The sequence below is a fragment of the Ascidia mentula genome, chromosome 1, assembly GCF_947561715.1.
Source record: "Ascidia mentula chromosome 1, kaAscMent1.1, whole genome shotgun sequence".
In the NCBI taxonomy this organism is placed as follows: Eukaryota; Metazoa; Chordata; class Ascidiacea; order Phlebobranchia; family Ascidiidae; genus Ascidia; species Ascidia mentula.
Window position 1 is genome coordinate 13,377,154 of NC_138566.1, and position 64,500 is coordinate 13,441,653.

At 35.3% G+C, this 64,500-nt stretch overlaps 3 protein-coding genes and 1 pseudogene across 11 annotated transcripts in view; 3 read left to right on the forward strand and 1 right to left on the reverse strand.

Annotated features, from left to right (window-relative positions):
* Positions 1–12,420: 12,420 nt before the first annotated feature.
* On the forward strand, positions 12,421–26,539 carry LOC145910738 (uncharacterized). Of its 5 annotated transcripts, none has more exons than XM_082997940.1 (19): positions 12,421–13,346; positions 13,432–14,054; positions 14,902–15,065; positions 15,120–15,159; positions 17,758–17,893; positions 17,951–18,088; positions 19,643–19,711; positions 21,414–21,543; positions 22,811–22,972; positions 23,773–23,930; positions 23,983–24,062; positions 24,114–24,260; positions 24,330–24,405; positions 24,481–24,600; positions 24,663–24,776; positions 25,017–25,100; positions 25,708–25,886; positions 25,957–26,015; positions 26,151–26,539. In XM_082997940.1, exons 1-19 carry the CDS (start codon positions 13,336–13,338, stop codon positions 26,328–26,330), a joined length of 2,670 nt encoding a protein of 889 aa, XP_082854066.1. In that variant the 5' UTR covers positions 12,421–13,335; the 3' UTR covers positions 26,331–26,539. The 5 variants fall into 5 exon arrangements, with proteins under 5 accessions (XP_082854066.1, XP_082854075.1, XP_082854082.1 ...); XM_082997949.1 differs by having other exon boundaries at positions 23,989–24,062; XM_082997956.1 differs by having other exon boundaries at positions 25,957–26,072; positions 26,151–26,271.
* Positions 26,540–26,838: 299 nt separating this feature from the next.
* Positions 26,839–49,993, forward strand: LOC145910708 (slit homolog 1 protein-like). Of its 4 annotated transcripts, none has more exons than XM_082997916.1 (33): positions 26,839–27,102; positions 27,158–27,229; positions 32,164–32,310; positions 32,375–32,523; positions 33,224–33,362; positions 33,415–33,486; positions 33,683–33,754; positions 33,823–33,894; positions 34,070–34,141; positions 34,541–34,612; positions 34,667–34,834; positions 35,810–35,950; positions 36,011–36,157; positions 36,208–36,279; positions 36,341–36,484; positions 37,176–37,405; positions 37,469–37,613; positions 37,669–37,812; positions 38,233–38,304; positions 39,480–39,631; positions 40,421–40,537; positions 40,599–40,698; positions 41,734–41,871; positions 42,290–42,397; positions 42,469–42,609; positions 42,671–42,830; positions 43,278–43,376; positions 43,446–43,604; positions 43,984–44,176; positions 44,295–44,492; positions 48,249–48,353; positions 49,263–49,394; positions 49,585–49,993. In XM_082997916.1, the coding sequence occupies exons 1-33, from the start codon at positions 26,936–26,938 to the stop codon at positions 49,920–49,922; spliced, it is 4,437 nt and encodes a 1,478-aa protein (XP_082854042.1). In that variant the 5' UTR covers positions 26,839–26,935; the 3' UTR covers positions 49,923–49,993. The 4 variants fall into 4 exon arrangements, with proteins under 4 accessions (XP_082854042.1, XP_082854049.1, XP_082854033.1 ...); XM_082997923.1 differs by having other exon boundaries at positions 34,667–34,830; positions 35,803–35,950; positions 40,421–40,541; positions 40,603–40,698; XM_082997907.1 differs by having other exon boundaries at positions 34,667–34,830; positions 35,803–35,950.
* A 123-nt stretch (positions 49,994–50,116) lies between these two features.
* On the reverse strand, positions 50,117–53,541 carry LOC145910775 (uncharacterized; annotated as a pseudogene). Its single transcript, XR_014403217.1, has 6 exons — positions 53,330–53,541; positions 51,811–52,022; positions 51,317–51,413; positions 51,179–51,247; positions 50,962–51,024; positions 50,117–50,829 (listed from the first exon to the last, which is right to left on the reverse strand). The product of XR_014403217.1 is annotated as an uncharacterized LOC145910775 (transcript).
* A 5,052-nt stretch (positions 53,542–58,593) lies between these two features.
* LOC145910183 (suppressor of tumorigenicity 7 protein homolog) overlaps positions 58,594–64,500 on the forward strand; it is a 9,440-nt gene continuing 3,533 nt past the window's right edge. Inside the window, exons 1-5 of the mRNA XM_082997217.1 lie at positions 58,594–58,821; positions 59,328–59,410; positions 61,736–61,868; positions 63,819–63,873; positions 63,939–64,054. Coding sequence (XP_082853343.1) covers positions 58,626–58,821; positions 59,328–59,410; positions 61,736–61,868; positions 63,819–63,873; positions 63,939–64,054 — 583 coding nt within the window. The 5' untranslated portion in view covers positions 58,594–58,625. The remainder of the gene's footprint in view (positions 58,822–59,327; positions 59,411–61,735; positions 61,869–63,818; positions 63,874–63,938; positions 64,055–64,500) is intronic.

Sequence of the window (64,500 nt, forward strand, 5' to 3'; positions counted from 1 at the left end):
TTTTGATCCAATCCATCTATCATCAACGTTGTTACGTCACAAACAAATGTGTATCGTTGTTTAAAAGAGGGTTAGTAAAAAGGTAGCGACTTGTGTTTTTAGTATGTTTGTTATATGTCTCTTCTTATAATTTGTACCAGATTTCAAGTCTCTGCGACGTCTTCTTCATGGTTACGTACGATTCCGCACTTGGTACCCCCTCTTGCCGCCAACGCCGCCAGAGTGCGTAGAAGTGTGTGTATGTTTCGAGATGTACAAACTAAAACACTGGTGTGATTAATGTGAATTTTGGTACGATTGTACAGGAGGGACGGTGTTACAAGATGTTTGTAATTTTGATCGAATACATTTATCATCAACGTTATTACGTCACAAACAAAAGTTTATCGATGTTTAAAATAGGGTTAGTAAAGAGGTAGCGACTTGTGTTTTTAGTATGTTTGTTATATGTCTCTTCTTATAATTTGTACCAGATTTCAAGTCTCTGCGACGTCTCCTTCATGGTTACGTACGATTCCGCACTTGGTACCCCCTCTTGCCGCCAACGGCGCCAGAGTGCGTAGAGATATGTGTATGTTTCGAGGTGTACAAGCTAAAGTACTGGTCCGATTAATGTATAAATGGGTACGATTGTACAGAAGAGACAGTCTTATAAGATGATTGTTGTTTTGATCCAATCCATCTATCATCAACATTGTTACGTCACAAACAAATGTGTATCGATGTTTAAAATAGGGTTAGTAAAGAGGTAGCGACTTGTGTTTTTAGTATGTTTGTTATATGTCTCTTCTTGTCATTCGTACTAAATTTCAAGTCTCTGCGATGTCTCCTTCATGGTTACGAACTATTGCACATGTTGATAGTTGTTTACCGACCGCGGCGCTGAAGCGCATTAGCATGGGTTAACGTTTTGTTTATTTTCAAGAGAAATACTTGTCGGATTTGATTGTGAATGAGCTCGATTATAAAATTGGTACTCTTCTTCATAACATGTGACAACCAATTGAAACTGACGTAAAATGTAGGTGTTACGTCACAAACAAAAGTTTGTCGTCGATTTAAATAGGGTTAATATTTCGTTATCGCCTAGATTTTCAAGTATGGTGGTTTGGTGACACTTGTGGTTGTCTGTGCAAAAAATTAAGTGTGTGCGACATCTCCTTCAGGGCGACGTACAATTGTTCACTTTGTGACATATTTACCGCCAACGGCGCTAATACGCGCTATGCTTAGCTTCATTTTTTTCTTATATTGCTTTTGGATACCCTTGTGGTTGATCGTAGGCAATTTCAAGCGTGTAAAATGTTTATTTTATTGAATAATCAATGAAGCGTAAACACGTATTTTCTTCGTTGCTGTTGTGCCTTTCGTCGCCTTTCCGATGCCTATAGGAGAACTGCGTATGTACGTGTAGGCGAGAATCTTCGTCGGTGCGTATCTTCAGCCAGTGACGTCACAGTGACGTAATTTTTGGTGTGACGTCATAACTTGACCCCACCTTTATTGTGACGTAATTTGGGGTTTCCCCGGTTTCTCGAACATAGGTACGTACGATTCCGCACTAGACCCCAAATCCATTTTTGCGTTATATAACTGTAACTGCTTTCGGTATATTAAGCCCAAATTTTGCTAACAATCTATTATATGTTTATATACCATAACTGCCTGTTGTCATAAGCATTAAATATGTCAACACGAGAGTCTAGAAAATCTAGGAATGTATGGAAATGTAAGGAATGTATCTGAATTGGTTGGAAGAGGCAATGCAACTGAGTAATAAAGTCAGTTACTGAAGGAAAATTGGGCAAAGACCTATAATGTACCAAAAACCACATTAAGGAGACATGTTGAAGGCAGAAATTTGCATGCTGTAGCCTCCAAGAAACACATAGGAATGTGCACAGACCTTCCCGAAGATTTAGAACATCAACTGGTTGAACATGTCTGCAGCTCTTAAATTATTATGGTTTTTTGCATAAGATTGTAGTTGTTTTCAATGGTTGTAATGTTTCTTGCTTTGAATATCTTTATTTTTTGGTATTGTTTTGCAGTGTTCAAGTTTGTTTGTCATTTTTAGTTATTTTACTGTTTCATATTTTAGAAATACTGTTTAATAAAACATATGAGCTCAAATTAAATATTGTGGAAATGTACAAAAAATTGTGACAATGTTTTTTGTGTAAGGTTGTCATTACTTTTTAGCAACTTAGTGAAAGAGAAATCACATGGATTGTGAGTGGTCCAATTTACACACACTACTGGTCCAAATTATACATTGAGTGTGTAAATTGGACTGATCCGTCCAAAATTTTTAATTACTAATTATTCCCTACATGATAACAACAGGAATCTGATTTTTAGCTGGACAATAGTTTGGGTGATAACATACCAAATCGTGTCAATAAATCCTCTGATCAACTACTATATTTTTTTTTATTGGGGTTTTAACTTAAGTGGTCCAAATTACACGACTTTCCCCTAATTGATATTCGGTCGGTAAACATATTTCCCCCACTAATGAGAAGACAAGTTTGGTATCGTTGAAAAGGTTTTTCAATGAGCTTTGCAATGGTGGTGAAATTATTTTTCCTGTTGTGGCTAGAAAAAAAGTTATGAGCGAAAAACTGTTTTTTTGGGCCGTGGTTGTAAACAATATTCGGCCGGTAAACATATAGCCCCCGTAAATGAGAAGGTAAGTTTGGTATCGTTGGAAAGGTATTTGTGTAAAATTGTCTTTCCCGTCGAACTGTAGCCAAAGTTATAAACAAAAGACTGATTTTTGTCATGACGGTAATATTTAATATTCGGTCGGGAAACATATTTCCCCCAAGAAATCGCGTACAAGTTAGGTATCGCTGTAAAGGGATTTTAAAGAGCTTTCCAACAGTGGTACAATTATCTTTCCTGTCGACCAATGCAAAAAGTTATAGCGGATTTATGACCATGCATATTAATATGCGTTACAAAATTCGTTCGAAATTAATATTTCTCTTTACATTTCCATACATTTTGTGTCAATCTATGGATCTTGCCAAAAAAATTATCGGAATCCATTGAGAAACAGCAGAGTTATGTGCGTTTGAAGTTTTGTCGACTGGACAAAAAGTTTTGTCGACTAGCGTCTCTTTGGTGGAAAAATATATAAAGTAGATTACTAGTACAACAAAGGCAGGTTCATTAATATTCACAGAGCATCGGCTCATATGTGGCCTGAATTGCTAAAACCAGTGGAATATAAAAAATGGCACAGGAATTTATTTAATTATGTCAAATTTTTTCAGATAGTTACCACTATTTATTTATTATTTATTATTATTTGTATAGAAGATAAAAAAACGGCCAGATTTAAGTATGGTTAACCAAGTAAATACAATCTTTAAAATTAAGCAGCAAAATTTGGCCCTATCTTATCTGGTTTACAAAGGCTACAATCTGACACTTTGGACCCAAAACTACTTCATGTAGTACTGCACTATCTATCCAACATATGTCTTTACAAAAAGAGGAGTTATTAAACATTTTGAAACATACCCAATAATGAATGCAAAAATGTGACCTCTGGGTCAGACTGCATGTTTTGTTCAAATATTACGTTTCTAAATCCCATGTTTGCTTTTTAGGCAGATATCCAAATCCAAAACATTACGTCATCACTTGAATGACGTAATTACATGTCTTACGTCATCTTTGAGGTTGACGCAAAGACGTATTAACATTTTTTTTTGTGTAACACACGGTTAAAAAGTGTATTATAGCGCGTCATAATTAAAATCATCCACATATTTTAAAAGATTAAGGATAAAACTACTTGAATTACATTTAAATAAATTCTTGTGATTACATTACCTTAGACTTTTTCGCCGCCCAAAAACGCCAAAATCGCATTTAACCCAATGCATTTTTCATTTTGCGTAAAGTGTTACTCATGCGTGACGAAAAGAGTTTCCATTCCATGTTTTAGTATTCTATGGTGCAACCATGACGCAGATTGTGAGTACTAATATGGCTAAAACCGCTTTGTTTGTTGTAGAAAGACATTTCAAGGCAAAATAACGCAGTCTGCCATAAGTAGACTATATTTTGAAGTTATTCCGGGTCTTCATACATTTATAAATGTGCTGCTAATCTATTTTTGCATGTATCTTACATTTTGATGTAATATTTCAATAGGGTTTGATCATTTTTATGCGTTGGATATGTATCAATGCACTCCACAAACTAAGTGACCAAACAAAATTAGTAGATTTTGGTATTATGTCACAAGTTCGCATGTTGTAGTTTAACTTAATCTGTCTTCCTTGCCTAAATTTGTATGTCCAAATTATCACATACTATTTTGCCAGAACATGACAGAAGTAATATATTTCAGACAATCTTCAGGATTCTCAGATAAAAGAAGCAAGATTTTTGTACCAATCTCCACAAATTTATATCATTTGAATTCTGTCTCTGATGAAAACATTTAATGTGTTCAAATTGTAAATAACTCTAAGGGTCTCAGAGATATTTAACAGGGTCTCGATGGCCTGAGCGGTTATTGAGTCTCTTTGATGGTTAAACCTGCTTCTGCCCCGTTCTATAAAGCACCCAGAACCAAGATCTCTTCCCGAATAATTGTATTCATTTCTGTTATCTTCTTCATTACGACGGTACATTACAGCTTTCAATACAACGTTGATAGGATGCCAGTAAATAGAATGGCAGCAAATAGAATGGCCAAGACTAGACTAGACTTGACTGAATTTACGGGTAAAAACTGGGCTCTTTAACGCTCTCCATTATGAGAGCTGATTGGTCAATAATGTCACGTAAAATCATGAGGCGCTTGAATTAATATAATACAAGAACATAGGTGTGATTTGACATAAGCATAGGAGAACATTTTATGTGGTAAACAGGATGTTGAATGACTCACTTTACTCGAGAACATTCGATGAGTTTATCATATGGGCCGCAGTATGGGATTGTGTAGTGCATGTGCAAAGCGCTGGCCTCTGTGACGTATGTTACATACGCAAAACATTACGCAATACAAGCACTGGTTTCTGTGACGTATGTTACAAAATATTAAAATTATTGTAAGTTTTATGGTGTATGATATAAATTCTAAATCAAAATGTATGATTAACTCCTGTCTAGCAAAAAACAATCACCACACAAAAAGTAAACAGGATACTTTGTTTATGTACAATTGCAAAGGAAATACTCATGTCATGCTAGCATCAGAATATATTTCAACAACATGAAACCCAAAGCTTCTTTGAAAAATACATTTTTGAATCTAAGTTAACAGGCACATTATGTATTGCTTATTTTTTATCTAGTTTTGTTTCTCCACACTGAATTTTGTTAACAACAACCTAAAAGAATTCATAAATATGTTTATGTATGGCAAATACACACAAGATTACATCTACATAACAAACTGACTCACATAGAAAAAACTGTAGGTGATTATGAAACATATCATATTACATAAATTTGTATGTATATTCTCCAAAAAAATATTTTTGCCTGTGGTAGGCTACTTAACTTCACCAGTTTCACAAACATTATTTCAGAGCAAGCAGCCACAAAGCATTTCGACCTTTGGTCATCTGTTGATGTACATTGTAGTTAGGAATTGAATCTTGCATGAAAATCATAATACCTAAAAAAAACGCATTTTTACACGATAGGATACCTTATAAACGTATTTATGCCTGTAAAATGACGTCATGATTACGTCACTAGATTTATTACGTCAACACAGGTATGTTCATACATACCTAAACCAAATATTACACAAGGTGGTATACTTACACTTTAAAACTTCCAATTTACACATGGTGTCCAAAAACTGTTCGACAAAACATCACCGTACGTCGGAAAGAAGGGTAGGAAATATTTAATATTTTTAATTATTGGAATCAATATAGTACTAACTTTAACATACTAAAAATTGAGCTCGAAACTCTACCCACGTTTTAAGTAATTCCAATTTATTTGTGAGTTTCCTATCTCTTCGCATGCAAAAAGTCGCATTTGATCTCCTGGAAGTCATGCGTGACGGAGACAATGGTTGCACTACCATAAGAGTATACTATGGTGCAACTAGGATGTCGCGAACATTCATATTTGGCCTAATACCTGACTGTTGATTTTGAAGGCTTACTCGGATTTGAATCTGAGTAATTTTGTTTTGCAACATTCCTACAAATTTTAAATCAACAGCAATGAATCCCAGCGAACTCTCTGCTGCCCTATAAATGCCATAATAGCGAAATGTAATCGCTTACGCTCATGCAACTGGATTGTGCCGACTGGGGTCCGCAGGATTGTGTTGCTCTAAACATCAATTATTAGTAGACATTATGCCTACACAATGTACAATGATTTCATAGGGACGATTGACGAATTTTCTGGTTGCGTTTGTGCGCCTTAGAGTCAGGTCGATATCAATAACAGCTTTAGCTGATAAACTCATTACTACATCAGGTTCAACGTCAAGTCGTAACGGACAGGTTGTGAGCAAGCTGACTGCAGCACTTTCTTCACCTTCTTAGGCCATATGCAGTCAGCGACAGAACCGATGCAGCTTAGATGTTTGTACTTTTTTCTTTCGTTGCATGACTGGCTGGTATGGATAAGGTTGTTTGGAGTTGGTGGTGAGGAAGGTTGTACAATGAAGTTTAGTTTAAATATGTATTGCCCAAGACATTATTATTGCACGCCTCGTCAAATTATTTTTTTTTAGTTTCGTATTAACATTAGGCCTATTTAAACAAAGCAAACCAACTGAAATCTCGCAATACGGAATGTTAGATTCCAACTGATTGAAAAACGTGTCTCAAGGTTTGCATATATATATTTTAATCCACGCTTTTCATTGTTTTAAACGAAATTTATTTATCTGAGAATATAATTCTCAAGTGAAACGTACAGAACCGTCAGCGTCAATAGCCACGTCACTTCAGATTCTTTGACTTCGTTTCTGATTGGTACGAGCCGTCGACGACAAGTTGGTAACAAAAGAACCAGCGATCTTTCTTCTTTCATTACATACCGGACCGTCAAAAAGATAAACAACACCAATTGTAATAACGAGAGCCTACATGGGAAGACAGCTCGTTTAAACTGGAATGCAATCCGTTGAGGAAACACTTTCGTCAGACTGTCCCCAAGATACCGGTGCTGGAATCCACTAAGCATTACTCTACTACCGAAACAATGAATGAATAACATTAGTTTTGCTTTTCTGATGATTAAAATGGTTTGCTTTTCTGATGCTGTTGGTAAGTACTCATTGCACTTAGCCTTTAACAAATGGCTAAGTGTAATGAGTCTCATTTGCCCTGTCATTCTGTACGAACGCATTCGAAATAGTACAGCTCTTATACAGGCGACTTGAATGCATTGGTCTAGTTTTGTTAGATCTTTCCAATATCCTGATGGTTTTGCTACGATGATATGAACGACATCTCCAGGTTGCGAAGAGAGAGGCCACGAGCATATTTTACCCACCAAACGCTCAGCTGACATCCTTAATCTTAAATCTAATGTAACGTGCTTTTTCAACGGATCGGCGGCGTTACACGCTACACAGCAGTTTTGGCCTTCATCCCAAATGTGTTAAAAACGCGTCCCAGTTCTCCTAGGTAGTGGCCAAGCCCGCAGAACACAACAGACACTTGTATTCAATACAACGAAAATGACCAGCACAACACCAATGGAACAGGAACGGTTTCTATAAATAAGAAAGAAATACAATTGTATACGGTACACGGTTTGCAGACATTCTAGTACACTCACCAAACTGTTTTGCGACCGATCTATAAGCAGGCATAGGCTGCCCGTTGCGAAATCACATGCACAAGCTGCATCAATCAGATGCCGGCAAAATTTCCAAATGTCACACAGTTTTCAGAGATAAACACAGGTATCAGACGTAAACATTATCCACGCCTTATTCAAGTAGAATCCTTATTCAAATAGAATCAGGTTAAAGCACATGACAAAAAAACTGGCAACACAAGTACAAGCAAACCTAACCGCACGAGGTCTGCACGCGCAGCCTTTGTTATGAGTTTTGCGTCAAACATAGAAATCACAGCAATAACGAAAAGAAATAATCGATTTTGGTTTGGGAATCTACATCTAACGTTGACATTCGTTCATAAATGTTTCTGATTGCGGTGACCACAACAAAGCAGCACGCGAACCCCACTTGCAACCATAACATTGAAAACGAACAATGTGTAATGCTATAATAATAAAAAAATTCAGCTTACCTCTCAGAATAGAAATACATGCAGTGTTTACCCGCAAGCAAGATAAAAGATTCCAATACAAGTTCTTTTAATGAAAGAGGTGAACAGAAATACATAGTAGAGCAATGAGAACGAATAAAACTCTGCATCCGGTGTAAATTTTCCGATATGCCCACACACTTCCCGAAGTATTTGTTTTTTTCCCTGAGCGAGTTTAAGCGAATAGGCGGTTAGTTCCCAGCACCAAGTGAATAAGCGGGTAGTTGCATGTAATAAAATCTGCTTCGTAATAGAACAACAAAATCCTCCAGCTACATTAGTTATAGGCTAGTTTACCTCGTAATAGAACACCGTAAAGAAAGTCCCCCGCGAACAGAGTGTGGTTGAAAAATAAGTTCCCAGCAAGCGAATGGTAGGTATAGCTGCATGTGCTATAATCCCAACTTCATTATAGAACAACGAAAGAATAGTCTTCCAGCCAATAGAGGGTAGTTGCTAACGACAGTGCCCTAGTTAAAAGCGGGTAGTTCAAAAAGAAAGCTCCCAGCTTGCGAATAACGGGTAGCTGCATGTGTTATATGGTCTAGTTCGTAACGGAACAACGACAAACTGAACAAAATGACCAACCTGATGGAAAACGTATAGCTTTGTACCAAACCAATTTCTTGTTCTGTAAAATAGTTCCAAGCAACAATAATAGTCATATTTATATGTTTCCGTGTTTCCATATTAAAACCTAAAATAGGATCGTTTTTCAGTTCATCGTCATCATGTTTATTTTGCGCCGAAGGCTACAACGTAAATGAACCAGACAAGCAAACGTTAAAAAAACAATCCTTAGTGAAGTTCCAGTAAACAAGACCAATAATTGCAACTGGAAACGTTAATTTTACATATCGTTATTGAATTACTGCATTTTATATCTTATACTACCTACAAGTTACCGAATTAAACTCGATCATACGCCGCAGCTAATAAACTTTGTTAACCTACCGTTTGTGCGGCTTTGAATCTAGGACGGCCTATATTCACATACGACATACATTTTATAATGTTATGCCGACATTATGTCTATAGCTCTTTGTTTCAATGAAATTTATTTTTACTCGCTCTGTCGTACTAATACGTTTTAAAGCACACATTTATCAGCGTATCTGACAATTTTGAAGGACAGCTTTGTTGACAAGTATTGTTGTATGGTACTTTGCTTTGCTTTTAACATTTACGTGCGGCTTACATTCGAGGACGGCTTGTAATAATTTTGTAACACCGTCACATACGGCTTACAATCGAGGGCTGCTTACATTCTAGGCAGGCCTACAATCTCAATTTTTTAATATTTGAAGTCGTATATGCAAAATAGTATTTTACTTTTTATAATTAGGTGCCATTTTAATTTTTAACCTGAAATAAATACTTGATAAAGTTTAATCCTGTCTGAATAAAACGTTTTTACTACATAAGACCAGAGGTGGTCAGCTTGTCAGCGAATGAGATCTACAAAAAAACTTCTGAAATAAACACGATCGACTCATATGCGAATAATGTCAAATAGGAGGGACGATTTTTCGACTCATATACGCAGTATTGTCAAATAGGAGGGACGATTTTTTTAAGAATATACCCTATATTTACGTAAATGTATTTTTGTGCGTAAATGTATGAGGACGAGTTTTGCAGACTGCTGACGTGCGTGTCTACGGCAATCGTTATTGCATTGAAAGGCAGCTTGTGTAGTTGTGTTACGTTACCTAAAGATTGATGTGCATATTTAGCAATAAACCTTCTACGGAGGGTACGTTACGTCGGGTATTAGATTTTATTGGGAACGAAATAAGATTAAATGTGTATTGCCTGTTGGTCTGCAATTGTAAACATCAAGGATCCTTTGAGAAATCTTGGCTACAAACGTCGGAACATTATCGAAAATTACCCGGTAATGAGCATGTTGTTTTTGTTTCTACTCTTTCAAGCAAACGCCTAGCCCTTAGTGGTTATGTAATACTAACCATTTATGTTTTTTATGACGTTTGTTGCTGTAGGATAACGAAACATTTTTTTTGCTCTCATTGCCACAAAATCACATCCCCGTCTACTCTTTAAGACGTTTTCTTGTGGCGTATGTATTTTTTTACGAGGGGATAAGTCTCGTGCATAAACCACCTGCTGTTTGCTTACCGTTTATGAGAGGCCAAAGTTTTTTCTGTTGACCCAAGAATTATGAGCCAATTACTTTTTGAAGGCCATACATTTCAGCCCTTACTTTTTGTACGCGCTTTAGTCGCATTGATGCAGGTCGTTTTGTCTGATGATACACACCTATGCTGTTCCGATATATAATTTTACCGACCCAAGAGAAAATGTAAGCATTTCTTACGCACAGTCCCATGCGAAGAAATTAGTGGTTACTGTTGACTCGTAATCTTCGTTTTGGCTTGTCACAGTATGCAATTGTCATAAAGAGTGTTGTTAACTTTTGTGTATCCAAATTAACCTAAAAGGAATGCGATTTGTGCTCTCTCGCCAATTCCAACGCCTTTGTTTTGTACTGGTACCGCTTTGTAAGTTTTTGTACATATATGACGTCAGCAACATTCACCCCGTTTGGCCGCGTCGAGGGATTGAAAGCTGAAGATGGAAATGAGGTTCCTGAAGTTCCTCATTAGATGTACAACATTCAAACTTTGTGTAACACGTACACATTAGCCTTCAACATCGTTGATCGCGCCATTACGTCAATGAGAGGTGACCTCAATGAGAGGTGACGTACGCGAAGTAATCGAATTGCACAATTTAACACAAAAATGACGTTTAATCACAAAGTTTCGCTGTACCACCATTGGATTTACTCGAACTGAATCATTGAAATTGCATCTTTTATTGTGAGTACTCGAATGCTTTACTAATTTTAATACAACCCAGTAATTACTAATTGCACAGTGTTGGAGTCTTTTTGGAGTCATAGTTAGGTTTTGTGTTATCACTGAGTAAACATAACATAAATCCTACACCAGCTAAACATCTATTACACACTTGCCAACAAACCTACACGTAAGGGGCTATTTAACTTTCGTGTAAAGTTTCAGGTTCGAAGTGTAGCTGAGATATTTTTGAGTGTGGCGCTAAAAGACCTCATTTTATTTTATTGGTCGCCAAGGTGATATTTGACACGCAACATTTTTTTCAAAAAACGCTTTGCATCAATAAGCAACAATTCGATTTAAGTTTTACCAAAACATTCATATTTGAACAAAGTTTTATTGAATCGGAACGAGGGTGTTACGGATTAAAGTCAATAAATCAGCCTGTAGACTTGCAACGGAGTCATAAATTACAAGTTGATCACTGATTACACCTCAAAACCACAAAATGCCAATTAAACAAAATTGGAACAAAAACGTGTTCACGTAATTCATCATTGAAAAATAAGCCATCAAATGCCCTACGCCAATTTTTGAACATTTTATCACTAAGCACCTTCCTTGCTAATATAAAATTTCCAACGTATATATTGGAGTTCGATTGATGCCTTACAATTTGACAAAACGATAAAATTTTCAACTGCATCGTCAAATTCTGTAATTTTTGCGCACCTAAAAAATATATTTACCGAAAACAAATCTTTTAGAATTTTTGCAAAACTACCTGGGTTGCGGACACATCCTCCGGAATATCCGCTCGCGGACACCAACCGATGTTAAAGAAATTCTTTGTTTGTGCTGGGGGGGTTAACGACGTATTGCATTTTGTAGCACGAAAATAGTTCGTTGTTCAGTTTGGGAGAAACGACAATGCTTATGTAAGGTGGAAGAAGACAGTTTAGTACCTGTGCGTCCAGTCATGTGGTTTGAATACAAGCTATGAGTCCCCAAAATAATAATCGGCACCTTGTTCTACGTGCCCTGGGCTACATTTGATTCATGTGAAAAAATTCGTCCGCTCGGAACATTTACAAATGTTATTAAACATTTCGCTGCCCCTTTAAACTTATCATTGTGCTGTAACTGTGTAGTATGTGGTTCGGCGCCAGTCCATTGTTGCAACATAGAAATACGACTGTCCGATGTATTGAATTTTATAATTGATCGTTTCGCAATATGTAATTTTGTGCAGTGGTGCGTGATATAATTTTGTTTTGTTTTTTTATTTCGACGATATGATAACTGTCTTTTTTTCGAGTGGTTGAAATTAAAACTTTGTTTGGTAAGTAGGTAGGTATCTATGAGGTATATAGTTTGTTGGTGCCACTGTCTTGTCTTAGATTTGTGCTTTCTGGACAGACTTGTGGGGATAGCATTTTATTTCGAAACAAGTTTTTAGTGTTTGTTGTAGGGATGTGCCAGATGGACAAGGATTCGGGTTCGTGCGAACACTGCGAACCCGAATAAATAGGAGACATTATTCGCACGAACCCGAATATATTCGTATCACAGACCATAGTAACACACACTGGCATACAACAGCGATGGAATTGGGCTGTATGCTGTACTTAATAATGAAACCTATTTTAGGGTTAGGAGGGTTATAGTTAAAGTGAATAGTAACTAACCCTAAAACAGTTTGGTTTCAGCTCAGTGTGTATTGAACCATGGTGCATAAGTGTAAAACTACTGGGTTGTTATTTCATTGCTGTTGTGCCGTTTGGCATCGAATGTCCTTTTGCGAGAACTGCTAATAGAACGGGAGTCTTTTCAATAGCGTGTAACAGTGCCCAATAATGCCACATTGCCGTCATTTTTTGGCTGGACGTCGCAGTATGAGATCATCTTTGTTGTGACATAATGTGGGGTTTCCCCGATATCTGAACATAGTTAGTTTGATTCCGCTCTGGACCCCTTGCCTGTTTTTATTCAACAACAAAAAACTTTTGTTAGGCTTCAATTTTTTATGTGTACACAAGATCTTAATTTTTCTTATCTCATTTTTATGTGACAAAATCAAAACTTGACATCACAGCTGTCAAGTAAAACTAACTGTATCTATTGGGTTTTCAATCAGTGGGAGTGAACACATTAGCTCTCACTGGAAAACTTTATTTGTTGCCATAGGGAGACAGATTGAATTTAACTTTGCTTCTGCAGTCAACATGGATGTTGGGTAAGTGAGGGAAATGCATAAATGTATACAATTTTGTTAATTTACCTACATTGGCAACAGGCATTCTATATTTAATCTTTTGTAGGGATGGAATAACTGTTCAAACAGCAGTGGTGAATGGCAAAACGGCACCAAAGATTATTTTGATGGGACACTCGAACAGAACATCCTATTCAAAAAATAAACCATCTGGGCTTCATGTTAAGCATTTACAGAAAAACAAAAAAGAAAATCAGCAGAACTCTAATAATAAGCATGATGTTCAGGCAGGTAAACAAAAAGAAAAAAGAAGAGGTTTGCGACATGTAGACATAGTCGACAAATCTTTATCACCACTAGCACATACTGAAGCTTCATCTTATGAGAAACCCAAAGCTTTAAAACAAAGCAAATTGAAAATATCTTCTGACGGACCACAGCATAAACCAAACCATGCAACCATAGAGGTTGACACTCACTATGTTACGTTGACTCAAGACCAGCTTAACAGCATACTGAACTTGGTAAAAGTTAACCAAAGTGCAACGCATCTGGAAACTAGTGGAGAAATTGCAAATACCTCATCACAAACATTGAATGAATTACAAGAAGATCTATCTGAACCAACTCTGGAGTCAGTTGGTGATCAGAATAAAGTCACGAATAATGATGAAAGTTCCAATTTCACCTCTGAAACAACTACAAACAAAGAAAATGAAACAAAACAAGGTAATACAAGAGATTTTTTGATCGTGCAATCACTAGTTTATGATCCCAGAATTTGGGTAATCGGGTGCAACAATTTTACCACCAGTACCATACATTGACGCCGACTGCATAGGGAGGGGGGGGTGGTCGAGGGGCCTCACCCCTTGTGATATTATGGTTTGGGTGCTTGCTGTATGATTCAGTTCCAACCATGGGCGTATCCAGGGGGGTCCGAGGGGTCCGGACTTGTTTCCAAACAGGGAGCATCAATACCGAACACTTGGTATTGTTACCAAACATGTTGCATTGTTACGAAACAAAGGTAATTTTTTGTCAGTTTACGGACAAAACGTCGTTTTTCAGTGGCCACGTTGTGATGACAAGCGGTTTACTTGCGTGAAAGTCAATTAGTGTAGTTGTTAAACTTTGAAAGCAGTAGTAATAAAACTATGGTGCAAGCACTATACGGCAAAACCTCGCATCGATTGTCCCATAGCGTTACACAATTGCGTAGAAAGCCACCGTTTATATGACGGTTGGCGGGAACATCGGCGTTCCTATTTTGCGATTTTCACCCACAATTAACCTTAGTTTATACCTGAAAATCATGGAATTCCCTAAAAATTTGGACCCCCTCCTTTAAAAATTCCTGGATACGCCCCTGGTTCCAACTGTGCTTGGCCAGCATATTGTGTGAAGGGCAATTGCCAACAATTCTTTTTTAATCCCAAACTTCAATGATATTATATTTTACAATACAAATATATTAAGCTAACTTCTGTAATTTACAAGTTTGTTAACTTTGTGATTGTTTGATCAGTGAAAATAACTTGGTGTATGTGAAACTTTAATTGCTACTATTCAATAGAGGAAAACAATGGAATTGACAAGGATTTATTTCCTCTTTCTCATAAACCTGGCACAATACTAGGATTTGGATTGAGAGATCAAGATCAATTGTCAATAGAGAAGAAAAAGCAAAAGTGGCTTCAAGAGCTCAATGCTCAAATTGAAAGCAAAAAAGATACATTGGTATGAATGTTTGGTAGGCATGGTGAAAACTATTATAGTATGCATTTATTGTAGGACACAAAAAAAGGTACTGAAGGTGCACCAAATCAAACAGGTATGCCATTGCTAATTAATACACACATGGTATAAAATGTAATTAATACACACAAGTGCCAGTTATGTAAATTCTTAAAATACCTGTGTTAAAAAATCCTAAAAACTTTGTGTGCCTGCAATTCCACTTTATAAACCCTTACATCTTTCACACTATGCTGTACTAAATCAATTAGATGAAAACTTTGCTAAACTGGCAATTGTTTAAGCATAACATAGTATAGCAGTTTCTTCGTTTGAGAAATTTTAATTGTAGAAAATTATAGTTGTTTATTTCGATTTCTACTACAAAATCAACATTTTGTGATGAAAATCAAGTAATTCGGATTTTTAGGTCGGACTGTGCAATACATACTTTTTGTCCGCGCTCATGCTAAAGTGGTTAATGAAATGCCACTTTTCAAATATTATTTCTTCAGAGAAAAGGTGCCGTAGAGGATTGTATCACACACAAAAAATACCTGGGTCATATCATAGTGATAACATGCCTGAAGTATATTAATATATTAACGGTTAACAGTCAGCTATTATATATTCTGTATTGATAGTCTGTCAAAAATTATAAAGTCATTAGTGCAGCATATAACTTTAGCACTAAGAAGTACCACTAAGTGAAAAATTCAGAGCCTGACTGGTTTACCATCTACGTATAATATGTATCTATTTGATGCATTAAATGAGGAATTGGCTAATGACTGAATTTTTTGCAATTGTTCTACCTGCTGACAATAGTGTTTCCTTGTCTTGGAATCTTTGCTCTGAAAGACACCCAACCAATTTTTGGAAGAAAAAAAATTTTTTTGCCCTTTGAGAAAGGACAGGGTTTTCTCATGTGGACCACTTGGCCAATTTAGTAAACTCTGTGGACTCCCGCCGTCTTGTTTTGTGATGTCCCTTTACAATTTTAACTTCAATGCTGATCTGCCAAACTGGCAGTGAAAGTATTATATTGTAGTTCAAAATTAATCTGTGCTTCTGGCATAATTAAACATATTCGTTTCGCATGAAAGTACTATTGTTCCTGTAGATCCTGGATAGGTTACTGTGTCCCTAGGCGTACATCATTTATGAACACCCAGTTAAGAAACCACAAAACATTGGAACATCCTTATATTCCATAAAACTATGTACATAGTGAGCTACATAGCTCAGCATTTCTCAACCTGGGAGAGGGACCTATCAAGGGAGGTGCAAAGATTTTGATAAAAATCCCTGACAAGAAACTTTGTCATGAGATCAAAAAAGATCTGTGATCAGCTTGCAAAATCACTAAAAGGGGTCATGAACCAAAAAGGTTGGAGAAACACTGATCTAGTTCAAAAAGTATGTGTTTTTATAATCTTCTTGTTGATCTGTTTTCACTTTCGCTAAAGACCCCAAATAAGGGATAGAATTGTGCAAGGTGTATTTGAGGTTTTTCACTGAGCTTTAACAAAACACAAAAATATAGCATTTAATGCATTTTTTTGTAATATCGATGTTAAGTAATGTTTATTTTTATAGCAAGGAATAATGCCGAATGTAAAACCACAATGCCTATTAAACAAATAAAATATGACTGTGAGTATAAACAGTCACAAAATAAGATTGTCCACATAAGGATTTTAAATTGATCAATATTTTCAAACAAAGACAGGTAATTGTCCAGCTGATTGACCAATCAACCTGTTTTTGCCTTAGTCTCAGTGCATACTTGACAAAAGCATGTATATATATACAAAATATAATAAGGTTCACAGGCTTCGCAGCCAAGCTGGATCAGCCACTTTTCCCGACAAGTCGGAGCGAGATCTGAAAAATCAAGCTCCCGGTGAGGTTTGAACTCACGACCCTGGGCTAATTGCCCAATATTCTGATCAAAATATTAGAGCTGTGATCGCCAAATATGGAGGGCCTGCGCAGTGGGGCGATCCCGCCTTGCTATGCGTGAGCATGGCATTACTTCTGCGTTGTCTGATTACGGTGGTGGAGATCCTCTACGCATGTGAAGGCCTGACAAGTTGTGTGCTTGCGCACCAGTGTACCTTGGCCACAATATACCCTGTGAAGCCACTGAGCTCCTGTAGCTCAGTTGGTAGAGCGTTGGGCCTGGTTAGCCCAGGGTCGTGAGTTCAAACCTCACCGGGAGCTTGATTTTTCAGATCTCGCTCCGACTTGTCGGGAAAAGAGGCTGATCCAGCTTGGCTGCAATGCCTTGAACCTTATGATCAAAATATTAGAGCTGTGATCGCCAAATATGGAGGGCCTGCGTAGTGACACGATCCCGCCTTGCTATGCGTAAGCATGGCATTACTTATACAAAATATAATTATAGATATGGTATCCAACTACAAAGGTAGAAAAAAACATTTTCCAGCACTGAGAACTGGAAAAAAATCCCCAACAATATTTAAAAGTAGTACGTCACATTTTTTATTACGAATAAATTTCTCAAGTGTTGCAGTTCATTGGCGATAGTACAAATAGGAAAACATTTCTTGCATATCAATAACATATTGTTTTATCTTTTTCGCATTCAACACATCACTAATAACTGACTACTAAGAAGATAGTTAAATTGACAATGTTCAAGTGGATATTTTATTATTTCTATTCTTAGATGTTGCATCCACATTACTGGCCTCTTCTAATGAACTTTTGAGATCTTTCCCTTCTTCTATGAGATCCTCATTTTTTTTTGGTGAATCGCCAAGAGACCGTGCTTACAGGGCCAAAAAAAAGGATGAGCAAAAGAGGTATATCATGTTATGACCTCCTACTGACACACACTGACAGTCTAATACTTCCTGTAGTTGGAAAGAAGAATTGGAAAAACAAATTAATGACAAAAATCAAGCTAAAACAGGACAAAAAAATAAATTAACCGATGGTAAATTGGATGATTCAGCATGGACTAAACACTTTGATACATTTCTTCCCAATCCAAAGAGGTATGTTAATTAGAAAAATAAATAGTTTTGTGATATCTAATGCAATTAACCAAAGAGTCAGTAAAATCTGGGACAATGGTATAGTGTTTTAGTGTAACATTAAAAACTTTCTGTGGAAAGTTATTTGTTTTTGATTGTTTCATGCACTGTACCAAATATTTACATGCCATTGATTATATGTGCATGATTATATTTTTGCAAATAGCTGTAAAATTAAAAAACTGTTTTCAAATCCAACTGTAAAGTATATTAGTAGATTTTTTAGAATCCTTAGACATTCTGGAATTTTGCTTTTGAAGATATCAAAAATATAACCATTTCCAGAAATATAAAAATAAAATATTTCCTGTATTTACCTGATGTTTGTATTTCACATGACTTCAAGTACGCCACCTAAGAAAGATATTTGTAGCCACAATAAAAATGTTAGAGTGAGTTTTCAATGTTACAATGTACAAAGCACACTGATCTGCCCTTTTTAAGTTGCTTAATACTGCCCCATTGTATTGATTCTCATTGACAATTTTTGAACATGTGCACAACGTCTCCATTTGAAAAGCTGTGTAAGAATCATAGCATGTAATGAGCAAGGTGACATGGCAATATTTCCACCATGAGCTACGAATTTGTTTGTGTAATATATCTTAAATGTATGCCAATGTAGACTTTGCAACAAAGTAAAATATGGTTCAAAATTTTTGTGGAACATAGTAGGGATGTGACAAGGCGAACCCGAACCCAAATAGATTCGCCGAATATGAGCCCAGATTTCAGATTCGTACGAACCCGAATATTGCGCAAGATTTGTATGCGAATATTTTTTAAGCATAATATAGTTGTGTGATACAACCGCCAAAGTTTTTGTCTTTTTCACATGACCAATAACGGTAGCACAGCATGGGTTTTCGTCACCAAAATACAGAAGCGCATTTGAAAACAAAAGAACGGAAGTCCTGTGTTGTTCAACATTATATTTGGTCAATCATGACATGACGGCTTTATTCCGTTATGTCAATCAAAGTATCGTTTTTCCTAAACACTAGCGGTAAAGGCCACTGTTCGTCTGAGGAATAGTGTAGACTCGGTTGTTGGTTTCCAAAAGTGCAATAAACTTTGCAGAAATCAACTGTACGCAATTTATTTGTCGTATGATATCAAAAGAATAGTTGGTGAAGCAACATATTTGCGCACGTAATGCAAATGACCAACTATTATTGACGTCACACTTACATACGAATATATTCGGGTTTGCACGAAAAATGTTTCTAATTATTTGGATTCGCACAAACCCGAATCTTTGTCCATTTGGCACATCCCTAGAACATAGCCTTGAAAATTTTTACGGTATCATCTGAATTATTTTAACTTATTCTCTTTGTGTTGTTTTGAATTGTGTGCCCTTTGTCTTATTGTTGAAATTGAAATCCAACTGAAATATTGCATTTGATTAGAATGATTGAATTGACAAACAAAAATGTTTAGTTCATTGATATGTTGTTAATGCAAAACAATTCTCTCCAACAATTGATAATTACATTATTCTATTTCTTTCAGAAAACCCAGCGACTTAGATATGGGCAATGATGCAACTCCAATCCAAGGCAATTTGGTTCCACGTTCACCGTAAGTGAAATATTTTACTCTTAGTTTTTTATACTAGTAAGAGAGACAAATATAACAACAGTAAGCGTTATGCGGTAAAGTGAGCGCTACAACAGCAATATACACTACAAAAAATGCATTATGTTGTAGAAGTCAGAATGTTAAATTTTTTAACCGTAAAGTGATGTAATGAGTTTTTTTGTCATTTTAATTGCTCTCTAGTATTATTATCCATATAAATATACTTGCTGGGAATCGGTTACACTTTGCAGACTTCAAATTGGAGTTGTGGTTGTTTACGTCGCACACAGGAGTTAAAATGAGCTACATTTAATAAACTACAACATCATTGTTCAATATACTACCGCTATTATGTATATTAAACCTTGCTTCATCAAAATTTCACTTGCAGTAAACAGCGGCAATTAAATAGTTAAACAGGTGGCTGCAAACCAAAAATTCACAAAATCTGCACAGGGTATTGCATTTCGATCTTTTTGTCGACTAGATTCCATTAATTATGTTTGGTTAAAATGATTATATTATTGCACAAAAAAAAACGGTGCCCTTATGCCTTACACGGCAAACACAAAAGAGGTGACCTAGTTTTAAATGAGTTCTCTGAGGTAGTTGCATTAAATTTGTTGCAAGGTCCGCTGTCAAGTATGATTGCCCGCTATTTGTTGGTTACAACACACACCAATCATGTGTGTGTTTATTGCGAGTGTTGCCCTTTCGGTAAATGCAACTCATACATTTAATTCATAGACAGTTATGTCATATCTGATGACTTCATAAGAACAAACTATGATGTCACAATACAGCCACCACCTTGAAATATAAAAACTAGGTGTCTGTGGCTACACAAGTATATAAAAATTACGAACATGGCACTAAATATATGGAATACACAGTAACAAAAGGGATAACTGATGAACTTCTTTTTGTTTAAGTTGGGTGTCTGTCACTTCATGATGTTCCTTTTGTGTGAGGGTTTACAATCTTCCAGTTGCAGTTTTTTGGTCAACACTAAAATTTCTGATATTATGATGGTGTAAAAATGTTTTGTTGTTGGATATGAAAATGAGGAAGATGAGCGAGCAGGATGTAAAAATTTAACATTACCTTCATTTGTTTAGCTGTTTTATTGATCGCTAGCCACCATCTGAAACCCTATTCTAAGTCGAAGGTGAAATATCCTACAACATCTCTTTTTTATCAGAAAGTAATATTTTTTTTGCCACATGAACTCAGAATCATTGACTGGGATGTATGAGTAAAATTTTACTGGTAATTGTAACATCTATTCCAAAACAGTTTCTTAAAAAAAGCTCTCTCCTCTTTGTAGTTTTCTCTGTAAACTGAATTTAATTTTCGCAGTGCGACCTAGTCCTTTTTATTTTTCCTCATCCTGATTTAGTGTCATGGATTATTATGATATAGCCTACATTTTGTTTTCAAAGTTTGTGGAATTAATTTTTTTCAATATTTATCTGTGGAATCATCTTAACAATGTAAATACATCAAGAAATGGTGGAGATATGAACAAACAACGATTGTAAAATCACCTTGGAAATTTAGTCTTGTGTGATATCTCAAAAACTACTACATTCACCAACCTTAAGTGTAAATTTCATTGGAATTAACAGTGGTCATATCAAAATAATGTTTTAAATTTGGTGATAAAAAATTACTCCATTAGTTTTTTTGGTATGATTTTCAGAGAGAAGAACGATCTTCTAAGTACTGCAAAATCAGATCGTTCAAACTATTTGAGGTCCATGACCTCTCTGCTAGATCCAGCTGAAATTGATGCTATTGAGTTACGTCGCTTGAAGCAAGAGGAACATAGGGTATGGATAATTATGAATTACAGTGATGGCTCTCACAGTTTTTAACTAAGGCCATCTTTTGTCATAAGATTCAACTAACGCAAACGTGTTTCTTGCTATTTCATCACAAGCAGGATTGTTCCACTCTAACCGTGGAGCTCAGTAGTTAGGCTAGGGTTGTTAGTTCAAACTTCACCGGGAAATTGATTATTTAGATCTTGCTCCGACTTTTTATGGCTTGTGCCACTTTATTTGGTTTGAACATCCACCATACCTCCTTCATAGCCAAAATATTTTTTTATGTTTTTAACTTTGATACCTGGAGTAGCATAAATGGATTTCACTACTAAATAATGATATGACTAAATTAAAACCATTTTTCACAACGCAAAAAAAGCAAAATGTGCCGAAACAAAATGACTGTTTTGTCAAGTGAATTTTTTAAAAAAAGCTGTTGTCAGCCATAGTGTTATATTGCTGCTACAAAATTTTTAAGAGTGAAATCATGAAATGTTTCCCGCTTGCCTAATTGATACTAAAAAGTTACTCCACAGGTTATTATTAAAGTAAAATCTGCATAATTAACTGACCAAGCAACTCGTACCCCTTATGAAATCTGATCTTGTACCCCGCAGTGGTACTTATCAACTAGAATCAATGCCTGTTATAGGATATAAATTGTCGATAATCTAATTTTATAGAAATTAATAAACTTGTAACATTCACTATAAGCTCACAATAAGTGGTAAATGATCAGTGCCGGTGCGATATCTATATTTTTATCAAAATCAATAAAAAGGCTAATTTTGCCTTAACTGCATTGTCAGTTTCTCTACTCAAAAAAAGAATAAAAACAAAAAACAAGCTTAACATTATGTCCTGAGTAAACATATCCAAACCAAAAAAAAGACAATAAAACAACGAACACTGGTTCAAAAAATACCAACCCACAACCGAAAAAACATATTTATTCCTACCCACAACCCACAAAAAATTTCATTGTTGTGGTAACCATTTGATATTTTTGCAGGGCAAAAGCTGACTTGCTTTTTGTTCATTGATTCATGTGAAAAATGCACAAATTATTTAACATCCTCACATTAGTTGGGTCACACCACAGCTTTTACTCTAACGTCACTTGGGACACCCTTTGCTTAAACAATTACAAGAAGTCTATATCTCAGAATTAGAGTTGTTAAAATTTAAGAGAGTCACATCACTGGTAAAATTGTGTTTATATATAGAAAATAAAGTGTATTACAAACTGAAAAAACATATTTTGTTATAGCGTGCCATCTCTGAACAAGTTAATGCAAAAAGAAAACTCAAGGAAGCTGAGGACAAAGCTAGAAAGTATGAAGAAGAAATGGAAGAAAAGCGACTAATTGCGGATCGTCTGAAATTAAAAGCTCAGTTGGAAAGGGAGAAAAATTTGCAACTAGTTAAAGAGGTTAAATTCATTCTGTATCTAATGCATTTAGTTTGTTTAAGAACTAGTACAGACGATCCATCATAAATCCCAAACTGTTGCCTTTGTTTATTTCATTGAATATCCTTATGAAGTGCTGTGTAATTACTGATAATCTTAAACTAGTCAAAACCAATAGGATTGCTTTTGTTTTGCTTTCACTATCTAAAACCTTGTTAACTGTCCACATTTGTGTTATTAGGTTTTTTCTTGGTTGGCAGCAAACAATTGTCAAAAACTCCATGATAACTTGTGGGCACTGCACTCTAAAATATCTGCTTTGTGACAAACCTGACTATGAAAGAGAGAGATGTTAGGCACTGAATCAGAAACAAAGTGTATTAAGACATACTAATTGTTCCACAACAATGATGACAAGAGTTTTGGGTCTATCTTTGTGATAATTTGAGAATCTTGTCTGCAAATTTGAGAATCTTGTCATGCAAATTAATGACCTCAGCTAGAAACTCACAAAACTGATCAGTAAGCAAAACTGCCATAGGTTTGCAGCATGTTTTCTGCTGCTGACTTTCCTTATGTTTATGTCCCACATAATATGTTTTCTGCCTCATGTCTCCTATTGGTCACTTCCAAATCCATTACCAAGGCAATTTCCAAACCACCAAACAGCAACATTCAACAACTAGTATAAATTGCTAAGTCTAGCAGTAGCACTACTGTTTGTTTTACACTCTTCGTGGATAAATTGCAAATTAGAATTTGGACTCTTTTTATAACATATTTTTAAAAAATTCCCAAAAATTATTAAAATTTGTTTGCAGGAAAAACGTGAACAACAAACCATTAAAGTATACCAACAAATTAAGGATGCTGAAGCACATGCTCGAAAAGACAAAATGGAACGCAAAAAGCACAACTTACATCTTAATGGACATGACACTTCCAGACTTGAAAAAAAATATTTGGAGACTTTAAATAAGTAAGCCTTTTACGTCTATTGTTTTCTTTATTATAAAAATTTCTTTTCAAAGAAACAGCACCCAGCCAACTAAAACTGATGCTGTCCATACCAGCACCAAACAGCAAGAAGTTACATTACATTCTAAAACAGGTGAAGTGTGGTTTTGTCCTTTTCAAAAGAAAATTACTTTTCTTTCTGCAGACCCGAATGTTGAATCATCCATATCAATGCATGCAGAAAATCATTTTGTCACATATCAAACAGACCCAAGTGGAAAATTAAAGTTGGAAATATCTTTGTTACAATCACCAAGAAACTTGCATCTTACTGAAGCAGCTGTACAAACAGGTGAAAAAATAATTATTGTAACTCACAAATTCTCACAATTTGGTTTGTTTGCTTTTACTACTTTTCTAGAAACCATTCCCATAAAAACAGACAATGTTGTAGGTAAAGACACCATTGGAAACAAATTATCATCCTTTGTAGAGAAGTATGCCCATCACACAACAAACTTACAATTTCGGTTTAACCATAACTTTATTATTTGTTTTTTTAATGAATGCAGTAAACATCATGAAAAACCAAAACACCAAGAAATCAGTTTAGCTCCAAGAGCCCCAGAGAAAAAGACAAAGCCAAAATGGGGAGTTGGACAAAAAAAAACATATTTGTCGGCATCTCAAAGGTTTGCATAATTAAACACATTGTATGTAATGAAGAGTATTATGATTTTGGGATATCTTGAAGGTATACTGGAAACCAACAAACTCAACAAATCCGAAGTAAGACAAAAAAAGCAAATATATTGAATCAACAGACTGGAAGCCATCATGCCAAAGACAAAAAAGTTGACAATACTAGGTATGACACATTACTGGTTGAAGTTAAAATTCATTTACCTAGGTGTGGACATAGCTAAATACAGATACCAAATTGCAGGCAATTGTATTTTCAGTGTTAGGATAGGGAAAATGGCCAACTGGTATTTAGTAAATTATTTCGTTGGGATTTTGATTTGTTTGCAGTGATATACTAAACTCGGTTGTGTTACATTTTTATTGATAACAACTATCTTACACTTAACCAATATCAATGTAACAGAAAAAACACATCTTCCAACTATGAAACCTCGATCTCAATTTTGGAGAATTCTTCCCAGAATCAAGCAGCACATGAATGGGAAAGGTAAAAGTTTTATGTTCAATTAAAAATATTTTTCCAATTTTAGCAAGCACTCCACAGTATTCCTGGATTACTTTAGAACATCGGTTTGTGGAACCCCAAGTGGTGATTACTAGGGGGTCCTTCTTATTTAAAGTTTATGATTATTTTGTTCTTTTCCTGTTTTTATCTTCTTGTTAATTTTCAAATAAATTTTGGTTTTTGATCTGTCCTGCTTCTTATATTACACCAATATATATTTTTTTTTGAGGAAATGTACAATTTAGTTCATCCCAACTGCATCTGGTAAATTTTGCTTTGGGTTATGAGGGGCTGTTACTTGGATGATTTTATTAAAGGGTTTATTGACCACGCCACATTTGCATCATTGCATCACATATACAAAGTTTTACAAGAGGTTTTGGCAACAGCGGGGACTTGAAATTAACGGTACATGTACTTTAAAACACAGATGAAACTAAATTTGATTTTCTCTTCAAAATAATGCTAGAAGATTTGCAAAATTTGCTTTAAAGGTTTATCACACAAACACCTCGAAAAATGCAGGTGGACTTTCAGGTCCAGGTAAACAACAATAGTTTTTTAATGCCATGTGGTGTATTATTTTCAGAAAAAGAACTGCTATGTCTGTTACTACTGATGAAGCTAAGTATGAATCTTCTAAACATAGTTCTAGTTCACCAGTCCCTGAAACATTAGCTTTTGTGGAGTATCGAAGGAGTGACAGCATTCTTAATGTAAATGCTCAGTTGTCACAGAATGTGATACCTAACACGAACATGCTTGATGGTAAGCATATTTACTCAACAGATAAATTTAGAACTGTGCAAAATTTACAATGATGTTTTACATTTTTTAGATATGAGGCCAAAAAGAAATCTAGACATGGAGGAAGTACATTCTTCACATGATGCAAAAGTAGGATATGTTTTATGTGAATAAGTGCTATATTTCACATGGAGCTTAACATCAAAAGTCGGTTTTGTTGCTTTACTACATTTTGTTTTACTTTATTGTAATGTCAAAATTGGAATGTATTTTGACCATATTTAGTTCCCTTTTTTGGATGGAAATTTGAAACAACAACAACGTCAGGAAAAAATTTTGCATGAAATATCAATTTTGAGACAAGGGCTTCTTTTGAAGCAGCGTGAAGTCGCCAGCTACCCGGTCACTGTGGGCAGAACATTGTCTTCCAATTTAACTGAAAAACACAATGAACCAATTGTTTGAAGTAGTGATGGTCTGACACATAAATTATTTTTTTATCCTTTGCCCCTGTTTAGTTGTTTATGAAATGTTGTGTTTTTTATTAAGACTGAATACCAGAGAGTAGATTTTTTGATGATGTTGCCTGGATATTTTTAAAGGTGTCATTATTTAAGTGCATTGCAAAGAATCGTTTTGAGTTATTCTGAATACAATAAAGGTATAAAGCTGTAGCTATAGCAAAAAAAGATTAATTTACTTGAAGTTAGTGTTGGTCATTGATTTAGTTTCTTGCATCGTAAACAGCAAAACGGCCCGTGGCTATGCATTGTTTGGCCAGCGGCTATAACGGATATTTTCTTAAATCTTTCAAGTAAGAAGTCTAGACATGACCAATGTTAACGTACAATGCACTTCGCGTTGGTTAATTACTTTTCGGAGATAGTCATCAAATTAGAGAAAAAAGTTTAGTATTGCGCAGCGAAAAAGGCTGTCGAGTGAAAGAGTCCAGAAAAAAAACAGGTACCGTGTAGTTTTCAGCCGACGTCTACTCTTGAAAAAATAGGTTCCGGTCGACGAGTGCAAGCGGCAGCAAATCTGTGATTATCTGAATGTAGACAGAACAGAAAATGAAGTATATTAACATATGCAAGTGGTTTTGCTTCATTTTGATGTTGAAGTGTACAGTAACATGTGGATGCCCTGTTGGATGCCACTGCAGCAGAAATATTGTATCTTGTCGAACTTCAGGATTGCATACTGTACCATTCGGTATAGCAAACAACACCGAACGTTTGTACGTAATTTGTTTAATTTCGCGAATTGTTTTATACTTCCCACGTCTGTAATAGATACTTGCAACATAACAACATAAATCGAGTGACGAGAAATGATTTGGCAGGTTTGACGGAATTACGCAAACTGTGAGTACCTTATTTCTTATTAGTTCTGTTCTACTGTCCGCTATATTGCAAAAATTCATAACTGTTTGTTGGTATTAAAAGAAACGAGGTCCTATCTGCCCAAAACTATTTCAGACTTGCTTGCTCCCTCTTTTTTTCTCGTGGTGTTTACTTACGGTTAGCCATTGGCTTTTGGCAGACGGCTAAGATTTGCGCAGGCTAAATTCCTAAGGCAGTCAACCACATCGGTACGTGTTTAGAGGCCCTTTATGACTGCTTCGGTCGATTTCAGTCTGCGGATCATCAACTGTTGTATTCTTTTAGTATATTGTACTATTTTTGTTATGTGTTTCATTGTTGAAAACTTTTTATTGAGAAAAACACATCTATCTCTATAAACAGAAAAGTAAATTCTCAGTCCAAATTAAAGTTACTACTTTAATGTAACAGTTCAAATTCCGACAAAACGTTAATGTACTAACTGTGACACCCTCTGCTAACATTCGTTGTTGGTAACAGCAACCGCATGGTTAACGCCGTAATCGTATTTCAGACGTCACAAAGTGCAATGCACAGAAATGGCAACATATGGCTTATACGTTCAGGTTGGCTCGAAACTTAATTATAATAACTTAGATTGGTGGAAGCCGTGTTCTCCGTAGGTGATCTTGGTATATCTTGGGTTTATTGTAGCCTAGTATATCAATTGATACAGTCCGTCCATGACATCATTGTTAAATAGAGCGAGACGTGTCATTGTATAACGATGGTTGTTCTCTGGAACTCGAGCATTGACCTATTTCCTACTTTAAAATGTTACGCATGGTTTAGTTTGCAGACCACATTTTTAGCTTGGTGAGTGTGGGTGAGTTAAAAACATTTAAAGTACATTTAATAGTTAAATGTCTCATGAAAGAGTGTATGCTAAATTGGGCAACAATGCCGTCTTTCCAGAAAATGGAACAATTAATTGCCCTTTTATCCTGCAACATAATTTTAAATTTTACGGAATTGCAAATTGTAGCTTTCAATCACTCTCTGCAAGCAAACGTATTTTTTTCGACTTAGTAAAAAACGACATATAGCATCGGTTCTAGTGATGATACGATTCTACCTTAAAATATTCGTTATCGGCTCCGATCCGATATTATTGGACATTCCTACTCCCGTTTTTTTTTGTATTTTTAATGCAGCTACCTCAGTTGTGTAACACAATGCGACATATAAAGGGTTTCTGATAAAAATTTGTAACAAGGCTTCGCACTAATTGACCAGCTAAAATTGCATAAAGTATAATTAACAAAAAAATGCGTGAGTTCCGTTTGACAACCAAGGCGTCTGTATTCAATTTCATTCAAGCGGTGTATTTGACGGCCATGCACTGGTCGCCTCATGACATGCTCGGGGTCACAGGACTCAGGTCGTGCAATCAGGCTACCGCCTAATGTCACTTATTTAATTGATGTAGGATATGCCCCTCAAGCAGAGGTCGGCAAACTTTAGCAAACAAAGAGCTAGTTACACTGTTTTTGCAATGAGCTAAAACATGTTTTGAACACCGCAAAACGTTAGTTGGTAAGGGTTTATTTAAACCACACACGAACAAGGGTCACTACATGTTTTCAGTGAACTCGTCGAACTATCTAATTGCGTCTATACGGAGCCAGAAAAGAGGGTAAAAGAACTACATGTGGTTCCGCAACCATACTTTCCCGTCCCTGACTCTGTCCTAAAGCAAAAAAAAACAATTGGTGTTGTGAACTTTTATGCGAATAATAGCTTTTACGTCATAATAACGTAACGGGTTTCTCGTGGATGTATTTTTGCGTTGCGCGAGATTAATGCTTTTGGTGCTGAATCAGGGGCGGTTTCCAAATGATTTCGCGGGTCACTTAAAAGCAAACAATCACCCCATTCAAAATGCCGAACTGGATTATTGAGTTATAGAAGAAGCAAAAACTTTTACAAAGCTGTGTACGTGTTTTCAAAAAACATTCAATGTAACGTTTGGCACTGCCTTTTTGAAAAAGCTTGGAAATGACCGGTGTAATTTTTCTTTGAACACGTTTTTTTGTAAAATTTAGCAGCGGAAAGTTGTTGAACTACATCTTTAGGTCGGTTAAACACTGCAAGTCAACAACGTTCACTTGTAAGTCTTCAGGCACCTCCTCTAGTTTCACGGAAAAGGGGCAAAAAAATACCAAAAAATAAATGAAATCTGCAGCGAAATTCTTTCCTCAGCCAAGAAATTAGTTTGGCGTAGTTTATTTTTAAATGTTTTGAACTTGAAGATTCCATACAGTAGAAACAAGGAACAAAATTTTTGTTCTTTATCTGGGTCTCCCACAGCATTAATTTCATGGCAATGGCGTTGACATGATCAAACATGGAATGTAATATTAGCTGCCCTGTCCTCTGCAAGCGTGAATTTAGTTCGTTCAAATGTTTTCCTTCCATAGCTACATAGACCTGAGCAGCATTCTTTAGCAGTTTTTCGCGAATTAGCCATAGAGCCTCGGTGTAGTATTGCAGCATTCCAAAAGTTCGGCCGGCTGCTATGACTAAAACTAAACTAATGTCTGCTTTGCGTGTTCTTGCTGTTGATAACTAATTTTAACTCCGTGAGCAGACTTATTTTATTAATTGAAAGACACGTTGCAATTATCAGTTGGTTTCTATTTAAATTGTCCAAAGTGTTTGGTGAAATTCAAAAAAAGGAATTCGAAGGCGTTTTTATAACGAAGTGTCAGAGAAAATGTGTGTTGTCCAGTAGGCTGTGAGCGTTCTTGCATCAGTAACGCTTAACGCCGCCTCCATCCTTTCCGTCTGGCTTGGCGTTCCATCAGTGTGTATGGTTGGGAAACATGAGTGGTGGTCGGAATTAGGCCAGAAAACATGCGTGTGGTGCTACAATATGTAGTGTCTTCAAATTCTGCTTTCATGGTCGTTATAAGGTCTTGAAATTGTCTGTGGTCAGACCTTTGGAACGAATGTAGTCCACCGTTTTTGTGACAACAGACATGACATTTTGTATCTTTGAAGATTTTGTATTAAAATTCTCTTGGTGCATTATGCAATAAAACTACATTAAAGACAAATTCCCTTACTTTACTCGAGTTGTAGCAGGTTTATTAGACCAAGTTGCCTCCCAACTATTATGGGACACCTTCAGCATCGGTGGTTATTCCTGAAGGATTCCTTAAGACAACTCAATAAGACGCTTAATTGTTGCCATCACAACATCCAATATGTCAATTGTCAACGCCTCTAGTTCCTTAAATTGGGACAATGGCGACAATTTCTTCGGCAATGTTAAAGTCGTCATATGCTCCACGAACGAAGGTTGCTAACTGAGCTGTAGATCTAATGTTGATGCTTTCGTCAAGCGCAACATATGATAATAATTTTCGTACTTTAAAAATCGAATTTTCCACAATAGAATCGCCGAGCTCTTCAATACCACGAGTTATGAAAGGCCTATTTTGAAAATCTGAAAAACTTGAACGATGCATTTCTTTATCCGAGTATATGGCCAAGTAACTCACTTTCACAAAACTGATTCGTGCTGCAAAGAAACTTTTTAAAAAACTGATTGCTGACCCTGAACAACTTCTTGCACCTTGTCGTGCTTAAATTCATCATGCTATTTCTCGTAAACTGATGAAGGTTTATTCCGATATAGCTTGATTATATATCATGTCAGACAAATTGGCTTATTTCCGCCATACGTATGAGCGCGGGTAAATTCGGTTCAAACGGCGTCCTTCCGTCCGGCATTCGCCACCCCTAAATCCAGGGATGTTAAGTTGACAAAAAAAACGCTAGTTGACAAAACTTTGGACGCGGGTTACTCGGCCGCCCTACGAGGTAGCAGCATGATTTTTTCACACATAAAAGTTCTTACAAACTGAGTCGCAAGTTCGGCTTTTGAATATACAATCCTATACCATACTAGTATCGAATGAAATCAAACTTGAATCAATTCGCTCGAGGATGCTATGCGAAATTCAACGATAACTCACGCCAACCCGACCGTCGCCCGCCGCTCTTTTAAGCCGTCAAGCCATACGCATAAGCGCCATATACTTTCGTCGATAAATGTTCTTACAAACTGAGTCGCAAGTTCTGCTTTTGAATATACAACCCTACACCATACTAGTATCGAATGAAATCAAACTTTAATCAGTTCGCTCGAGGATGCTATGCGAAATTCAACGATAACTCACGGGGTCAAATTAATTCCTTTTAGTTTAGACCAGGTTTTCGTTCGGTTTTAGCTGGTTATTATGAAATGCTTTGCCAACCACTGAACAAGGGTAAAGTTTGTTTTTCTTTAGCAGTCTATTGAGATCTGTATGCAGGTAACGTTTAACGCCTAGCTCAGAACTAAATATTTGTACAATAGTTAAAAAAAAGGGGGGCATAAACACCCGGAGGGCAATTGTGCAGAGGAGATATGGGCCTTGAATTGTTGCTATTACACCCAAAATAGTGTCCATTACCCCCAGGGGGCAACAAAGCACCTGTCCAGCAACCAATTTTTACCAGAATGTGTAGATGAGGGATGGATCTTTCCTAAAACTATAAATGACTGAGCGATTCAGTTTGCTTTATCACCTTTAAAACTCAGAAAATATGTCAAACCAGTGGGTGATATATTTCACAAAAATGTGAATTCTTATTTTCATTATAAAGCACACCAAAATTTTCATTATGACAAACAGTTCTACAAATTTCATGTTTGTTGCAAATTTTTTTTAAACCTATTGCAGTGCAAGGCCATCAATTTGGTAGTACACAACATTTAACAAGCAATTCTCATACACAGAAGTAATTTGCAAAAGAAGAAATGTATATACGTTATTGTATATGCACAATTACTTACATGTAGAAATACTTACCAGTGTACTATTTAATTGAACATAAATGCAAAATAACAATATCTATATTTTCAGACATTTAAATGGAAATAGAATTACATGTATTCAAGATGGTTCTTTTCAATCTTTGGTCAATCTTGAAATATTGCTGCTCAACAACAATAATATTTCTTCAATTCCTTCCACAGTATTTGGTCAACAACCAGTTAACTTAAGGATGATGTAACACTTCAATTTTGCTTTTTTGTAATTTTTAAATGATTCTTTATCAAAGATTATTTGATAGAAATCTGAACTCAAACCCTCTTAATTGCAATTGCCAACATATCTGGTTGCTGGAATGGATGCAATTACGCCCCAGTTTGACTGTTTCTTCATCTTGTTTCATTTCTCGAAATGAGGAAAGTTTTGAAACTGTACAGCTGGAATGTGAGGGTAAAAGAAAGTTATTTACAAACCATGAATAAGTTACAACCTAACTAACATTATTCTGGACCAATCAATGAATTCAGTGATCATAACTCTTCATTATTTGGTTGAGGTGTGCTGTCGAATTTTTAAAGTTTAGGTATGATGTCAGTGAAAAAAGGTTGTGAAACACTGGCATTAAACATTTTGTGTTAAATTTCAACTGAATGTTATATATATACATATATATATTATATTTTTTATATAACATTCAGTTAAATATATATATATTGCTCCTTTTTACATGTTACACCGACAATAAAGAACCAGTAAATGCTTATCTTCAATATAATACCGGCTGGTTGCAAAGTACATGTTTGTTGTTGGAGGTGTAGATTTATCAGAGTTCAAATGCAACTATATGATGTAGTTGGGGTGTTTTATATGTTCCCACATAGTGCAAAAATGCTAAGGGGCACATGATAACATTTAAAATTTGGTGTAGAATTGTAACTTAAAATTATTTATAGTCCATATCTATAGTTTTTGTTGGATGTTAATAGAATAGTTCATTGATTTTATGTAGTTTACTGTTATTAATTTTATTATCTATTATCGAAATCATAATTTCGTTGAAATGCCTCAGCAGCTATTTTAAATGTGAACAAATATTCAGCAATTCAAAGTAATTGCCTTACAAACACCTGTATTTTTGTTGTTCCCACAGATGCACCTTTCCGACAACAAACCAACTGTGAAACAATGTCATGCCCAAGCAACTGTGTTTGTGGTATGGGGGTAGTTGATTGCAGAAATCGCAACCTAGTGTTGTTGCCAGTCACATATCCCTCAAACATAACTGAACTGTAAGTTACACTAAACTGTAAAATATTTTTTTAATGTATAGACTGTTTCTAGGCACCTAGAACAAAATTTGATTCAAACAATTCCCACAATGGCATTCTCACATTACCGGAACTTAAGAAGGATGTATGTTTATTTTTTTGTCCAAGTGTTTATGATTTAAATAAAGGTATTCTAAAAGGTGCAAAAGAAGGATTTTGTATCTAATAAAACTGAAAAGCAAAAAAATATACTAGATTAAAATGTTATTATCAGGTTTTTGAACCATGCTTATTCCAATTTTATGGTTGTATAACATTCCTTATTGCTAACCTTTTTTTAGTGATTTGAGCAACAATGCAATAGAGGAAATTCAACCAGATGCATTTAAAGGTCTTTATTATTTGACTTCCTTGTAAGTGGTTGTGTATGCTAAAATAGTAATACAACAAAATATCAAGACAGATTTTGTTTTATTCATAGAGTATTGTATGGAAATGAAATTACAACTTTTCCACCGGATGTATTTAAAGGATTAAAAAATCTTCAAATGCTGTATGTATGAACATAAATTTGGGATAGAAATATTGGTGCAAATAGCAAAGTGGTATATATATTTTTGGTAACATGTAAATCTTAAACAGTTTGCTAATTTTTGTATTCCATTTTTTAGAATTTGTTGTAGATAAAAGTAGTAGATAAAAAAACTTGTATTTTTTGTTTTCTTCAGGCTGCTTAACGCAAACAAGATTAGGTGTCTTCGCCATGATGTTTTTTCTGGGTTAACAGCTCTTAACCTTTTGTGAGTATTGATCTGTAATTTGTTAGAAGCCAAGTCAAAGTCTGGATTTCTGACATCTAGCATAACTTATGTAATGTGTCACACAAAAGGTTCTTTAAATGCTGGCTAGCATGATGTTAATATCAAAGCAAGTGCATCCTGATGTCGGCCTTTTTTTTGTAACAGCCCTCCCAACAGTTTCCTTTTCAAAATTTCGTGTATTAATGTATATTAGTTGCATCAGTAATGTTTGATAACATGATGTTTGTGCTTTTTTGCTGTTGGTTTTAAAATCAAAAAGACTTTCTTTTGAAGGCTTTAGTGTTCTGCAGTATTTTTAGAAAAAAAAACTTTTGGTGTTGCTACAACAATATTTTTTATGTCCATCCAATTTTCAAACAATTTATATATATATTACAGGTCTCTTTATGATAATAGTTTACAACATCTTGTGAGAGGGACTTTTGAATCACTTCAGTCTATTGAAACCCTGTAAGTAAATTTAAACTAATATTAACTGCTCCTTGTGACTTGTGACTTTTGAAGACATTTGGCACAAAATCCTTTTATATGTGATTGCAAACTGCGATGGTTGACAAAATATTTAAAGAAAAATCCAGTTGAAACATCTGGAGCCAAATGTGCTGGGCCATCAAAGCTAACCAATAAAAAGATTGCCCTGATCAAAGGAAGAAGATTTCGATGCCATTGTGAGTGTTATGTACAGATGATTATTAAAAAAAAAATTTTAGTCAACTGGTTTTATTTTTGCGGATAAATGAGAAAATGTTTTCTAGTAGTGATTGAGCTTGCCAAAGTACCGATACGTGTAACAATGTTTTTTGTGGATAAACTTTGCAGTGGAAATCAATTACAACTTGTAACAATTCCACCTAAAGCTGAAGATGGCAATTTATCAGTTAAGGGGTGCAAAATCAATACTTGAATGGTATACTTTGCCGTGTGCTGCAAAGTGGATTATTGTGTAGTTTTGGAGCTAATACATATTGTCGTTGTGCAAGAGAAACCCGAATGTTTTTAGTAGTGTTAAACCCTGATGTAGACAATATAGGGACCTGTCATGCCAACAAACCAGCCCCCTAGTTGCGCCACTGTTTACAATTTTTGACTATGATACATCTGTATCACTTATATGTTTTTACTGATATATTTTTTTTGTTCAAGAAGTAAATGTTGCAGTGATTTGTACAAAAAATTCATCACATAAACATTACCAATTCACATTTCTGCTAGAATCTCAAAGCCTATTTTTCCAGAAATACAAACTGCTCATTATTTTTATTTTTGCTAAAACGTGTGGCCACCATGCTGGCATTAATGTAGGAAAATAAAACCAAAGCTTTTCTACTCCAGATTGTTAATGATATTGCAGTAAAAACTTGCCACATTGGGGCAACACCATAATGTAACAAAGCCACAATAAAACATAAAACAAGCTAAATGGAAAAATGATGATGAAGAAAAGCAAATATAATTTCAAACACAATATTGAGATCTTCTTTTTTTTCAACAGCATGTAAACTATCATATTGTCTGGCAAAATGCTATATTATATTATTTCAAGATCATTTCTTTGCAATCCAGCTATTCTCCATATTAAATTTTTATTATGTAGAAGGCGTCATTCTTGTATTTAAACAGTATTTTGTTCATGTTTGCAGCTGCCAGTAGAAAAGTGTTGGAAAATGCTGAATGCTTACCTGATGTTGAATGCCCACAACTCTGTCACTGTGATGCAACTAGCATTGACTGTTCTGCCCAGTATAAGCAAGAAATACCAAATAACATACCACCATATGTTTCCATAATGTATAATATTCTCATATTGTTTGACAACAATATTTGCAAATTGTTGAATTTATTTTACAGAAATTTAAGTCATAACAACATTAGCTTTATTACAAATAACCGGGCTTTTGAAAAGCTACGAAATGCGAAAAGGTTGGATTTGTCTCATAATAACATTGGGCACATTGAGGAGGGTGCTTTTGTTGGTGCTGTTAACCTTGTAGAATTGTAAGTATTTGTCTAAAGTTGTGATAATTCTTTTAAAAATGTTTTTCTAGGCATTTAAACAACAACTTAATAAATACTGTACGAGGATCTTTCTTTCATGGCCTAGAAAACTTACGGATCTTGTAGGTTTATTATCAACAGTTTTTGTTTTGAACTTTTTTAATGAAACAGTTACTTCTCTAGAATCATCAGAAACAATAAAATATTATGTGTTCACAATGACTCTTTTGATGGCCTTTCTTCCCTTGAACATCTGTCATTATATGGAAACAAAATTACTACAATAATGATTGGTTCACTAACTGCACTAACTTCATTGCAAACCTTGTATGTATTGATTGATCATTTTTTTGTAAATTTGCAGGAAAGCTAATTGATTTTAGTCAATAGAAATAAATGTTTCCATGTTACGTGAACAGTACTACTATGTGCCCAAACCACTGGCAGTTTAAAATGATGGAATATAGATTTACAAATATGTTAACACAAATTTTTGTTTGGGATAATTGTTGAGTAATGATGTGCAGTAGTACCATTTAAAATTTAGTATTTTTTTGTATTTGGGCCTTTTGCACAAACATGGTTCAAAATTAAACTATTATTGAGGGTAATTCCAAGTATTCCAAATTGCTTTTGCAGTACATCGAGAGGAATAGTATACATAAACAAAAGATAAAATACCACTTGTCACCATAATAATAACAGTGTGCCAAAAGAGTAATATAGTCGAAACATTATCAATGAAATAATTACATGAAGTTCATAATACAAGTGTTGTTAATTTGAGTTCGAAGTTCAGTTGAGCAATTTCGCAAGTGATGTTCTGAAATCTATTTTGTTCACAAAAAGAGCATTTGTATTTTCTTCGATTTTGCTGCATGTAGACTGATCAATCACAATATTTTACAACAAGTGTAATGAGCAAAATTACTTGATACACAAAAATAAGTAGACATCTTTTTTTGCCATTCAAAGTTGATATTTTTCACACCTGTGAATCTTTTTGTGTTTTGGACAGAAATTTATTGGCAAATCCTTTAAATTGCAACTGTCATATGGATTGGTTTGGAGCATGGTTAAGAGGAAGTGCTGTTGCCACTGGAAATCTTCGTTGTGCTGTGCCAACATTTTTGGCAGGTTTGCCCATTTCAGACATAAATTCTCAAGATTTTCAATGCAATTCAATAGAAAGAAACTATTCTGTGTGCTCATATTTTGAAACTTGTCCATCTGGATGCATGTGTCAAGGTATGTTGCATTTATTGGTATTCAAATGCTGAACCATATGTAATTGGTTTTTCACAATCTCAGCACTTGTCGTACAATGTGGAAACGCAGGACTGACAAAGTTTCCAGTCACTGAAATTTCACAAGATGTAAGTGAGCTGTACATAAACAACAATGACATTATGTTCCTTCCTTTAAAGATCAATGAATTAGTTTTTCTTACAACACTGTAAGTAATGTATGTGTTGTATTTATAATTTTATTTAATTTTTGTTTCGTTCCAGTGATTTGAGCAACAATAGTCTTGTAACTATAAGAGAACACCAATTTTCTCAACTGAAGAAACTACAAACCTTGCTCCTGGCACATAATAAGATCCGTTGTGTATCACAAACTTCATTTTCAGGCCTTGTGTTTTTGAGAAGCTTGTAAGTACTAATTATATCTGTAATCAAAAGTTTCAGCTTGCACCGTAGAAGAATTACAAGAAGTAGTTTTTTTTAACATTGTGTGTTTTCTTTATGGTTGCTATTTGAGTACACATACTGATGCACATCAATGCTCATACTACTATTAAAAAGCACAGCAAAAAGTCTTTTAAATGTTTGTTGGCTGTTAGTGCTGTATCATTATTGCTTAATCAATGTATTTGGCTTATTCACCAATTACTGCTGCAAAAACTGGTAGGTTTGTTTCAGTAACAGACACAGCATTCCCGATACATCAGGAAGGCTAGTATAAAAAACACTTTGCTGTGGAGGCAAAAATTATTTCAAACTTTTTTAATAATCTTTTAATAGTGTTTGGTCATCATAACATTAAACTACAAATGTAAATTTGTTTCACAGATCACTGCAAGGAAATAACTTATCATCATTACCAGAGGGAGTGTTTAATAGTCTTCCATTGCTAAGGAATGTGTAAGTACGCAAAACAGAAAAAGGTTTTAAACTAGCAGTGAGGTCACTTTGCTACAAGGCTCTTTTCTTCTCAGCAGTCATATCAAATCATGATATTATAATAATCTTACATCTGCAGAGATAATCTTTTTTCTAGGACATACATTAAAAACCACTTTTTGCTCGGGTTGGCATTTTAAGCTGCATCGACGGCCGAAAAACTTGTAATGATAACATGGAATGTGCTGTAACCCATTATGGGGAGCACACAACCTTCTGAAGTAAGCACCATGTGCAAAACTCTACGCCTATGTCTGTTGTACAGAAAATAAACATCTGCTAACTAATTTATTTATGGCTCGTGAAATGCCACTAAAATTGTTTAAAAGAAACAGTTTGGATTATAATTGCTTTAGACTAAACATAGCTGACAGTTAAAAAGTACAGCAAACTAGCATATCTTGTAGTAGTCTTCCCGTCAAGATATTTATTATGTCCGGTGAAAATTTTGTTCACCTAACTACGAGTCCCTTAATTGGTGCAACATAAAGTGCAGGACTCAAGGGGCAATATAATTTTTTCACAAACCAATGTTTTGCTGTATTGTTAATTGTGATGAAAAAACGTTTATGACAGAACAAGTGAGATCATATTATTGAATTGAGAGTGCCAATTCATACATATAAATAAAGTTCCATAGGTATGTAATAGTCACCTGAAAGAACAAGGATCACTAGACATCAGTCAAATATTATGTTTTAAGTTTTGCAAAGTTAGAATGCTTTAAGTATGTTTAATGTTTTGGTCCGCAATGTTTCAAGGTACAAATCAACTATAGTAAATTCAGTATCTATATTTATAGGTATTGATGGTGATGTCATAATAATTTATTAATCTTTGTTTAAATTGTTGTGAACAATAATTTTATTTACAAAACATCAGGTCACATCTATGCTGGCATATGAATCCTATGTAGGCAACTGCTTTTACTTCATGTTAGGATGGTCTCATATGTAACAATGAGCCTTTGTACTATGATATATTTTAAATAAGTTAAATTTTTCTTTTAAACTTAGTTTATAATAGTATGTTTGTTGTATAAATTCAAGACTCAGTTCAGGATATATGAAAAAAATAGGTTATGGGCTTGCAAAAATGTACTTGTATGAACAAGCAAAATATGTGTTGCATTTCAGTGGACTCAGTGCTAATCCATGGTATTGTAATTGTCGTTTGCGTTGGCTGTCACATACTTTAGACCAGGTTGGAATAGCTCGATGTTTTGGTCCGCAAAATATGAAAGGAAGATTGATTGCGACATCAACTGCAGATATGTTTGTATGTCAAGGTAAGATAAAACCTAAAGATATTTTAAGTTTCAACCAGTTTTAGAGTGAGATGTATAAAATATAGTGTGGACTGCAGTTAATCTGGTTTTTGGTAAATCCTGAACTTTGCCTAATTTTTTTTTTGAAATTGGGGGGTGTAAATGATTCATATAATTTTTTTTTGGATAAAAAAAATTTGAAAAACAGAAAGCTTGGAAAAATCTTAAGTATTTATTCTAGATCCTTTCCAATTCCAGATAGAAGGCTTTTTTTACATTTTATAACATATACTTAGACTCTTGCTTTACTGCATTGTTCTCTTTAACATTAAAGCGTGTAGTGTAGAATGTCAATTCACCCAAAGCTTTTTGTGTAATCAGTGCTTAAGGTTAGAAACAATTGTTGGAGTACTTATTTTATATGTCCAGGTTACAACAATGTCTTAGTTGTTCTTCAATTAGGTGCTTGTTTTTGCCAATATCATACTAGCTATACAGTGTCAGACTTGAAACAAGTGCCTTCAGACCTCTGATACTTCGCTTGTTCCAGACAAATCGAATTTAGATTAACTTAGGTCTACTGTATTTAAAAACACGCTTTTTGATTTCTGTGACAAATTATGTTTTGACACAAGATAACAACTAACATCATAGTATTTAGATTAAATTTAAAGATGTCATTCTAATAAACTATCATTCTTTCGCAATTTATTGCCACAAAATTGTACTTCACAATACTGACAATAGTTTCTATTGTGTACAGCAAATTTTTAATGATAAGGTTTTGTTGAAAAAAAAACTTCGTAACAGGTGCCATTGATATTGACATTGATACAAAATGCAATCCATGTTTGTCTTCTCCATGTGGACATAATTCAACATGTACTGTTGATATGATGCAACAATACTCTTGTCATTGCCAAACTGGTATGTTGGTGAAACAAAAAAGTGGACCTTACAGTTTGAAAAATATACATTTTTGCAACAGGAAGTCTTGGCAGGAATTGTGAAGTTTCTGTTGGATCATGTGGCTCATTGCCTTGTTTAAATGGTGGAACATGTGTTGAGACAAGTGAAGTGGACTTTGTGTAAGCTGTACTAAATGCAAATAAATTTTCAGAATTTTTTTTTATCTTATAAATGAAGTCATGAGAATTTCATCAAACGAAAAAAGAATTAGTGACCTACAGACGATGCCCCCATTTTGAGCTACAGAGTCTGATAGGTTATGGCGCAATAATGCACATAATAAATCGCTTGGGGAATAATAAATTGTTATGTCCATAATACAAGATGAAAGTTGTATATATAAATTACAGTTTGGTGTTAATTTGATTGATAAATTTGTATATATTGCCGCTTGTAATTATTGTTAAATACTTCTGTGGTTTAGTTTCAAACACCTTGACCTGACCCCACAAGAAGGGGTGCAGTCGGTGTGGCACACAGCAGTATGAGAGGCTCATGAATAGCAAAAGGGGGCTCGGGGCTGGATTCCACATAACGTTTTAATTTCATGTTACATTTTTTTCTCTTGTCATAATTATGCTGAGGCATACCATTGCAAGAAACATTATTTGTGGTGATCAACTAAATCTTTCTCTGTGACACATAGTTTGATGAAGTACAACAATACATATTTGTATATATTTTGGTTCACATGAATGTGGAAATTTTGCTGATATTCAGTGAATCTGTTCAGGTTCGTCTTGGCACATCCCAAAAACTGGCATTGGCAATAAAACTGATATTTTGCCCAATTAAGTTATCAAACAATATATACATATTACTTACCAAATGGTGTTGCTTTGATACCAATATGAGTGTGTACTTTATGAATTTGTTCAACAAAAATACAAAACGTAACAGTTTAGCTAGCTTATATCATCATATCAAAACTGTGTGGTTATCTGTAAACATGATGTTAAAATCAAGTGGGCTTACTGTTACTGTTTACTTCAATGTGATCAATTTCAGAAAACAAAAGTTTGAATCCTGCTATTAATGCAATAAAATGCTTATAACCTGTTTTGCTGCCCATTTTGTAGTTGCTTAGTGGTTAATTCACAATTTAATGTTGTATCTTGTATGTATTAAGTTTATGTGACTACATCATGTTTTAGTTGCAATTGCATTGACGGATTTGAAGGAAAACAGTGTGAAGTTAATATAGATGACTGCAGAAGTAACCCTTGCACTGCTAAAAACGCAACATGCATTGACGAAATGCAATCTTATACATGTAGATGTGCACCTGGATGGTGAGTAAAATTTTATATTATGTTTTTTTTTCCAACAAAACAATCCCTACTGTTCCAAAGGAAGAAACAGGGTGGCACAGAACACATTCAACGATTCCAGCATCATTTTAAGAATATTCTTTGCACTCACACGTAGCATTGACCTTTGACTTTTAATTTTCCTGCATTAAAATATGTAAAGTTTTTAGTTTGGATGTTAATGGCTTACTAACAATATTTTCATTAATTTTACTTGAAAGTAATTTATTGAATGTTGGTGACATTTTTTGTTGTGTAATGTTGTTTTCATGTTGGATATGTAGCTGCAGAAACTTAAGAACTATTTACATAGCAAAACTTATTACATGTAACTACAATATATGCAACAAAATAATAAACTGTTCCATTGCATAAAATGAACTTTTCCGATTGTTTTAAGGCAAGGAGAAAACTGCAGTAAGGTCATGTCCAATGCTTGCATGCCAATAAATCCATGTCTCAATGGAGCGGAATGTGTGATGGAAAACAGTGGTGATGCTTCCTACAGGTCCCTGCCCACCCCATTTTCTGCATACACTTTATTTGCCCAACACACTACTTAATAAATGGTCTTTTTAGGTGCTTATGTCCAGTTGGATACTATGGTAAAAATTGTTCAAGAAATGCATGTTATTACAACGGCTGTCAAAATGGTGGTGTGTGTGTAATAAACAATCATTCAGATGCTGGTTATCATTGCCACTGCCATGGCATGTTCCGGTAGGTTTAGGCCATTTTTCAAATAGATGTTTTGCAAAAATATACACCATAATTTATTCAGAGGAAGAAATTGCTCTGTACCAGTTATTGATGTTTTGGTGCAAGATGATCCATGTTCTCACGCATATTGTCTGAATGGAGGTGAATGTTATCACAAGCAAGAGTCTGGTAAATATGGTTGCTGGTGTCCTCCTGGCTATAGTGGAATCACTTGTGAAAAGGTGGTTTGATTCATATTTATATTTTATGTGTTTTCACTTTGGCCCTTCTCAGTTTGCATGTGATTGTAATTTTTTTAAGTTTTAACACTTTTATGTCTTTAGGAATTACACTAAATATACAACAACTTATCATTGATAAATGTTTGTCATGGTTAAATTACATCTCTGTGGTAAAATACATGATGTTCACAAACATTAATTGTAATGCTTGAATGAATTGAAAAAAGAAATTTTGTAATGTTGTTTTGCATTTGGATCCAAATTGCGTACAATTTAGTTTTTGGTCATAAACAGTTTTTAGGGCTTGATTTACAAAATTCATACTTAACATTGCATGAAGTTTTTGCATGATGACATTTTACTCATTTTCGCACGCAGAAAGGAGGCTGATGATCAGTCGAGTTTTAATATAGGTATAATTTATCTTTACATCTTAACATTTTTCAGCTATCCAGCTTAAATATTCAGGAAAATGGGAGCTATGTTCAATTACATTCTATGTCAGATCAAAACATGAATATCACAGTATTTCTTTCCACTCTTGAGGTTATTTTGTGTTGCAAAAATGTTCTGTTTGTGCTTTTGTTATTTGGTGACTAACAATACTTTATGCAGCTCTTTGGAATTATATTTTACAAAGGATACGTACATAGTAGTAAACATGTAGCTGTTGAATTTTATTCTGGTCACATTCGACTCAGCATTGATTTAGGAAACTTTCCTGGATCTACTTTGTATAGTTCAGTCCCAATAAATGATGGAAAATTACATAAGGTATTAAGTTATTAATAACAATAATCTCACGTGACAATAACAATTTGAGCAACTAGTGTGCTTCCATACTATAAAATATTTATAATTTTTGCAAGAATTCAGGTTAGTTGCAAACTTATTCTGCATTTCTTTGATTAAAAGTGTTATAAACCTTTTTTTTGTTGGTTCAAGCATTGTCACCTATAAAAATTATGAATAATACTTAGCCTTGTTTTGAAGCATCAATCATGTTGCTTAAATATGATTTGTTTATCTAGCAATAAGTTGCATATAAAAGTCTATTTTTGTAAACCATTATGTGTTACATTAAATTACATGAAAAGGCAAAATGAACTGGTTTATATTAATTACTGCATATCAATACTCAAGTTCTTCTAAGGTTCAAATCATTATTTACCACGGATCTGTATCTCTAAATCTTGATGACCTTCACACAGTAAGAGTAAACGTTGGAACAATTTCTGAAGATACAAATGAGTATATGACACCATTTTTTGTTGCTGGTGTCCAAGGGGAATTGTTAACATATGCCAAAAAGATGATACATATTCGCAACTCAACTAGTTTTAGAGGTTGGTGAAATGGCTAATTAATGTATACACTAAAGGTGAAAATGTTAATTCAAGGTTACCTAAGTAGAATTGATTGTGCAATTTTACTTAAACAGTAATTCTGTTACTTTTTTTACAGGTTGCATCGATGCATTGTATTTTAATCAATCAAAGATAAATTTTAATGAGTTCCTCCCAAATGAACACCAAATAACACCAGGGTGTACAGAAGATTTAGGAGATTCTACATGCTCTTTATCAAGATGTGGAAACCATGGGAATTGTCAATATAGACCTGATTACGGAATACACTGTGTTTGTGACAGTGGCTACACAGGTACCCAAGACTACAAATTTTTTTACAGCTTAAAGGTATTTTTCAATTTCTTCAGTTTGTCGTGTCTGTCTCTGATCTATGACTATATGCTTGCTTGTGCACTGCTTTTATAAGAGACTGACTGTTAAACAACTTTATTGGCACGAGCTTTCGCGAGATTGATCTCGCTTCATCAGGTGCAGCAAATGACGTGTCAAATAAAATGCGGTAACAGCGCTAAAAACAAGGAAGAAAAAAGAAAAAACGCACGAAGAGGTGATAATTGTTGGTCACTGAGTGCCCGTGGCATCTTGGTGCGTATAATGGCTCATAAAGCCCCAGTCTCTATTGAGACCGTGGTTGATAGAGTCAAATTTTTGGATGAGGCGTTGTTCTGCCGTCTCTCTCGCTAGTCTCGTTCTTCTCATAACCTTCTGTAGCACCATGACCCTCAAGTCTTCAACACTGTGGTCAGGCTCGTTGAAATGAGCACCTACCGGTTTCTCGTAGTTGTTGTGCCGAATATCATTTTTGTGACCGTTCATTCTCTGTCTCAGTGTTTGTCCGGTTTGTCCGATATACAAAGCTCGTGGACAGCGCGCACACGTCAAAGCGTAAATGACGTTCGTTGACCTGCAGGAAAATGTTCCCTGTGGTGAGAAATGTTGCCCATGCTTTGTCATGAGCTGATTAGATCGGTTAATGTGGTGGCACAATGCGCATCTCGCACCTCCACATGGGTATGTCCCAAAGTTTTTCTTGGTAGTAGTCTCCGTGTGGGTTAGCATTGTTTTCAGGTTTGGTGGTTGGCGATAAGCGACAACCGGTAGCTGCGGGAACACTGCACAAAGTCGGCTGTCACCATGCAAGATGGGCTGTAGGTCTTTTGCGATTTTTTTCAGTCGTCCCATCGGTTTGTTGTATGTGACGACGATGGGGATTCGTGTGTTTTTGCTACCACGCTGGTTCTCTTGAATAAGCAGGTCTCGTCGGACGGTCGTCGCTCTTGCCATCTCCTTGTCTACCATGCTGGATCGGTAGTCATTCCCTATAAACCTGGTACGCAGTTCGCGCAACTGTGCGTTGCAGTCATCGCGACGGGAACATATTCGTCTGTACCGGAGTGTTTGTGAGTGTACAATGGATCGATACACATGTTTCGGGTGGGCACTGGAAGGATGTAGGTATTTGCCGCTGTCCGTCGGCTTCCGGTATATGGAGGTGAAGAGTTCACCGTCGTTTAGCGAAACCGTTACATCCAAGAAATGCACCGAAGTGAGCGAGTGTTCCATGGTGAACTGTATGTTAGGATCCTCTTCATTGAAGTCCTCCACGAAGGCTCGAAGAGAATTCTCTCCCCCAGTACAGATAAAAAAGATATCGTCGATAAATCGACGGTACAATACAAGGGACGGTTTCCAGGTGTTCGTGAATCGTTCCTCTAGATCTGCCATGAAAATGTTCGCGTACTGTGGTGCTAGGCGTGTGCCCATCGCCGTCCCCTTGACCTGAATGTAGTGTTCATCGTTGAAGAGAAAGTTATTGTGTGTCAGAATGAACTTGGTCAATTGAATAGCAATTTCTGTGAAGTCATCTTCTTCGGGAAGTATTTTGTGCAAGGCTTGCAGTCCACGTTCGTGGTCTATGTTGCTGTACAGGGATACAACATCCAACGTAACCAGTATAGCCTCGGGTGGAAGGTGTTTGATGGAGGATAGCTGTCTGATGAAATCCGTGGTGTCCCGAACATAGCTATTGGCGGCTTGAGCGTGTGGCTTTAGTAATTTTTCCACGTACCCCGATACCATTTCCGTGAGCGTGCCAATGCCGCTTACAATTGGACGTCCCGGAATATTCGGTTTGTGTACCTTGGGTAACATGTAAAAAAAGCCTGGTGAAGGGTCCTCGGGAATCAACAAGCCCAGCTCTTTCCGGACCCGCTCTGGAAACGATTTAACCAGTTTCACAAGTTCTTTCCTGTATTTATCTGTGGGGTCAGTATCAAGTTTATTGTAGTACGTTGTGTTGTTTAGTTGCCGATGGGCCTCTTGTATGTAGTCTTTTGTTTCCATGACAACCACGGCACCTCCCTTGTCCGCGGGTTTAATTGTAAGGTCTTTGCAATTCCGTAGTTGCCGGACAGCTTTTGATTCTTTTACGGATAAGTTGTGGTGAAGTCTGCTTTCTTTGTTAAGAATTTCCGCTTCTGCGCGATTCCGGAAACAGCTTATGTAGAGGTCGAGGTTTGGATTGCGTCCTTCCGGAGGTGTCCATTCGCTGTGGTGTGATTTGGAGTGGGCATCATTCGTGTAGCCACCTTGTGTGTTTGTAGAGTTCGCATGAAAATATTCAGCCAGGCGCATGCGACGAAAAAACGCCTCTAAATCTGCGCATGCTTTAATTTTGTCTAGCGTTGACGCTGGGCAAAAGCTAAGACCCTTCTGGAGAAGTGACGTTTCGCCACTGCTAAGTTCATGGGTAGATAAAGTTCATGGGTAGGTATTTTTCAGTGAGCATGGTACAAAAAAACCTTTAAAATATATTTTTTATCTTTCTTAATTTTTTAAAGTAGGGAACAGATTGCAAAATCAAACAGTTGTATTTTAATATTAATTATTATATAGTTCTTGACATAATGTGTTTCAAAAAAGGCTGTTTTCGGGCAGAAGTCCTTGTTAGCCTGGAAATGTTGTTTGGGGTAGGTGAGTTTGGAACATCAGTGCTTAAGCACCAGTAGTTGTGGAGTAGGATTTTTATTTTCTAGAAGTTTAAAATGTTAATGAAAAAATCTAAATGTTCACAACAGCATTACCCCATGTCTTGAAAATTTAAAAATGCTGTTGCAGTGGAAATACAAAACTAAATCACTGTATATTTGATTTTGGTGTTTTCTTTTACAACCTCACAATTTGAGTGGGTTAACAACCCTATTTGGTGAACATGGCTTTTATGTATTTTCAATACATCAATGAATGTCCCCTGTCAAATGCGGAGATAGAATACAACTATGAGTAAAGGATTTTATGCGTACAAAAATTCACATATAGATGAACCATATGTTCACTGGGAACACTTTGTTCATGGCAGCATTATTTAGTTGTTCCCATAAAAGCAAATATTATCATCAATAAAAATTTTCCTTATATTTATTGTCTCAATTGCTTCTACGAAAGTGGTTCGCTTGTTGCGAGTGAAGCACACATTTACGAACTATACTTTCTGGTATGTTTTTTTTTGTGATTCTATTTGCACAGCATTCAACTATTATGATTTACTACTTTCAATTAATTCTTTGAAAGTAATATTGCGACATAAAATCTCTGTTTATTGTTTGCAATGTCAACAATTAGTTGCCACTGTAAATGTAAACCTGCTTGATTATAATTGGTTGGTAAATGTGGAATAAAACGTTCATGCGATAAAACTTTGTTTAAACTTGGTACTATGATGTTAAACCTGAATGTATAGTATGTCTCAAAAGTTCCCTTAGCACAATCAATCAAAAGAAACAAATTGCTACGACATTTAATAACAAAACATTTAAATTGTGTTAGCAAACCAGTTCAGATTTTTAGTTTTCCACTTCAGATTTCAGTTTTCGTACTCGGGTTTCAAATATTTGTAAACTGGAATTTTTAAAAAAATTGGGTCACTTTAAGAAAAAGTTGGGAACCGCTGCCTTAAGTATTAATTAATTTCTGAAGGGTACCTCTCGAAAACTTCCAAGTCATTTTTTATTTTAATGTTGTACACTTTCATGCACTTTTCCTTTCATAGGTACAAATTGTAACCAAAGAACTGTAAATATGTGTGATGGACATCTTTGTCAACATGGATCTTGTGTTGCACTCAAGCAAGAATATAAATGCAAGTGTGCACAAGGTGAGAAGTTTAACTTTAAAGTATGGCAAAAATAAAAAACCCTACTACAGAAATACAAGTTCTTAATTTTTTTCGAAGGCAGATATACAAAATAAAAAGTAAAACTTAACTAAAGTAAAATTATGCAATAGATTAACCACAAAGCGAATGGTTTTGTGAAGGATATTTGCATTTGTACATATGGGCAGATTAATCATGTTGCATAAAAGTGAACAGCATAGTTTTAGCTTTAGATTATTTTTTTTGTAATAGAGGTTACAGAAAAGCTAACAATGTAGCATATATTTCAAAAATGAGTATGAAACAATGTTTGGAGGTTGCAGAATACTTTCCAAATAAAAATTTTGTATTCATACAAAAGTGGTTTCTGTTGCTTTACTTATAGGCACATTTGGAGTACCAACATGTTCTATTAAAACTTAATAAAGTTTATTCATATGATTTTTTACAAACTACAAATAATCACCAGAGTTAAATAAAACTGTCCAAGTTAGTTTGGACCGATACATCTCTTACCTCAACATTATATCCATCTAACCCCACCGCTTAAAAATGAATACAAAAACTCTGGCGATTGGCATGATCTGCTTATTAGTCAAACTTGTTGGTCTGCCTTTTGGTTCATTTTAAAATGAAATGCAAGTTGTCTATTGCACTGATACATAGTTAATCTGCTTTTATTACAAATCAAGAGTCAGTGGTGACAGAAATGATAACCCTTTAATTAGCCATATTTATTGACAACCATCTTAAAACAAATAACACCATAAATTATATATTTAACTCACAGAAGGGTTTACCTAACACTTAATGTTAAAATGGGTTTTACTTAATGGTAATGCAATACTCCAAAATAACTGGTATATGGTTTTGACTTTTTGACAAGTGTTTTTATGGGACCTTTTCCAGGATATACTGGAAAATATTGCAGAAGTCATGTATGTTCAAAGGCAAAGTGCAATCGTGGAACGTGCATACCAACAGAAGATGGGTATAAATGCAAATGTCAAAGACACTATTCTGGAGAGCATTGTGAAGACAGTTAAGTTTTGTTTAAATCCCATTAGAAACAACATTTTTTATAGTAAGCATTAAACCTAATTCCTCTCTGCCTTTAAAAGAATTGGGTTTTTGACAAAAAAGGCATTGTAACTGAAGTCTATTGGTCTTGGTATGTGCTTGATACACAGAACTCAAAACTACACATGTAACACAGCAGAATTATGTGTAGGAATTCGGAAGTGTAGAGGAACTCGGATCAAACAGTTTTTTGACATAAGACAGAAAATACAAGCACCTGTCATGTCAGATAAAGAACACAACAAAACAAGAATGTGTCGAAGCAAGCGTCGGTATACAAACATTTTGTGCAACAGCAATTGCTCTTTTAAAGACCGAACCAACAGAAAAACAATGTTTTTTAAAACTGGTGGAATTTTATGCTGTCAGCCATTTAGGATTCAACAGAAGCGTGTTCGCATGAAATGTGATGATGGAAGCAACATTTTTGAGGTTGTGCAGAAAGTAAGGCGCTGTGCTTGCAAACAATGCAATCACACTATTCCATAAAAATTAACGCCTCACTACTCTATGCAATAAGACTTTTGAAAATGAATAAAGAATGTTGTTTGTTGAGTTTTTATGTGTTTCGATTAATATTCACTAAAAATATATGCACTAACATTTTTGCAAAACAGAAATAGTAACACTATATGTAAGTGTTCATTTAGCAGCTTTTATTCATTCTACATATTTGAAGAAAGAATGATACAGTCTGTATTGCAGCTATAGTTTTTAAATTACAAACCCCAAATAGCAGAATATCTGTTTTGTTGGTGGTCATTTTTATCAATCTATTCCCTGTTTTCCTTGCCAAACTCTAAAGGCCCTATATTGGTATTAAATTGGAGAAATCCTGTTTTCAAGGCCCTCTGCTGTAATGCATCGACTGTTCCGCTTGTTTTCCAATGACGGGTCTTGTGACTTACATAGGGACATAATATTCTTCAAAGTTACAAAAATTTAAAAGGGCAAAGACTTGTTGAGCCACCTGGAAGATCTTATGACCAACAGGGGGTATAAACAGCCCTTGGGGTGCTTTGGCACATTTTCAGCAACTAAATTTGATGCCATTCCATAGAGAACTTACACAAAAATGCAAATATGAGTGGGCAGTTAAAGGATTCAATTTTCTGCAAAATTCGGTTTCATTTTTTGTTGCTCTTTTTACCAAAATACTGAGCAAGCAGGGGGGCAAATGGCCCTAGGGGGGTGGCTAAACCATTTTTTTATCATACCAGTTTCTTTCTATGCTTTGGGTCCTCTATTTTGCCTGCAAGCTCATACACCTCGTCTAACGTGTGCAGCTGATTCTGTATATACATGATTTGGTCCAACTGGGATGCACCTCTAGAATTACTTGATTTAATACTTTCCTTTATGTCAAGCAACATGCTGAACATTCTCTTTTGAAATCCTAGACATGAAATGACATGTTGCGTTTAGTGAAGTAACACACAATTGCATCTGTAGGCTTATGTACATTGTACACAAATATGTATCAAACTATAATTTTAAATAGCCTACATTCATGATTCATGCAACTTACGTTCCTCCAACATTGGATATGACCTCTTTCTTTTCTGCTGTCTCAACACTGGCAGTTCTATTTCTAAACAAAGTATATAAGTTAGGTGCAATAACTATATATGTAAATTGTACTGTACAATCTTGACTTTGGCATTTACACAACTTTACATGTTATTCATAATATTGTAATTTCTTTAGAGGGAAATAAAAAACAGCATGTTAGCAAATTTCCATGCCTTTGACTCCAATATCATCATTAGCATCATCGCTCCCAATTAACTCTTCAGTGTCCGAGTCACTATCACCTGAGTTAAAATGTATATTATAATGCATTAGATAAGTTAGAATTGACAATGGCAAAGAGCAAGATATACATTGTACAAAGTCTTTTTGGTTATTTTTCTTTTTCTGTATCAGAAAGGTCTTCCATTGGCGTTGTGTTATCATACCTCTCACATTCTTTGATGTTATCTAAATATGTATAAAATTAAAACTCTGACCATTTACACCTGCAGTCCTCAAAACTAGATATATATTTGTATTTGAACTTTCACAAACTCCTCAGCTATGTCAAATACACACTGAAAACAGCCAAAATATAACAAGCAATGGGGAAAACTCCTGTGTTACCATTAAATGATATTAGTAGCACCTATTATGGTACAGGCACATTGACATTGCCACATTTCTTCGATAAAAATTAGGTGTCTAAGTAATTTCCATCAAAATGCCTTAAAAGATACAAACTGTGTTAAAGTCCTTCAGTAAACAATAAACATTTCTTTGTCTACTATACAATAAATACAGTAAAATTTAAAAACTCTCAAACTACTTTTTCAAACTTGGATGGATGAAACAGTGTAGATACCTGAAGAAAACTTTATTTTAACCAAAGGAAACTTCTGCCAATTGAGTCCAGGTGTTGCTCGCTGCTTTCTTAATTTTTCAGCATTTTGGCCTTTTGGTGGCCATTGTATGATTTTTTCTTCAACCCAGTTGCTTGGCACAGCCCCTTCCTCTTCCAAATCTCCCTCTTTCCATACAGCAAAATTCCACGCTGACATTATTACTGAAAGTTGTCTAAAATAGATTTGCAACATTAGTTGGTAGTATTACCTGCAATTTATCATTGGCAGCAAAACAAATCCCTTAGTGACAGAAATAGATATCATTTTGTGGCATAAGTCATTTTTAACAACATGTTTTTGATACATGGGAGCAATAGAATTTGCAAAATAAATATCAAATTTCATTGAACAACATGGGGTTTGAAACCAACTTTTTAATTTGCAAATTTGAATGGCATCACAAATAAAACCATCATGGCATTGTTGTTTCAAAAAAACAATTATCCTTAATGTCAGTGGAAACATGGACAACATGCTCATGAACATTGTATACAACAAATGCAGGTCCAGTGTAAAGTAGAAAAGCACGGAACTCTGTTGCCTTCCATCGATCAACCTCCAATAATGATCTCGGTTGCCTTGAAAATTCACGGGGCAATTTTCCATTTAATCTGCACAATTGTTCTGAAATCTGATTAATTTGATTTGCTGATAGTCTGCAACAATGTGGACCTTTTCTCCAAAATAATATCATCCTTCTAACTACACCCAAACATACAAAGTGCATATAATCCAATGCAAAATCTGTAACACATCCAATTCCACAACCAAATAGTGGAGTTAAACTTTTTTGGTGTTCAACATAGACAAAGCTATTAAAGAGCTCATTTGTACGTTTCTGTACTTCTTCAGCACAAGAATAAACTACCCTGGATTTCCAAGTCCCTTTGATAGTGCATCTCTCACAAGCAGAATATGAATTGTGGCTTTTAATGCATTTGACAAATGCACCTGCATCACAAATTAATGCATGAATTCTGATCCTAATGATTTTATTCTGATATGTAATACCATTTTCCTGTAATTCATTGTACTCTTTTAAAAAGTCCTGCACATACTCTGTAACTGGCTCTGGTTTTGACAATCCACAAAACAATGCAACAATGAATGGACTCAATTTATCAAAAGAACATAAAATGGGCCATAACTGTATGTTGGAGGATTTGTGGAGAGGAATTCCATCAACATTTACTTTTAAAAATATCTCCCCTGGTACATCTTTCATTAGATCAACAATTCTTTGAAGACATCGTGCAATGCCAAATATATATATGTACCTCCACAAATATTTCTTGTTTTAATGAAGCATGGAGTTTGTAGAAGAGTTCGGGAATCCTTTGGCAAATCCAAACCAAATTCTCTTAGTATTACCAATAGATCACCAAGTCCAGCTCTGGTAATGTTATGAGTAACAGCCCAACAAACTAGTTTAGGTTTAATTTCACTTGGCGATTCACTTTGGTCATTTAAGCCACTTACAACATGTTCATCACATTCATCAGATTCTTCTGACACACTCAAATCACTTGTAGTCAAGTCCAGTGACGAACCAGATTCTCTTCCATCCAAATCTGAGTCATTTGAATTATATATGGCCCGTGAACTATCAAAGACCCCGTTGATTCTTCACTTGAAAGTAAAAGAGAATCCATTACCCTCTGCTTGTATCGCCATCTTCTGTGGTACGCCATTTTCGACTCTTTGAGCAATCGTATGTTTTTTGAAAATTGAATCTGACGTTCTTCTGGTGAAAAACAACAAATATGTAGGCCCTAGTTTCGAAGAGAAGACAATACAACGATAAAACATCATAATTTCTAAAAACAGCTTACATGTGACCTGGCAAGTAATGCGATTGACAAAGATACAAAACCTTAAACCAACAGACCTCAGATAGCCATACCACACTTTCACATACGCAGACGACTTTATACGCATGAATGCACAATTACAATTCTTCGGATGAATGATTTCCTCACCTTTGTAACAACATAGCATACCTACTCTTACTATACTATGGTAACAAGTTTGGAGCATCGTAGTTTGTAGGAGTCGCGATCTCGCGGTGTATTGACAAAAAATGGTCCAGTACGTTTTTTGATTGATTATTAAACTAAAGTTATATGTTTTTTATACGTATTTGCTACTAATGTTCTTTAATTACGTTGAATTGCCAACTTCAATTTAACGTAAAGTTTTTGACTTGAATTTCACATCGTTTAGACCAGTGCTGCCCAACTTTTTTTTTTGTTCACGACCCACTTTTAATGCAAGTTTTATTGTGCGACCCACAATGAAATATGTTACATAATGATAATGCAATAATTTGGTGATCTAATAGAAAACTGTAACATTTAGAAATGCTTCGCGACCCATCTGAAATAGCTTCGACCCACTGGTTGGGAAGCACTGGTTTAGACATTGAATTCCCACTTTCAATTCTACGTCAATTTTTTGACTTGAATGTCACGTCGTTTAGACGTTGAATTCCCACCTACAATTCTACGTCAATTTTTTGACTTGAATGTCACGTCGTTTAGACGTTAAATTTCCACCCACAATTCCACGTCAATTTTTTGACTTGAATGTCACGTCGTTTAGACGTTGAATTCCCACCCACAATTCTACGTCAATTTTTTGACTTGAATGTCACGTCGTTTAGACGTTGAATTTCCACTTTCAATTCTACGTCAATTTTTTGGCTTGAATGTCACGTCGTTTAGACGTTGAATTCCCACCCACAATTCTACGTCAATTTTTTGACTTGAATGTCACGTCGTTTAGACGTTAAATTTCCACTTTCAATTCTACGTCAAGTTTTTGACTTGAATGTCACGTCGTTTGGACGTTGAATTCCCACCTACAATTCTACGTAAATTTTTTGACTTGATAATGTCACGTCGTTTTTAAATTTTTTGACTTGAATGTCACGTCGATAAATTTTCTTTCGAAAACTGATTAACGAGGGTAGAAGTAGCCAGGCGGTACATTTCTTTGTAAATTTGTTTGTAATGGTCGCAGGGGGAGGTATGTTGGTCCAGAGAGCGAAGACTTCTTGCAACAGCCGGCTCGGATATTTTGAGTTGCCGTGCTGAATCCATAACCGCCTGTACAAAGGCATCGGCATTCTTATCAGAAGCGCTTTCTACAGAAAAAATATCCACCAATCTCCCAATCATTTCCTGTACATCTGCAACAGTGGTATTCCTGGATTGGATTTGCGTTTGGACTGGGTGGACGACGATCAAGAATCCTTCCATCAGACGAAGCATAAAATATGTCGCAAACTGTTCCAAAGATCTGAGATAGGATTGCGCATTTGAACGTGTGAATGAATCCAAAGAAGTTTGAGATTGCAAACTTTCAAGCCAATCAAGTATTTTCTCATAATTTTGCAAAAATGCCTCGAGGGCAGGCAGGCGAAGAACCCACCGGATGGGACACAATGGACGAAGTGTCTTCGATGACGAGTCATTTTCGTTTCCAACATGAAAAGTGAAAAACATTGCCAAACGTTTAGGAGAAGACTTTACAAACTTTACGACTGCTGTTAAAACAGTGATTGCAGTAGTTCCGTAAGTGTGCAAATTCAATGCCTTGTACCACGAGATTAAGCTGATGGCCCGCACGGTAAACAAATGTTGCGAGGGGATTTATTTCACGTATTCGTGCTTGCACCCCACTTATTTTTCCTCGCATGTTTGCTGCACCATCGTAAGACTGGCCGCGGCAATCACTGATATCAATATGGTTGTCGCTAAGTGCAGCGAGAATAACACCAACCAAACTTTCGGCAGCAGTTGAAGCGGTTGAGTACAGCCCAAGCAAACTTTCTTTTATTTCAAATTCCTCATCAACAAAGCGCAAGCAAACGGAAACTTGTTCCTGACATGAGATGTCTGTTGTCTCGTCGAATATAATACTAAAATATCTGGCACGTTTTACCTCAGAGACAACTTTTTTCGTGACCGCTAACGCACAACTTTGTATAATTTCGTTCTGAATTCGATGACTCAGCCAGCGGTATTTTTTCTCTCCTTGCAACCAAACGTTGATGTCCGAGTTAATTCTACCTCATTGCTGGATGGCACAACAGAAACATCTGGAACTGATGTTTTACGGAAAAAGCTTTTAATTGACAGCTGATTGCTCATATTCTTGTTCTTTTGCACGTTTGTTTACAAAAGCTAAAACTGCAAGCAAAGCCAATTGACTGACATTGCGTCTGACCTTACTGACGTTCTCATTGTGACGTACACTACGCGTGTGTTTATCTGTACAAAGGCTCTTGTCAACTGAACCTCCATGGGCATGGCTTTGAGTACAACGCTTCTAAGAATAAGCGATGACTATATTAACGCAGTACATTTAAATAACGCTAAACGTGTTTATTTGTGGGTTGCAGCTCTCGACCAAACCGCGAATATACGGGGAGGCGGCGCCTCCCCGCCTCCCCGTAAGTGGGCGCCACTGTTCACAGAGCATCGACTCATATGTGGCCTGAATTGCTCAGAACCAATGGAATATAAAAAATGACACAAGAATTTATTTGATTTTGTCAATATTTTTTAGATAATTACCACTATTTATTTATTATTTAATATTATTTGCATAAAAGATGAAAAACGGCCAAATTTAAGTATGGTTAACCAAGTAAATACAATTTTTGAAATTAAGCAGCAAAATTTGGCCCTATCTTATCTGGTTTACAAAGACTACAATCTGACATTTTGGACAAAAAACTACTTTATGTAGTACTGCACTATCTATCCAACATATGTCTTTACAAAAAGAGGAGTTATGCAAACCTAAAAATTTTGGGCAGATATGCAACCCAAAAAAAATTTAGGCAGATATGCAAACCCAAAACATTACGTCATCACTTGTATGACGTAATTACATGTAAGGTGACTTGTAACACACGGTTGAAAAAGGTATTATAGCGGGTCATAATTAAAATCATCCACATGTTTTGAAAGATTGAGGATGAAACTACTTGAATTACATTTAAATAAATTCTTGTGGTTACATTAACTTAGAGTTTTTCGCCGCCGAAAAACGCCAAAATCGCATTTAACCCAATGCATTTTTCATTTTGCGTAAAGTGTTACTTATGCGTGACGAAAAGAGTTTCCATTCCATGTTTTAGTATTCTATGGCTACACATAGCGGAACATACTTGCACATAGCGACACATAGCGGCACATAGTATATCTTCATGAGTCACCGACCACAGGAATTGTTGTGGGCAACAAGCAAATCACTCAGTATAGGTATTAATGTTGATGGCCTTCAAAACTTGATTTTGGGTATTTAATACTGATTATGCCTATAGTGTCGTGTTTATGTATGTACATTGTTTTTTATGTACGTATATATTTTTTTCGATTTGTTAGTCTCCTCGGTGACATGGTGGTGATCAACGGGCTACAGATATATGAACATTATGATTTTGATTTATGTTGTTGATTTCTGGTGTTCGTTTTCCGGCAGTGGTTTCTACAATACCTTGAAAATCTCAGAAATAATTTTGCAGAAAAACGTGTGTAGATATGGACACGTGTATTGCATATATTTTGCACTTGGTTTGGCAATTTTTTGAAAAACTTTGTAGTTGTATCTGTCTCACAGTATATTCGTGGTCGGCAGGTCGGCGTTGTAACTAACTTTCCATTCGTTGTTAGCTGAAGTCCTCGCTCCAGACACTGTGCTTGCAAGTTTGTGTGTCGTTTCCGATTTCGGCTATGCGGCTGGTATTTTTTTTGCATTTTATTAATTGTTCCAAACATTTGTTTCTAGAAAACATTAAAAGGTTGTCAACTCGTTTGTTTTGTTTCTTCAAAATAAAAAAAAATAAAAGCACTTTAAAACTCTGCGAAAGGCCTATCTTCATACATGTTTGTGTTAGCAATAGATCCAATCCGGAAACAAGAGGCCCTAAACTTATATTTGTCTGTTGGTGCTGCGAATACAGTTTGCCTGGCGTTGTGGAAGTTGTTGGCCAAGACATTCTTTTCTTGTAACATGTTTAATTTATTTGCAAAATAAATCATTGTGGAATTAGTTACGTTACTCAGTGGGACGTTTTGTGTGCCATGAGATAGGTTAGCTGGCAAACATATTGTCAGGAGAAACATATATTAACCTGGTAAAAAACAGTGTAGGTTATATTTTCATACATATTTTTGTTGCGCCTTGTTTGAGTCGGACTGTCAATAGATAAAGGTTCGGTGTTTGCCGCTTTACTAGCATTGTCGTTCTAGGTCAGATAGCGCATTAAATAAAACTAAAAACTCTTTGATATGATCATTATGTTTGTAACAAGTCACTACTTTATTAAAGGAATGGATTCATTTCATGTTGTTGATTTTGGGGGCTCGTTTTTAAGGTTTTACGAAAGTTTGTTAAATTGATTTTCCAGGGGAAAAATATATTTTCCGTATAACTGTTGTAAAGTGATAGCCGAATAAAGATATGTTGATATTTCACAGAGAAAAAACTGCTTTATGATTACCTAGAAATGTTTTCAAACAAATTCTTCACTTTATTCTGCAAAAAATTCGTCGAAATCGAAAAAGGAACGGCAAAGTTGTGTGCGTTACAATTTTGTCGACGGGAAAAAGGTTTTTTCGTTTTCTGCTTTCGTTGCTCTAAATAAAGTTTTTAGTAATTATTGTCTTTTTTAAGTAATTGTTGGCTCACCTGAAGCTTAAGTCTTCTTTATTGTGAAATATTCTAGAAGTAGATGTTGCTTTAATCATGGTAATTTTTAGGAATGGCTATTTTCTCTGAGTTTGTTGAACAAATTCACGTTCTTCTTGTATTTATGTGGACTATAATCAAAGGATTTTTTGGGGGACTGCCGATATATTGGTCGTGGAACTATCTTTGGGGCATCTGGTTATTTTTGGTTATATTTTTGATTTATTTTCTGCGTGGACCTTTAAAGTTAGTTGAAAACTTTGGTGCAAGTAAGTAACTTTATACTACTAAATTATTGCATCAAGCTAAGCACAAAATACATATGAAATCATTTAAACCACTTGCTAGTGGTTCAGATGTTGACTGTAAATAACACTTAAGAATTACAAACAAAATAGGCCCATGCGAACTTATGAATATGCCAGACCAACGTTTCCCAAAGTGAGCCAGATTGGAGAGTTTGTAATTTGCAATAAGGACTTTTTTCAGTGAACGTGCAGACAAACATTTTTCGTATGTTAATGTATTGTGAGTAAATTGGCACCCCTGTGAACAACATCTACTGTTTATACTATGTTTGGATGATGGCTTATTCGTGTTAGTTGCATGAAAAAAGTTGTCAAAAAATGGATTTCTCTGCACTTATAAAGCGATGTAGTTCCCACAAATAAAAGTCATGTACTTCTGAACTTGTTATTATGGTTAAATTATAAATATAGGTAAAGATTGTAAATTTGATGTTCAAGCTGTAATGAGATTTTTCATTTTATTACAGTGAGTGTTTTTGTGAGTTCGCTCACTCCAAAGTTTTATGTTGCTCTTACTGGAACTTCTTCACTGCTGTCAGGAATAATTTTGGTGGGTAACTTTGCTTTGTCTCAAAAATGTGATTTCAGGCTGACATGTAAATCCTAGTTTTTTTTTAATTAAAAATTTATCATATAACCAGGTTACCGTTTTGGTTTATTTTTTGATGTCTTGGAAAATATAAACGTACATACCTATTTTCAAGAACACACTCATGTTCGATTTGTGTGCTCACTGTGTCATTAAGTTGGTTTGTTGAATAATTTCATTTGTAACTACTTTTCTTGATGTTAAGCAGAAGTTTTCATCTAAGATTTTCATTTCAAACTATGGAAGTAATAAAAATAAATTACAATGGCCAGTTTAAGCACTATGAGTTTTTTTTTGTGGACATAAAAGAAAATTTTTGGTTGTCATAAAGGGTTTGTTTGAACCATCATTGGTGTTTTAGTGGAAGAACATATATTTTTTTGTGAAAAACAGACGAAAATTAAAATAAATGTTTGGCTACATTTAAGTTTTGTTAGAATCATATCAAACAATTATACCTCTTGTAACAGTTGTAATTGAATTATAGCAAAAGTAAATAACCTACAAGTCTGTAGTTTTTAAATATGCTTGTTGTTGATGAGTAGTTGACCAATGAATATACAAACGGTTGTTTCAAAAGCAACAATTACCATGCAGTGGCGCAACTGGTGAAAATTAAGGAAGACAGGCAGGGGTTATGCAAAGGGAAGAGGCCAATTTGTTTCTTTGCAATTGCAATATCATTAGTTGTAATCGAGCTTTGCAAAATACTGATGCCTGTTTGTGTTAATCGCTTAATAAATATGTTTTTATGAATGTTTTACACACCTTTGCCACAAACCAAAGCGTGCATTTACAATAAAACGTGAGCACCACACTTTTCTTTGCCCTTGCCATAAAAGGACTTGCACTGATTAGAAAAACAGGCTTGATTGAATAAGAACTTGGCCCAACCCACGGGAAAAAGGTTCGTCCCTTAAGATAACAAACAATGCTACATTTTAGTCAACAATTCTATGTGTTTGAAAACAATGGCAATTTTTGAAAAGGGACATTTTCTAAATAGACATTAAACATTTTTTTTTCCTAAAAGGTCACTTCAGATGGCAATTCACCAGAGTCAAAAGGGGTGTGAAACCAATACCGTAACTGTGCCGTGTTATGCAAAGTGGATCATTGTTTAGTGTACAAACTAGGACATATCATTGTTATGCAACCGAAACCCGAATGTTATTACTCGTGTTGACCACTTGACATAGACAATAAAGGATGCCAACATTTGAACCAAACAAACTGCTGCGAAGTCGAACACTTGCTAATGTAGTTTAATTTGTTTTGTTGCAATATTAGATAGCAACTGCTATGTGCCAGTTTGGATCTCTGTTCATCGTTAATGCGGCCTTTTCGGCTAATACATGGCATGCAATAAAATTCTGGAACAGTTTTGTGATGGCGTCACAATACATTTTCCCCCCTTGAAATATGAAAACTAGGTGCCTATGGGTATATATATTGCTATTATTTTCGATTAATTTAATAAACTGAAATATTCATGTTAATGATGTTGTATTGTGATCAAAAACATTCATTATTACATCAATCCCTAAACCATGTGTAGGGTTAAATAAAGTTGGTTACCACTGGCTATGTGGTAGAATTATTTAAGCTAAAAATTGCCAAATTGCAAGCCGTTTTATATTATGCCTTTATTGCATTTTGAATATCACCACAGTATCGCTTCTATTTTACAAAAAAAAACAACCTGAGGCAAACAAGCAAATTGCAAGCCATTTTAAAAAAACAAAACAGTAACTAAAAATAAGTAGCTTGTGCTTAGTTGATGCAAATTTGCTTGTTTGCCTCCGTTTTTTTTTTGTAAAATAGAAGCGTTACTGTGGTGATATTCAAAATGCAATAAAGGCATAATATATTGGTACTAACTATCAACACTTATTAAGATACGAATGAAGTACAACATAGTATAACAATACATACTTCATTTGTCTCCAAGCAGAGATGCAATTTGTAACTTTTAGGGGTGTCGCCTGAATTAAGTTAGAATGATTCTTGCCCCAAGTCAATTGAAAAGATTGTTATATGTGTGTCATTATTTTTCAATTGTTACACATGTTAAAATTCATGTATATAAATAAGAAATTCGCAACCAAGGAAAGTAATACTGCTTGCAGGAAAATTATAAACCGATCTTACTCTGCAGTACAAATTGAAATTTGGATTTGGATAGTTTGGGATTCAAATCCTCCATATTTATTATTTTGAATTGCCCATCTCTAAATATGGTTCTTGTAAGTTTCCAGGTGATCAGTCTACCTATTTATTTTTCAGGTCTTTGAATGGTGGTATTTTAGAAAATATGGGACTTCATTCATAGAACAAGTATCTGTCAATCATTTGGGTCCACTATTAGGAGGTGATGAAACTGAACCAAGCTCACAAACAACAAATGAAAATAAGCAGAGTAAGTGATTCCTAACAAATTTTTGTGAACACAAACCTGACAAGGTGTGTTTCAAAAGGCTTGTATTGGGTAGCTGGGTTTTGTTTTGTGTCATTTGTCTGTCACTAACCCATTTTTTTTAGAAATGTCACAAAAAATAAAAGCCGTTTCGGACACAATGTCCCAAAGGAAATTGGCTGATTATTCAAGTTGCTTACATTTTTGCGAACGAAAGTATTATACCGTAAATAACCAAAATAAATTGAACATGTCCTACATTTTTGCTGGCATTTCGGTTATTTGACAGAAATTTTTTGTGAAAAAAAAACCAGTTGGATAGTGACTACTTGCAAGTCTCAAAGTATATTTATACATTCTTATGGTGCTTTTATGTTTCTTCACCTGAGCAATATTTTAACCCAGAGTAAATGAAATTTTGCCAGTTAAAATGACCTGGATAGCACACAAAAATTTTACCATCAATAAAACTGCTCATGAAGTTACCATTGAATTGTTATGATCTAGTCCACATTTTGTCAAAAAAGTATTTTCATTATAAGCCTCCAATGTTTTTTCTTCAATGAATTATCATTCAAAATTTGTTAATTATTTGATATGACACTAGAACTCGGTTAATTGGGATTCTTTTTTTGTTTGGAATTCGAAAAGTTCCAAAGATGTTGTTTTTTCATAAATGTGGCCAAAAGAAAAAAGGGGGAAATTGTGGCGATCATGGGGCTGGAATGGGAAGTGATTCCCAGAATTGTTTGATTAGACCTTTAGTAATTTGATTTTTCTGGAAACCGATATTAGGTGATAATACTAGTCCAGAATCTACCAAAAATATTTTTAAATATTTTATTTTCATGGGTGATGAGGTCCACAAACTTGACTAAATTATTTTTGCGATGAGAAACCCTGCAAAAAGCACTGCAACTGTGTTTCCAACCTTAGCAGTGATTGCACAAAAGGCATATTGGCAAAGTGAATGAAACGCACGTTGCAGTGTTGTAGAGAATAATGCAGTTAAGCAAAGTTCTAACCACAGGTAGTTGTTATGATCCACCTTGTAACTGAAATGTGGTTTGAGTACTAATTCAAGGTTGTAGCAGGATAATCTACACATATTTGGATAATAAGATAACGTAAAAAGAGGAAGTTTAAATCCGGATTTGGTGAATGTACTTCCAACTCTGTTCAATAGGCAAGTTCCAGATAAATTGAATCTGGATTGATTTCTACTGTATAACATAATCTGTTGGACCTTTAAACTAAGCTCAATAATGCAGAAATCTATTGAAAATTGTTAACAAAACATGGAGGTATATATGGCTACATGTAGTTTATACATCGCCATGTTATTGGGCGGTAATGTGATATTTCAAAAACTACTTAGTTAATTTTAATGAAATTTGGAATTTTGAGGTCCTTCCTGTATGTCCGAATGCAGTTTGGCAAGGGAATTAAGGCGAGCATAAAATACGTTCTATTGTGTGTCGCGCAAGTCTGTCTTGTAATGCTTTGGATCTCATTATAATGATTCTTGGCGGTTTGATTTTGAAATCTCGATAGCCGGGATGTGCATTGTTGCCTAAAACTCGCTGAGATACAACTGCATCATTCCGCAACAATTGGTTTTGTTCTCCCTTTTTTGTTATTGTTCGACAAATGCACATGCACATAAGCCACCTAAAAGTCATGTGTTTTTGTCAACGCAGATTGGCTGATATATTACATAAATTACTTTAATGCACACTACTTGTTTTTATTGAATATACCCAGTAAATGTCCAAAAATATTCAAAAAGACCAACATATTTTCTTGCACTTCGGACATTTGTCAGAAATTTTCTCCATTTAAATAAATAAAACACAAAGGCAAAAAGGGTTGGTTTACTCTATTTTATTGAAATTCAAGATGAATAATTTAACATTCTTAGAAATATAACACATTTAAAAATTTATTTTACAGAATGTAAAGTATGGAGAAATCCTTTGAACTTATTGCGAGGTTCTGAATACAACAGGTATTGGACAATCTTTTTGGTATGTTTTTTTGCATGTATGTATATATATGTAAGTTTATTGTCAGATATTTGTGGGTAACTGGATTGGAACCACTAACTTATTATGACATGAATTTGTCTGCACAAGACCATCAAACGTTTTTCACATGTGACACTGACCATCTGAGACAAGCTGATAGTAGTGAGTATCCAAGAAATCAAGCTTTTAAGATTATCTGCATTATTACACTAAATTGTTTTCCTTGTTTGACCAAAACAATTGCTGTGACTTGTGACCTTCTGATGGGGGGTACCGCCATATGGGGGGGTTGTCTAACTAACCGTTGAGCAACTAATTTTGTTGCCATTGTGTAGCGAAATGTTGGAGCCAACACAAAATCGCAAAGGAATGAACTTTTTGTGATTCAATGCTTCACAAACCCAACCCCCATTTTTTTTAGCCTTGGTGTCAGCCAAAACAATTGTATGCAACTAGTTTTGACCAGAGTCTGCAGGTAAGAAGCAGGACCACAAAATTTTGGGGGGATTTTTCTGATTTTGTGTTGTAATCTAAGGGTAATTGTGGTCGAGCATTGCAAAATACAAACACCAGTGTTGGTGCGATTCGTCACATAAAATAGTGGCTTC

Excerpts from the sequence above, each read along its gene's own strand:
- LOC145910708 (XM_082997923.1), top strand. The coding sequence starts at position 26,936 with ATGAAGTATATTAACATATGCAAGTGGTTTTGCTTCATTTTGATGTTG. Across the intron at positions 35,951-36,010 it reads CCACCATATGTTTCCATAAT|AAATTTAAGTCATAACAACA; the intron begins GTATAATATTCT and ends TTTATTTTACAG. Across the intron at positions 49,395-49,584 it reads TGGAGAGCATTGTGAAGACA|GAATTCGGAAGTGTAGAGGA; the intron begins GTTAAGTTTTGT and ends AATTATGTGTAG.
- LOC145910738 (XM_082997940.1), top strand. Across the intron at positions 15,066-15,119 it reads AAAGCAAAAAAGATACATTG|GACACAAAAAAAGGTACTGA; the intron begins GTATGAATGTTT and ends CATTTATTGTAG. Across the intron at positions 18,089-19,642 it reads TTTCTTCCCAATCCAAAGAG|AAAACCCAGCGACTTAGATA; the intron begins GTATGTTAATTA and ends TATTTCTTTCAG.